General features: G+C 34.8%; 6 protein-coding genes across 13 annotated transcripts; 2 read left to right on the top strand and 4 right to left on the bottom strand.

Annotated features, from left to right (window-relative positions):
* The first annotated feature begins 6,743 nt into the window (after nucleotides 1-6,743).
* Nucleotides 6,744-11,271, top strand: LOC109006072 (tyrosine-protein phosphatase DSP1-like). Its single transcript, XM_018985238.2, has 5 exons — nucleotides 6,744-7,160; nucleotides 7,339-7,432; nucleotides 10,237-10,294; nucleotides 10,398-10,441; nucleotides 10,534-11,271. The coding sequence occupies exons 1-5, from the start codon at nucleotides 6,916-6,918 to the stop codon at nucleotides 10,717-10,719; spliced, it is 627 nt and encodes a 208-aa protein (XP_018840783.1). The 5' UTR covers nucleotides 6,744-6,915; the 3' UTR covers nucleotides 10,720-11,271.
* Nucleotides 11,272-14,146: 2,875 nt separating this feature from the next.
* Nucleotides 14,147-15,973, bottom strand: LOC109006073 (1-aminocyclopropane-1-carboxylate oxidase). The gene is made up of 4 exons (XM_018985239.2): nucleotides 15,793-15,973; nucleotides 15,457-15,683; nucleotides 14,774-15,107; nucleotides 14,147-14,638 (listed from the first exon to the last, which is right to left on the bottom strand). The coding sequence occupies exons 1-4, from the start codon at nucleotides 15,895-15,897 to the stop codon at nucleotides 14,336-14,338; spliced, it is 969 nt and encodes a 322-aa protein (XP_018840784.2). The 5' UTR covers nucleotides 15,898-15,973; the 3' UTR covers nucleotides 14,147-14,335.
* A 22,030-nt stretch (nucleotides 15,974-38,003) lies between these two features.
* LOC109006075 lies at nucleotides 38,004-39,795 on the bottom strand. 2 transcript variants are annotated; one of them, XM_018985241.2, is made up of 2 exons: nucleotides 39,140-39,795; nucleotides 38,004-38,652 (listed from the first exon to the last, which is right to left on the bottom strand). In XM_018985241.2, exons 1-2 carry the CDS (start codon nucleotides 39,341-39,343, stop codon nucleotides 38,095-38,097), a joined length of 762 nt encoding a protein of 253 aa, XP_018840786.1. In that variant the 5' UTR covers nucleotides 39,344-39,795; the 3' UTR covers nucleotides 38,004-38,094. The 2 variants fall into 2 exon arrangements, with proteins under 2 accessions (XP_018840786.1, XP_018840787.1); XM_018985242.2 differs by having other exon boundaries at nucleotides 38,004-38,649; nucleotides 39,140-39,790.
* A 418-nt stretch (nucleotides 39,796-40,213) lies between these two features.
* On the bottom strand, nucleotides 40,214-48,678 carry LOC109006074. Of its 7 annotated transcripts, XR_001998578.2 has the most exons (15): nucleotides 48,339-48,678; nucleotides 47,629-48,266; nucleotides 47,225-47,385; nucleotides 46,867-46,927; nucleotides 44,603-44,668; nucleotides 44,282-44,367; nucleotides 43,936-43,999; nucleotides 42,725-42,937; nucleotides 42,435-42,500; nucleotides 41,975-42,054; nucleotides 41,770-41,891; nucleotides 41,282-41,345; nucleotides 40,937-41,005; nucleotides 40,415-40,571; nucleotides 40,214-40,308 (listed from the first exon to the last, which is right to left on the bottom strand). XR_001998578.2 is itself a non-coding variant. In XM_018985240.2 (12 exons), exons 1-11 carry the CDS (start codon nucleotides 48,478-48,480, stop codon nucleotides 41,777-41,779), a joined length of 1,692 nt encoding a protein of 563 aa, XP_018840785.1. In that variant the 5' UTR covers nucleotides 48,481-48,678; the 3' UTR covers nucleotides 41,504-41,673; nucleotides 41,770-41,776. The 7 variants fall into 7 exon arrangements, 2 of the variants coding, with proteins under 2 accessions (XP_018840785.1, XP_035551642.1); XR_004802818.1 differs by lacking the exon at nucleotides 40,415-40,571; XR_001998575.2 differs by having other exon boundaries at nucleotides 40,214-40,571.
* Nucleotides 48,679-51,799: 3,121 nt separating this feature from the next.
* LOC109006076 (protein ARABIDILLO 1) lies at nucleotides 51,800-54,637 on the top strand. The gene is made up of 2 exons (XM_018985243.2): nucleotides 51,800-53,887; nucleotides 54,450-54,637. The coding sequence occupies exon 1, from the start codon at nucleotides 52,107-52,109 to the stop codon at nucleotides 53,850-53,852; it is 1,746 nt and encodes a 581-aa protein (XP_018840788.1). The 5' UTR covers nucleotides 51,800-52,106; the 3' UTR covers nucleotides 53,853-53,887; nucleotides 54,450-54,637.
* Nucleotides 54,638-57,500: 2,863 nt separating this feature from the next.
* LOC109006077 (clathrin coat assembly protein AP180-like) lies at nucleotides 57,501-60,086 on the bottom strand. Its single transcript, XM_018985244.2, has one exon. The coding sequence runs from the start codon at nucleotides 59,928-59,930 to the stop codon at nucleotides 57,945-57,947; it is 1,986 nt and encodes a 661-aa protein (XP_018840789.1). The 5' UTR covers nucleotides 59,931-60,086; the 3' UTR covers nucleotides 57,501-57,944.
* Nucleotides 60,087-72,089: the final 12,003 nt, after the last annotated feature.

A 72,089-nucleotide genomic window follows, 5' to 3' on the forward strand; every position in this document is an offset into this window, starting at 1 on the left:
AGCATCAAATCAACGTTCAAAAGAATCTTCATAGACATTTGAGATAACTCATTATCATAGAAATCAGCATATATAACAAGTATATGGGTTTGAGGTGAAATAATAAAATACCCCATTTGATTGATGTCGCAAATGAATTGATATTCTACTAGATATTATTTGCAGCATGATTTCTTTCTTTCTTTCTTTCTTGGGTGCTCAAAGTTGAAGTCTGAGCTTGCATGGGATTCCCATTATTCTCTCTTTTCTTTCTTAACTCATCAGATATCTTCGTTTATCTCATGCATGATTATAAATTAAAAATATTCTCATTATTCCCAGTTACTGGATGGCCACTAGCCAGTACATGATCTACTTAATTCACTACAAGAAAAATGAGCTTTTGTGACCTTTTAATTGCGACGAAAATGTTATTTGTGACCAAAACAAACTCATTTTAGCTGTAAATAGTCATTTCGTTGGAATTAAATGGCCACAAATAAGCAATTTTCTTGTAGTGATTATAAGTTAACCTCTCAAGCAATATGGTAGTAAATATCAGATGAACTGAATTAAAATTATCACCACTTCTTAATAAATCAAATCAAAATTAAAATTCATAATTAAAGAAGTAGTATTTATTGTTAAGATCATATATTAATTTATATAACTAAATTTACCAGTTTTTATTAGTTAAACTTTTGAGATAAGAGTATTATTAGAGTAAAGGTACTATTTCTGCAGTAAGACTTATAGTGAAATGAAGGGTCTGATTTTACTAAATGAAACTATATACTTTACATGACTGACTTGATATTATATTTTAAATTTATATATCACATATATAGAGAGATCAAGATCAAGGGAATGTCTAGTCAGGATTTAGGCTTGCTTTTGGTATCGCATGCAGAGTGTGTTAGCTAGCTAGGAGGGAGGGTTTCATTCACATCAGTTTATTTTGAGAGAAATTTCTTAAAAGAGTGCACAAAGATCAAAACAAACGTAGGCTTTTGGGATCACAGAATTGTGGGAGTTTGGAGATATATGGGCATTTTTGTTGGCTTATTACTTCAGCAAGCAACGTGGCTTTGTCCATCTAATTCAGCAATGAATCTCCATCAGCACTAGCTACCTTATAAACCGATTCAAACGATTTATTTCTATAAAACATTGATGTGCATTATTGAAATGGCCCCTGCAATTATATTTCACAGCTGAAGCTACTGGCAAATACCATACCAGCAACAGACATCATTTTCTTCAACAATCATAGCACCGGATGAAAGTCTGATAGTTAATTCAAATTTACTTCTAGTTGTGGGAAGAAAAGGGCACGGAAAAATAAGCATTAATTAAATTTACCAGGATCATCATCTTAATGCTAATTCCTTTTTTCATCAAATTCTCGAATCTTTAAAGCTCAACATTAATTTAGGCAAACCAAGAACCCAACAAAAATAATCAATTTACTAATACACTTTAATTGGTTCTACTAATCTAAGGAACATATATAGCTTCGGTTGTTCATAAGCTGTTAATAACTATATAAACAAATAGCCTGTTATACTTGAAGTACTTTTGGACCTTCACATAAGGTGTTGTGCCGAGGAAACATTCATGTCTATTAAAGGATATTTATATCTATTTTTTTTAAATCCAACCCCTCTTGAATCTCTAGTACCTCATTTTATAAAGAAACAGAGGCAACAAAACAATGCAACAGAATCATAGTTACACAAGTTAGAACAACCAAACCCAACAAATAAAATCAAGTTGGATATTCCCCTAACAATTAAAACCAAACCCAGTACTCTACTCAACCAAGTGATTACCCCATCCATTCCTCACGCACAGAATCATAGTTACACAGAGAGAGAGAGAGAGAGAGAGAGTACCCAAACAAGTGAACAATGCCCTAGAGGGAAAGGTTGACGGTGACCGAGATGCGGCGAGGACGAGCAGCGGACGGTCACGGGGTCACGGCTCACGGGCTCAAGGGACTTAGGGTTTCTGAGTTTGGTTTTCGCAGCGTAACGAGAGGCGAGCGAGAGAGAGAGAAGGCCCGGGGGGGGGGGGAGATGAATATAACCGGTATCAAAACGGCGTCGTTTTGATACCGATTTTTATAAATAAAAAAAAAAATCCGGGTACCGGGTTTCAAACCCGTATCCGGACCAGGTTGGTCCGGATTTTCAAACCCGGGTTTCGGCCCGAGTTTGATCCGGGCCGAAACCCAGAACCGGAACCCGGTTTTCCGGGTTCCGGACCGGGCCGGGAAAAAACCCGGCCCGGATGAACAGTCCTAGTTAGCTAGATTGGGCCAATATTGATAAGGAATATCTGAGGTCTACATACTTCGAAAATGAGGTTAAAAAAGCTAGTTGGTAAGATGAAACTTAAATTATTTCATTGATGGAGCCTGTTGCATCGTCGGATACAGCTCAGGTTTGGATGAATATTTCTTTGACTCTGCTGCAATAGGAGCAGGAGGGGTGGTTCAAGATAGGCGAGGTGTAAAATAATGTAAACTAAGAAATTTCGGGACGGTAGACATAGAGATTGATTCAAAGGGAAGGGAATGCGCCTGCGGATTGGTTAGCAAGAAGGGGTGCAAGGGGAGGTGATTTGGAAGGGTCTCAGATGGGAGAAATTCCTTCTTATTTGAGAGGTTTATTGAGGATTGATAAATGGGGTCTTCCCATGATTAAATGCCGAGGTTCAGGAATATATGGCAGAAGATAACGTTTCTGGTGGTCTGGGTTGCTTTAAAGTTTGTGTTTTCATATATATATGGGTACTAACTTTTTGTGCAGGTGCTCGATCTTTTTGCTCTCGTCGTTGGGTATGGGCTCTAGGATTATTTGGCTTTTTAGGATGGTGCATAAGATTTCTTAAAGATATGGTGATCGAAAATATTTCTGGTGGTCGGTTTTAAATTTTAATTGGGTTAAAGTTAAGTTTTATTTTTATGTGTATTAACAGTTTTTTTACAGGGCTATTTTGTTTTGATTTTTATTTGGGTATAGTTTTTGGATTAGAATCTGGTTGTTGATTGGGATTTATTAGGACTCTGAGTTTTTATATTTGGAGTCATTGAAATTAACTAAGGTTTTTCTCTACCACACGTGAAGATTATAAATAAAATTGCGGAGGAGCTCCTCATTGACGGGGGCTCTAACCCTTCTATAAACATATATATATATATATATATATATATTTATATATATAAATTAAATCCAGAGCTAGCTTTGGGCTGGAAGTTGGTTTGGTTTTACGAAAAGAATATTCCGATAGTTATCAGTTTGTCACTTTCAACAGATAAATCCCATAATAACAAAAGGTTAAACGCTTAAAAAGAAGTAAAAAACGACGCGGAGCAGTTCTGGACATAATTTTTAAATTTCTCAGAAACCGATCAAGATCATAATAATGTCAGCAATGACAAAATCAAGACCAATCTCATCTAACAAATTAATTACCGAAAGTAGGGTACTGTTAATTAATAATGTTTTAAAAAGTTGGTGGTTGTGATCAGGCAGAGTACTGCCTCAGCAGATGGCGACACCATCTATAATATTGTCGTCTCCCCCAACAATATTAACGATCAGCACACGACGACGACGACGATCGATGAGTAAACAAAAGCAGGAATATTTGCGAGAGGTAGGCGGTGAATCCCTTTGTGCGCTTTGTGGCGTGGAAATGTGCAGAAACCGACGAAGTTCATAAGAGAAGAATATAAAAAGTACGTGGCGCAGGGGCCTCGCTCCCATATTCAAATCACTACCGTCCAAAAGGACAGTAAGTACCCCTTCTCTCTCTCTCACAGTCACAGCAGCATATTCCTCCGAATGTACCCTCCCCTCCTCCTGCACTGCACCCCTTCCAAATTTACTCATTATTATAAAAATAAATAAATAAATAAAGGGGACAACTTTCTCAAAGAAACATTTTAATTTCTTTCATATATCCATGACTGGGGGGAATTATAAAGTCGTCTGCATTATCTGTCACATCTTCCCCTCCATTATTGTAGGTCTCATTTGTATTTGTAATTATTTCAATTCACTTCAATTCATCTCATCTTATTATTATAATTTTTTTAAATTTTTATATAAAATATAATAAATAATTCGAGTAATACTAGAGAGAAGCTACTATAACAGTACACACTTTACACTCACTGCATGATTACTTTTAGTTGATTGTTCTTAACATTCACTTGAAAAGATATGTGGTCTACATGATATCATATCATGTGTACAAAATAGATGTACCTAATAATAACTTCTATCTATATTTATTCTCCTTAAAATATTATTGTTTTGCTAAAACAAATTAAAGGCTGTAGCATTTGAATTTGTTAATCAGAATCCAAAAACTCAAGATTTTCTATAGTCGGCTATATTTGATTTGGTAATTCGAAAAAATCTTCTTATTAATTACTATTTATCATTTTATATTTTATATTTTATATTTTATGAAAAATATTTCTACATCTTGTAAAAAAATTTCTCACATCTTATAAAAAACAAATTATAAATTTAAAATGTATGATATAAACAGTTACTTATTTGTAAAAAAAAAAAAAAAAACTCTAAATAACCCTATATTTGTCGTTTTGCAATTGAAGCAACTTTTGTGACGGGAAAAGCACAGGAACATTCCCTTGCAAATAACTCGGACTTGGGCGAGATTACTTTGGAGACTGACGTGCCAACTACACGCTCCTCTAAAGCGATTGGATACACGCCGGTTTGGTTGAGCTTTTTTTTTTTTTTTTTCAATCTGAGCTCACTGATTCAACTAATCTAATCATCAGAAATTATGACACCATTTTTCCAATTTTCAAAGTAATCATAAAGTTTAGAGATAATTAATACCCTGAATTATGATTTTTTTATTCATTTTCTACAATAAAAGTCTACTCGTTAAGATCAATTAAAAATGAAATGTTTTGAAATGACATATGGTTAGGTCTAAATCGAGAATTTAAATTACCATAGTTCAGGTGATGATTCCATCTTTAATAATTACTAAATGAGTAAACAATGCGTCTCATCCCTCCCAATATATAAAACATAGGTTAGTGATTAACGATATTTAAGGAGTTAAGCTTTTTAAAATTAAAATTAGTAAAATCTCATTGACAATACTGATAAAAATTATAATAAATTCTTTTTAAAAAGTCTCCAATTTCAGGAGTGCAGTCTTTCCAACACATTCTTTGATCACTTCCTGCGCATCTATCTCCTTCTAATTGGAGGTGATAAAAAAAATAAGAAAAATGTTTTAATTAATTATAAAGAGATTTTATAAAAATAAATTTATAAATTAATGTGCGTTAATGTAACACGTTAGATTATAAAATTAATTTTATTATAAAATACATATAACATATATAAATTTATGAGTTTAATTTTATAAATTCTATTTATAACTCTAACATTTCTCATAAAATAATATATAATACCTTGAGCCATCGTCCTCTAATAAAATTACAAGGAGAAATGATTTGTACAAAAATCTATTTTTTTTATAAAAAACTTGTATGAAATTTTTCTTTATAAAACTTGTAAATAAAATTACTCAATTAAAAAAATAAAAAATAACACATTCTCCGAAATTTTGGGCTCATAAAAAAGAAAAAGAAAAAATAAGTAACTTTCCACGCGCGCTGCCTGCGTGACCATCTCGAATATATTTGTTCATTTATTTTCACAATTTGTATCTATATATACCTTTGTAACTTCGTTCTGTTCCACGCCGTTTTCCACTTTATTGGTCTCAAATGTTAAACAAAAAATCCCATCTTGGCTTTAGCCGATACTCCAAATCCCAAGCTCTCTTCCCTGCCGTCTCCCACTTTTCAGTCTGTCAATATTATATGGAAAATTAAATTTCTTATATAATCATATTTTAAATAAAAAATATTTTTATAAATATAATATCATTTTACAAAAATATATGCAAATTTTAATTATATATATATATATCTTCGGCTTTCGTTATGGATTAAAAAGTTTTAAACATATATTTTTTACAATTAGGAATAAGATGGGTGCATTATGTAAATTCAAAGTTATTTCATCATGGATTCCATAAAAAGATCTCATTCAATGAAAACTGTTAAACGTATTTAAAAAAAATTTAAAAAAAAATTATTTTTCTACATATCAATATGGTGAGAATTATAAAATTTAAATTTTTTTAAAAAATTAATAAAATAAATTTTATAAATAAAAATATAAATACATGTAAGACTACTAATTATTCAATGGAATCAATGTAGCTCTGTGCCTCTGTCACTTGAAGTGATCTCTCCCTAACTTCGGGCAAAGAAACATGTGATGGTTTAATGAGCATTTACTCAGTTTATGAAGATTTGTTTTTTTTCCTATATTAATAGCATTTGGGATCTCTCTCTATCATCTTTATTTGATTATTTTATTAAAAGAAAATAATAAATATATAATATTTTTCATAAAATGAGAGATATTTTTATAAAGTAATTTTTAAAAATAATATATTTTATAAAAATGTCTTCAACTTAAACTATAATCATATAAAAAATTATATTTATATCGTTACTTTATCTAATTAACTCTATTTTGCCAGGAAAAAAAAAAAGCTCTCTTTGGTTGAATCTATCTCCTAATCACTGCACATAGAGCACTCTGACTATCAACCTCTAATCTCATTTTTTTTGTTTTACCAACTGTCAAAAAAGCATAAGAAAAGAAAAAAAGAAAAAAAGAAAGAGTAGCGGAGGCCAAAGCAGCCTCGAATATCCTCCGCGATTCCAAGTTTCCAACCCGCCTTTCGCTCTCTTTCTCTCTCTCTCTGTCTCACTATAAATACAGACTCTCCATCGCTATTGCTTTTCTAGACTCCTCCTGTATATGATAACTATTTCTATATTCCATTTTCAATTCAATGAAGTTGGAAGAGCGCCCGGAGGGAGAGGAAGAGATTTGCCGGACGATCGAGGTCGTCTCCTCCCCCGCCCCCGTCGTTAATCACCTCAAGTCCGTTCCCGCCGCAGACGATGACTGCAATGGAGAGAACCCCTATATTCCCCCTCTCAACTTCTCCATGGTCGATAACGGCATTTTCCGCTCCGGCTTCCCTGACTCCGCCAACTTCTCCTTCCTCCAAACCCTAGGCCTCCGCTCCATCATGTAACAACTACTCTAGCAACCGTTCCTCTCCTCTTCTCTTTCATCTCTTTATATATATGTCTATGCACACATATTTATACGCATTTATGAACATGGATATACATATATAGACATATAAGTCTAGATATACAAATGGATTGATGGATATAGGGTTTTTCGTCTTCTGTTGTGGATTTAGATGTCTGTGTCCGGAACCATATCCGGCGGCGAACATGGAGTTTCTCAAGTCCAACGGGATCAAGCTTTTCCAATTCGGGATTGAAGGTTATAAGGTATATATGTGTGTGTGTAAATACAGCCTAATTCTCTCGTTGTTGAGTTGTTTTAAGCTAAATTACCACTGCTAGTCTATTTCGCTTCACGTAAGGATTTGAAAGAAAATGTTTCTAATTATGTATGGATAATGTTAGATTTTTTTTTCTATATCTAATGGTGGTAGTTAGTTGAATTACAATAATTCACATTGAATCGTACCTTAAGTGCTGTCTAAACTACCATTAAAGATGTTGCCTTCGTGAATTCCCACTGATGCCGATCTTCGTGATAAACCTACTAGTTAGATTATCGTGTCTCTTTAATTTGCGATTGTTACCGTTGTTATTTTTCATCGTTGTTTCATAATTATTGCTAATATTTGGTGTCTAATATGCTTTTGTATACTCCTTAATTTGATTTCGTGGATAAGGGAATTCGGAAAATATGTATCTTGAAAAACAAAATAAGTTCAAATTTGGTAGATCTTTCTAGACGGAATCCTTTGAGATTGCTGGCCTTTGTATTCACATGTATTTTCTATTTTGAATGTTATATAGTGTGCTACTATTAATGCAGTGGGACTTATGTGTGCATAATCCACATTATAGAATTACTTGCCTAGCCTTCTGGCTTTCGTATTTCCGAAGTATTCCTTGTATTCTGTTGTTAATCACCTTTTTTCATGTCTTCCAATTTGTCTTTTCTCCCTCTTATTCGATACACAAACGAGTCAGTGTCTTTCATATGTGTTGTGTTGTTTGATTTGATTTGTTAACTACAAAAATCCTAGGCTTATGCCTTCGTTGTGATGATAGGTTCACAGTATATTTACTACCTATCAATATATATATATATATATTTACTAGTAAACATTATTGTATAATTTGCATCGTATATTTTCAATGAGAAATGTTATTCGCCTCTACACCACACACCATGCACATAGTATAATTTGATTTGTAAGATTCAAATTTTAAAATTTATCTTTTAAATCAAATTATGCCAAGTGAATAGTGTGTGGTGTAGAGTCTTTAGAATAGAGTTATTCATTTTCAATGCATCACACTAAAAATTTATATAAAATATTCAGACCAGTTCGTAGACTTGCTTAAAGCTCATCTCAACAATTTCCAATTCAAGTATGTAACGAGCATGATATATGATGTTATTAAAGTGGTGAGGTGGGGGCTGTTCGTGAGTGCAAGTTTAAATCTTTCCAAATGAAAAAAAAAAAAAAAACTGTATTGACCTGAGATAAGCTTGTGTGCAGGGCAAGTGTAGGATTAGTAGAAAGCACACAATACCTTATCGAGTACTAAATCATGAAACCATGTGACCCAACCTAAGCAAGGAGCATTCCTTGTGAGTTCCTTTGCACTTACACATTGTTTCTTCACTTATCACTCGGAATGTGGTGCTTATTTTTTTATAAGATTTCATTACGTCTTTTCAATGCAGTTTTGCTTTAATCAATCTTGTATGTTCATTTGCATAACATGACACATTTGGTGATTTTTTCACTTGATGTCTTGGATCATAGACTCAGGAGTCAAAACTTTTACATTTTTCTGGTAACTTTGAATGAATGAAATCACAGTACCTATCTAGTAACTTTTACATTTTACCTTTCTCCTGTTGATTATTCACAAATAAAGACAACCTTATCTTCTTTTCTATTCTTGTAACAGTAATAATAGTTTTAGTATTGTAAAATTCTGATTTGTGCCCCTGAGATATATAATTTTATTTTAAGTTTCAATACCTTGATGGACAAAAAAATCACTTAAGGTCATCTTCAAATTTGCTCAGAGTTTTAGTATCAATTTTACGTTTCAATTGTAGCTATACCGTCCTCAAATTTGCTCAGAGTCTCATTGATTGTTTCATTGATAAGGTTTAGAGATGTATCTCGGTTTCTGGTTTTCTATTCCTCTACATTTATAATATTTTCCATTTTCTATCTCCTATGCTATTTGCTGGAATTCTTTTGTGAGTATTTCATTCATTGGCTGTGTTTGTGTACTTTTGGGTATTGATGGTACATTGATTATGCCTAGGTGTATTCTTAAAAGAAAAGAATAACCTTTGCCCTGAATCTTTTATTTTCATTATTGACATGCCTTCTAGACTTTTTTGGCTGATCTGAGTAATATGATTTCTGCTGCCACCATTGTCCATCTTCTATTTTTGATTGTGAGAGGGGATGGGAACTTACACCGGGCCATGTTTTCCATTGTATGGATGTTCTGTCAATACGTTTTCACCAGTTTTATCTCTATGTACGTGTATGGTTTCCTCTTTTGCTTTCCTAAGAAGTTGCTTTTTCTGATGGAGAGATACCGCATGGAAACAATTACCAAGGATCATACCTATAAGGATGGTTTTCATATGTAAATCTAATTGTCTGTACCTGGTTAGATAGCTTGGAGATTTGTGATAGCAACAATCACTAAGCACCATACCCGTGATATGGGAATTATAATGGTGGAGAACACACTCTTTTAGTACCAATAAGCATTTGCTGATATGATGAATGGTGATAGCTGGCGATTCTATAGCTGCGAAAATTGTGTATTAATCGATGCCAGCAAATGAAACCCTGGGAAGCTAAAAATTCCATGTTGGTTTTCAAATTGAATAACATACTTGTAGCCTGAGTTGTTAAATTCTTTGTTATTAAGAGTGATATCTTTTTTGAGCCTTGTGAGTAGAATAGTACTCTAGTTAAAACTATGAGTTGCCCCTTTTTGTGTACTGCAAGTTCTAATATTTGAAATGATATTGAATATGACAACGTTATGTGCAAATTGTATGCATCCAGGAGCCTTTTGTGAACATCCCAGAGAATACAATTCGTGAAGCACTAAAAGTTGTCCTTGGTACTGAAAGATTCATACATCTTATGGTTTTATTTCTGGTTCGATTGTGGTGTTAATTCTTTAAGTAACTGGTTATATTTACTTCTAATGTATGCAAATGCAGATATAAGGAATCACCCAGTTTTAATTCATTGTAAACGTGGGAAGGTATGTTTGTGGACGGATCTTTATTCTCTCCATACCTGATTTTATTTTTGCTAAAGTTCTAACTTGTTGATGGTTGCTCGCTTTGTTTCCAGCATCGAACTGGTTGTCTGGTGGGATGCTTGAGGAAATTGCAAAGGTGGTGCTTGACATCTGTCTTTGATGAGTACCAGAGGTTTGCAGCTGCTAAAGCTAGAGTTTCAGATCAGAGGTTTATGGAATTGTTCGACGTGTCTAGCTTGAAGCATATGCCACTGACATTTTCATGTTCGAGGAGGTAAACAACGAGTTCTATTGATTGGCTTTTCCTTTCTTTGATGGAAGAGAATCACATAGGGTCCTACTTCAGAATAAATAGGGAAAGGCGATGAGTTCCTGAAATGCATTTCAGCGGCAAAGGAATAATTCTTCTTTTTCTCTCGAGAATAAAACGAACATAAATTAGCACGTCCTGTTTAGAGTGTTGCAAACCCTCCCTGTACCCCCACCCTCTTCCTTCTGCTCTCTCTGTTCTTTCCCTGTTTTGATTTCTAGGCAGTCTGTGTTTAAAGGTTTCATAGTAGCCGTTCTTCTTCTCCACTCCAGCTGTTTGTGTCTTTGATTATAAAGAAAGGCAAGGCAGCTAGAAAGACTCTGTCTGCCTATAATTCTTGGTCGGGTAGTTAAGGTATAGATCATTAATAAATAAAACTTACTTGTAGAACTGTTATTTTGGCATCAAGCTAAATGTAGACAGCGGAGTTCTTGTCGCATCAAGCTCAAATTTACTTGTGCAGAGATGCTGAGTGTGTGAGGTTATGATTTTATGTCATGGCTAACTACGTTTATGTGGATGGTTTGCTGTAAGAATCATGTTGATGATGATGTAATACTTAGATCAAAAGAAGATCGAGCATGTCTTGAATTCATGGAAGTTTGCAGTGTTTGAACTTCGATGATCAGCTGCTTACATAAATTGAGGGTTGAGTTCAGTTATAGAAAAGTTGAAAATTAGCAGGTTTGCACTCTGTATTAACGGTACTCATGAGGAAGAAGTTGTGAAATAATCTTCAGGATGTGTTATGAAGGTTTTTTTTCTTTTTGGGCAAGTGATTGTGAATGTTGTATCTGAGTAAAGATGATCTCAAGTGATGAAGAACGGGGGCCTGCGTAATTCCAACAATCTAAAACAGAGCATATCGGAAAGGTCTTGATGCTCCTTCGGCCGAGTTGAAAGAACACCCGATAAAAGACGGGGATTTCTTTAATCCATATTTGCTGCAACAGTTGGTTCCATGCTTTCGGGCTCCAGTCTTGAAGTGATAGAGGGAGGGTAATAGATTGCTGTTCCTCAAACCCACGGCAATCCTCCAAAGTATGCCTTATTAAACATTAGCACCATCTTCTATATTATTATTATTATTATATGGGTATTATTGGAGGTTATTTGTTCAAATTAATCCTTTGGGCATGTGCGGTCTGTTATTTTAGACTGCACGATTTTTCTGTCACATTAAAATATGCGAGATGCTTATTAGGAATGTAAACCAACTCACTCAGCTCGACCAGCTGCACAAATTGAGCACCAAGCCGAGGAGATTTGGAGAGGATGCATGGTGTCGTAGGTCGGTCGTCACTGATCTCAATGATTCAGACGGCTACGAGACTCGAGAGAAGGTAGCGAGACCTCGAATAACGAGTGTGGATAAAGAGAGGGGGAGTAAAATAAAGTGATCGAAACTTAACCACCATTAAAAAATAAATTGATGGGCTTATAATTTCTTCATGACAAAATGCTGAGTTTTTAATTGCGAGATGCTTGATGTTGGGTGCGTCCCACACACCCCCTACTTCTCTGTCTTGTACCCTGAAAAAGCTTTACATGCATGCTGGGCATTATGAAAAAAGAAAAGGTGAGATCCATATTTCATAAAGTGGCATTGTACAAGATCATCCACCTCTCGAGTTTCTTGCATATCAAGCAAAGATGAAAAATACATCTTTCAAGTGTTTGATCTATTGTTTGCGGCAAGATAATGCAACTAATAAAGAAACCTTCTGATCCGCGAAAAGTGCTCCCCTCCCCTCTTTCTATATTATATAAATATATGTTTCTTTTTTCATTTAATTATCTTGCCATGTCAATCTTTTCGAGATTATTCCGTTCATGATTAAAAAGGTTTTTTTTTTAGATTATTATTAGCTGCTCCACTTACTACAAGTTGAATGCTTACGTGGATTCCAAGTTACTATGTCTTAAAAGAAACTCTGTTGTGGACAATGTCGTCATCTTGTTGGGGAATGATCCTAAAGAGAAACCCTTTCCTTGTTCTTTTCCATTATTTAGTTCCCTGTCATGGTTTTGCATTGCCATATCAAAGGAAATAATTTTTTTTTTCTTTATGTTGGAGAAAAGAGCTGAGATACTTGGTAGTGATGATCTTCATTTTCCTTTTAAAAGGCTCTTATGCTAAAGTAGTAAAGTGAAAGACAGACAATTAAATTGTACTGTCTATTTGTTTCACGGAAAGTTACCTTTTGGAAGTTTGACAACTTAAGTGTGTGTATATATATATATATATATATATATATATATAGCTCCTTCAAATGGTGACAACTTGTAGTGGTGTTGGTGATTTTTTTTGCGTAATTTTAGATCTGTTGCAGAAACTAGATCTTACCCCTACTTTAGTCAACAAGGATGAAGTGAATTTGTGTGCATTTTCCCATTATTTATTTCACTTTCCCTGGCCTTGGTTTCCCTCTGGAAACTGCACTAGCACATCAATATGGTCACCACCATGGTTTGATAATATAAATCATCTCATCTCAACATTATAATTTTTTAAAATTATTTTTATATAAAATATAATAAATAATTTAATTTTTTTAAATTTTAAATAAAAATTATATTAAAAAATTATATTATAATAATATTTTATTAATCAATTTTTAATAAAATATTTTATCTCATTTATCTTAATTGCGTAATCAAACCATACCAATTTTCGTCGTTCTGTTTTCTAGTTACAGATGTCAAGTATTTATGGGTCTTTTTTACTTTTGTAACAAGCACAAGACCTTCAATATTTGCGTCTTTTTTACTTTAGCAATGAAACAGAAGAAGACTGTACACATCAAATTACATCTCAGAGTTCAAACGCAAAACGCAAGCACAAAGAATAATATATATATATATATATATATATATATATATGATCTTTTCCTTTGGATCTTTATTACTTTTTGACTAATACTATTCATCATTTTAATTTTTATTATTTTATAATATAGTATTAAATTATTAAAAATTACTTATTATATTTTATTTATAAACATATCATCTAATACTATATTATAAAATAATAAAAAGATAATAAACAAAGAGATCGATAAATAGATTTTTCGTTACTTTTTATAGTCAAACATTGAAGACTCCTTCAAACACATGTAATTAATTCTCAGCTTGAACAACACACCAATGAACATGAGATACAAAACACCTAACACGTTAGACTTTCCTAGAAAATCTAAAACTAATATTGCTGACTGATGTTGCAGTTTTCAATTACTGTGTTACAGGAGTTAACAGATTATATATCCTTGTTATCATTTTTTAATTATGTTTCGTTATGTGATGACCTGTCACTGATCAAGAGAGAGAAACAGGAACAGATAAAAAAGAAAACATGGAACTATATAATTAATAATATATATTAACAAAAGTACTTGGTAACTTTGTGGTTATATTATTCTACAAGAAACCAATTCATATTCGCATACCCTTTAAAGTAAACCGACTTATTTTTTTAAGGAAACCATCATCGAATACAAAATAGAGATATAATTCAGACTTTTGCCGTAAACAGACAACTTATATAAGTAGTTTCTCTTATACTAAAAAAATATTGCTCTTAATTAAGCTGTTGCAATTGGACCCAACTTGACATTAGCTTCCGTGGCGGCCTTCATTGCCTCAAATCTTGGTTCCTTTGCCTGGAACTTGAGGCCTGCATACAGCTTCATGTAGTCTTCAAAAACGAATTTGGGGTAAACATTGACGTTCTTTTCCTCAGCCTGATCTTTTTCCACCATTGCTGGTACTGGATAGATAACAGCATCACTGCCAGGGTTATAGAATGAAGCTATTGACATTCTGTTGCCATTTGTTTGGGCTATCACTCTGTGCAGCACACTCTTGTACTTCCCATTGGTGATGACCTATATATATGTTTATAAAGAGTTTTAAGGTCATTATATTGTTATAGGATTGAGCCAAAGATCCCTAAAAAAGTGGGGTTTTTTTTTTTCTCTAATTATTATTATTTTTTTGTCAAAATAAATATAAAAATATACCTCGAGCTGGTCACCAATGTTGATTACGATGGAGTGGCGCATGGGGGGAACGTCGATCCACTGACCATCTTTGAGTAGCTGGAGACCGCTGACCTTATCGTCCTGGAAGAGTAGGATAATGCCACCAGCATCGGTGTGGGCACGGAGACCCTTGAAAAGTTCAGGCTTGGGGCATGGAGGGTAGTTGCTGACCTTGGTTCCAAAAGTTGGACCCTTTGATCCATAGAATGCCTTTTTCAGGTAACCTTTCTCTATTCCAAGATTCTCACATAACAGGTCTAGGAGTTCCTCTGCTAGTTTTTCCAGCTTCAGTGCAAATTCCTTCATCACCTTCCTGCATTAGTTTCCGAGATGTAAAATATTAGCAGACAGAGATAGAGAGGGAGATCAGAGAGGTTTTGGTTTAAAAAACAGAGTGTCGCTTGAACTTGGAACCAACCCAATTGAATATTATTATTCCCAGGGAAATAGTGGTTAATCATGCAGTATTATAAACCCTGGAGAACATAAAGTCTCTTTTACTTATAGTACGGGTCCATTCACACATTAAATCTCAGTAAAGAAATATATAACTACAACTAAAAGATATATATATATATGCCACCATAAAATGTACAAAAACTTATAAGTGCTGTTGTTGATGTACACGAAAGCCATCTTCTAAAAATATGTTATTTCTTTACCTGTATTCATCTTGGAGATCTGGAATCTCAGAAAGATTGGACTCGGGGAGATGGCGCAAGTGGAAGGTGCTCTCCCAATCCATGTCATTGACCTCAGCCTGAACACCCTCGAGAGCCTTGCTCGCCACCAGCTCCTTGAACCTTTGCTCCATGCACTTTTTGTAGTGCTCCTTTGTCATCCTCTCCACCGTGTCCAGAAGTTCATACGGTATCCCATGATTAAGTAACTACAATTTTCATGAAAGAAACACACAGAAAACAAAACAGTCAGACGCGTAAAAGGAAGTAAATGAGCAATCGAAGTACAAAACCAATTAGGCTCTAAGAGTTATAAACCTCAAAGAAGCCCCAGTTTTCGCATGCATCTTTAATCTTCTCCATGGTTGCTCCTCTCTCCTCGCCGTTTAGCTTCTCCATGTTGATCACCGGGAAGTTCTCCATCTCTCTCTCTCTCTCTCTCTCTCTCTCTCTTTGTCTATGTCTCTCAAGCTAGCTGTAATCGATGGTGTAGTGTGGGAGTTGGGTGGTGCGGTATTTATAGAAATCAGCGGTCGTTAGGGACAGGAACAGTAGGGCCTAGCTAGCTTGTTTGGGTCAGTGTTTTGGATGGACTTAAAAAAAAGGAATTAAAAAAATTAAGTTGAATCTAATTATAATTTAAGGTACTTATTTTAATTGTAGTAGATCCAGTTATTATATATATAAATATATATATTATATTCTTTCAATCGGAATTGTAATAGTCTGCTTTATAAGGTCGGTCCCTCTGTCATGCCCTGTATAGTCTGCAGGTTGGACCCACCTAATTAGTGGCTGCAATTTTGACCCATCACTAGCCGATTAAAGATGACTCCTCCAGCACCTTCCTTGCGCCTTCCAAGCAGCCACGCCTTATTTATTATTGGGTTTTTTAGTCACCAATCAAAAATTAGAATTTCTAGAAAAAAGATTCAAATGGATTTTTATTACATTAATAATGGGTCCCTAGTAAAATTTCCATGTTATAAAGATCCATATGGCATATGCCTTCACATATATAGTACCCTACTTTTACGCTTTGTATTTATTTCGAAAAATCAAGATGATTCATTTTATTTTAGGTTGAGTATATTGTTAGTTATCAATTGTGCATGGGTTGGGATTAGAAAGATTGGGCAGTGCGTGCTAGGTACATGAACTTTGTCCGAGAGCAATATATTTTCGTAAGAAATAATTGACAACAAATAAACAGTTTTATCGTAATAATTTTCTCCCATCCAATTTTAAAGAAAACTTTATCCCTTATATATATATATATATATATATATATTTATATCTTTGTGTTTCTTTTCACTTTTCCATTTTGATCTGTCTTAAAGTTTTAAAAACCAAATCTGTCATGCACATTTCTCTCGCAGCCTCTATTGATCACGCACATGAGGCACTTTCGGCTTTACTCCTCCCACACATTCGCTACTCATTATGTGGCACCCCAATGTGCATGATGATCAGTTGCACACTCCTCTTTTTCAAGACTAGTAGGATCTATTTTTTATGCATGTTTCTTGCCCATGGAAACTAATTTCAGATGGTGTCCTTTCATGTGCTCAAATAGTACTACAAACAACTCTCTCTTTGGATATTGTTGGAGTTTCTTCTTTTATATATGGCTCAGCTAGCTCCATCAATTTTTGGCACGATCCTAGCCTGATCATCCGGCCTAGCTGTTTGGGTAACTAAATCCCTTGATGTCATGATCATATTATCATGTCCCTAGCTACAAGCTGCATGCCCCACCTTGGTATTAGTACTTTTTAAAAAAAATAATATTTCCAATATTAACCCTAATTTTATTGACAGATAGATTGAGAAAAGATCAGTACTACTATTGGATTGAACCAATTCCTAGAAATTCTAAACTATATCCCATATATCTGAACGTCTCATAAGAGTACTTCATTTTGGTTTATTTGATCTATAGCTAGCGTTCAAACCACTCAATATGCCATGTTTCATGTTTGTGCATGCTTCTTTGAGTTTCTTTAATTCCCTTTTTTTTCTCTTCAAATTATATTATATATCCAGATTAAATATAAGATATTATATACTAATAACTTTCTATAATATATTAATGGCCATGCATATAAGAAAAAGGCTATTTTTGTTTAATTAGTTTGGACTAGAACTGATGAAGAGATTAGAAGATGATAACTTTTGTCAATGTCGTGGGGGACTGCAAAGTAACAAAGTTCATGTGAATGTCACTAGATTGTTGTCAGGAGGGGAAAATAAGATTCACAAGCTGGGAGTATTTGTTTTTTTCAATTTCTAGTTTGGTGCATGCATGGAAATTAAACGCATGCTTTGTGTACAAAATAAGTTAGAAATTAAAGGCAAAGGTCGAGTCATTCCAGCTATATATACAAGTGGTCTACTATTTCCCCCACCCTTTCCTTCTAGGACCACTTCATGTTGATCTAACCATGCAGCTTACCATATATAATTTATTATACAGACGAAACATAACCACTCAACGGCTCCTACATAAACAAAAGTCATTGTGGGGATTGCTGGGAGGAATACGACAGGCCTCTCTCTCTCTCTCGCGATGAATCCATTATTTTTATTTTTCAGTGCAGTGAAAAGTCAAGAAAAAAAGGGTTTTTAGGTGAGCAACTAAAGGATGAGGGGATAATGAATCCCCATTTATCAAATATAGAATTAGTTGCTCATGAAACGACTCGAAAGAACCACCTTTTAGTTTGCGGCTGCTGCTGATGACGATGATGATACACTTACTAGCTAGGGGCATGCATATTCTAAGTGACACTCGATCACGTACGTCGGAGATAACTTCTTTGCCATGTGCATGTCTTTCAATATTAGATCTTAGTGGGAGACAGTTTGATTCTTTTAAGAATGGGCGCCCTTTAATTAGGCTCCTCTCACATCCAGAACATTAATATTATATTCTAGCAATTTTGATATCATGGCCCATAAAGTTCATGCATATGATCTATTGGAAGTTTGAAGGCATATATATCTACATGATGATGAATATTCATGTCATGAATTCTAGCTAGCTAGTTGCTTGGTTAATATCGAATGCACTGAAAAGTTTGTGGATATTTTATGCTAATTATTACATAGATATATATATATATATATATATATATATATATATATGTATAGAGATGGAGGCCAGGTGATAAGAAGTTCTAGTCATCTCCAATGCGTTCTATAATTACCACATTCCATGCGCATGGGATCGTACATATATCATGAGAGTCCCCGTCCCCATGCACGCGTGCGCGCATTCATGTTAAAGCTAGGCGAACATGCATAATGCAAGGATACCATGCATGCATGCATGCATGAACAAGTGGTTTGAGTGCATGTCGTGTTCACTCGATCTTCTAAAACCAACCATCCACATTCCGCATGGGTTGAGAATATAAAAATGACAATGAAACGTACGTACATCATGATATATGCTTATACATGCTTGCAACCATATTTTATTTTCATGAGATTTATATAGATCGAATTTGTCCATAATGAGTACCATCATGACTATAAATTATGACCTTATCATCATAAGAAACATTCAAACCCTAATCATGTCTCGTGGAATTTATATTTAATATGTTTTCATGATCTGGGTTTGATTACATCGATCGATCCACCTACGATATTTATTTATCACTTGCAGTACTTCATGCACGTACGGTACGGCCTAGCTGTAAATATATATATATACATATTTGTGGTTTTTTTCTCAATTCAGTTTTTACTTTTTACTGATCTATAATATTATGAGTAATGCTATTCATCATCTTAACTTCTATCATTCTTCCATTATTTCATAATGTGTTATTAGATGATTATAAATTATTTATTATATTTCACTTATAAATCTATATATCATCTAATGCCATATAATGGGATGATAAAAGGATGATGTAAGTTATGATGATAAATAGATTTTTATAATATTATATGCAAGTTAGTCTCATTAATTTGTGTTTTATTTTTTATTTTTAAACTTGCCGAACATATCATGCATCCGCACGTACGTGTAAAACGGTCGAGTTGATCTTTCTAGCTATATATATTTCCTTGAATAGCTAGTCATGATATACATGAATTGATATTATTCGAATTTCGATCTGTGCATTCGTCACCAAATTGAGATGATGATGAGCTAGCTAATTGCCAAAACCGTCATAATTCGGCGCGTTCAGATTTCTTATTTAGATGAGCTAATTTTTCCATACATTTGACCATTATATTGAATCAAAGTACGTACTCTATCGGTCACATGGTGAAATATTACTCATGAATTATATATATATATATATATATATATATATAAATATATATATTTTTTGATTCATCCGTAGATGTCGGTACGATATAATTTAGGCATGTATATATATATATATATATTATATATATAGATGGAGACAAAGCTGGTGCAATATTTAGGAAGGCTCTGACCGACGTCCGTCCGTCGTGCATGATTATCAGCCTAGGTATATATTATGATATGCATATATATATATATATATTTATATATATATAGCTTTAATTTACGTACCATGGCGGCTCCTTAAATCACCTTTTAAATTATGGCCTTATTTGTTTTTAAAAAATATCTCAATTCATCTCATTTCATCTAATCATTACAATTTTTTTAATTTTTAATATAAAATAAAATAAATAATTCAATTTTTTTAAATTTTAAAATAAAAATAATATTAAAAAATATATTTTAATAATATTTTATTCAACTTTTTAATTTTAATCTCATTTCATTTCATTTCATCTCTAAATTACAAAACGAGCCGAGACAACTAATTGCAAAGATATGAAAACATTAATGCATGCATGTCCCCTTCAATATTGATATTTATATATACATATAGATATTTTTGTTTCTCTCTCATCTCTCTCTTCACAAAGAAATGGTTACAATTCGTTTGACAAGACCCACGCACTGCATCAAAATAAAAGAAGAAATGATCATCTGTGGGTGTCGTGCCTGCCTCGAAACTTCGTCTACGTGTCAAATACTCTCGAATGTCTACTATTCATCGTCAATTTGTTTGGCTACCTTATTTTCATACCAAGCAAATAGTAGTTAAAACTTCCACCGCAAGAAATGTGGATTTTTTGGACGAAATGTTTTTATATATTCAAAATATTGAGATTTCGTCTTGATAGTAAAGTCTCGTTTGGTTATGCAATTTATATGAAATCAGATGAAATATTTTGTTAAAAATTAAATAAAATATTATTATAAAGTCTTACTAGATACAAGTAATTTTACGCACCAAATTGCGTATCAATACTGACATAATTTTTTTATTAAAAAAAATTTTGAGAGAAGAAGAAGGTTATTTGTCTCACAAAAATCATTTCCGTCTTTAATTTGTGTCATTTCATTAAACAGACGCCTTACATGTCAGTATTGGTGCGCAGTTTGGTGCGTGAACTCACTTGCAAGAAAACTTTTTTATTATGATAATATAATTTTTTAATATAATCTTTGTTTTAGAATTTAAAAAAGTTGAATTATTTATTATATTTTGTGTAAAAGTTTAAAAAAGTCGTAATGATTATATGAAATGAGATGAAATGAGATAGTTTAATTTTATGTAACCAAACCTATCTTGAGAAGTATTTGATTAGTAAAGAAGAGTCACAATCTCCTCCCTCTGCGACTTGCCCTACCTTAAGAGAGGTTGAGAGAGCCCCTAGCCTCCACCCCTTTTAGAGTGCGTGTGTGGTCCTATTACAAATTGAAACGAACAATATTCATGCATGCTTGTATTTTTTATCTTTAACAAATATATATTTTTTAAAATCTTAAAAGAGTTCCATTTTGATTATCTTTCAGCCTACCTACGGTCCTCATGTTGTAGAGTTTTATTATTTCTTGAGAAATTTTACGCTTTTACACGTCGGATGCATGTGGCTTGACAAATGATACATATATATATATATATATATATATATATATTTAAGTTTCCGATACTGGCCTATTGTTTTATATATATATATATATATACTAGCGGTGACTAACGTGCAAAGCACGTTTGCCATGTCCGCTTAATTGAGAAAATAAATAAATAATAATTTTTAATATTAAAATAATTTAATATATATGAATAAAATTATTATTTATTTATATTCATCATTTATTATGGAATTTAGATTATATTCAGTAATTTATTAAATTATATTCATCATCTATTAAAAATATTCAGTAAAACTTTATCATTTATTTAATGATGAAAAAATAATATTTTATAAATTAAAATTAATTTTAAGTGTATGATATAATATTATTCTCTTAAAAATATTCAGTAAAATTTTATCTTTTACTTAATGATGAAAAATTAATATTTTATAAATTAAAGTTAATTTTAAGTGTATGGTAAAATATTTATATTTTAGTTATTTGTTTTATGTTAGTTTAAATCAATATTTAAACTTCTATCGTTAGATTAAATCTGAAGAATAAAGATGAATGGTTGTAATTTAAAACCTAAAAACTAACATTTTCCCCACGCACGTTTGTCTAATTTCTTAAAAATATTTAATAAAATTTTATTATTTTTTTAATTTATTTCAATATTTTTAATTAAATTAATATTTATGTATATTTTAATCAGTATTTTAATTTTTTATTGTTAAATCATTTTGAAGATCCCAAAATGAAAGAAGTGAATAAATTCCTATAATGATGAAAAATTAATATTTTATAAATTAAAGTTAATTTTAAGTGTATGGTAAAATATTTATATTTTAGTTATTTGTTTTATGTTAGTTTAAATCAATATTTAAACTTCTATCGTTAGATTAAATCTGAAGAATAAAGATGAAGGGTTGTAATTTAAAACCTAAAAACTAACATTTTCCCGTGCACGTTTGTCTAATTTAATTAATTAAGAATATTATCATATTTAAATTATGTTAAAATTTTAATTATTTACATAATTTTAATGTCTTAAAAATATTTAGTAAAATTTTATTATTGTTTACATTTTATTATTTAGTAAATTAGTTTAAATTAATGTTTAAATTTCTATTGTTAGATCAAATCTAAAAATTTAAAATGTAGAATTGAAATTAATTTCTTAAAAATATTTAATAAAATTTTATTATTTATTTAATTTATTTCAATATTTTTAATTAAATTAATATTTATGTATATTTTAATCAGTATTTTAATTTTTTATTGTTAAATCATTTTGAAGATCCCAAAATGAAAGAAGTGAATAAATTCCTATATATTTTCTTTTCTCCCACACTTTTCCCTCCCCTCTCTCTCTCCTCCCTCGGCTCACGCGTACGCGGTACGCTGCCTCTCCTCCCAGCCGAATCTTCGTCTGCCCAGCCCGACGCCGCCGTGCGTCGGTGAGCCTCACCGCCTCTTCCACCGGCACCACCTCACTCCGGCGAGTCTTCCCACACCGGTCTCCCTCTCTCACGCTCTCTCTTCCTCTCTCTCGGCTGTGCACAGCGCGAATGGGTTTGATACTGCTGCACCGCCGTACGCCATCCTCCGGCGCCACCACCTCCATGGTAGTCTCGTCTCCCACCGGCCATCCCCCTCCAGCGAGCTCGGCCTCCATCTCCGTGCCGTTTGCTCCCACGAACGCCCATATCCTCCGGCCTCACGGACGCCCATATCTCCTTGTGGTATTTTTGTTTTGTCTCTGTGGTTTTCGTTCGAGGATGCAGAGAGGGACGAGATTTGCGGTTTTGTGATTTTGCTTTGTGGTGATTTTGTTAATTTGTGGTATTTTTGTGAAGATTTTACGATGATTTTATGATTTTACCGTGTATTTTTGTGATGATTTTACGGAGGATTTGCTGTGGTTTTGCTTCGGTTTGTGATTTGTGATTTGTGATGTGACGAGATTTGTGATTTTCCCGTGTGATTTTGCGATTTTCCCGTGTGATTTTGCGATTTTGCCGTGTGAGAGAGGACGCGGTCTTGCGATTTTGCCGTGTGAGAGAGGACGCGGTTTTGCGGTTTTGGACGGCACTATTCACTCCTGTTCATCTTTATACACGCTTTTAAGATAAAGGAGATATATATATATATATATATATATATATATATATATTTAAGTTTCCGATACTGGCCTATTGTTTTATTTTCCTTTTCCACGCGGGTTATAATTATTCATGACGAACGTCTTGCTTTGAGTCATGCTTGCATGTTTATAATTTGCGTTTAATTATATAATTGGATTTGGTCCATGTTTTTTGCATTTTTTTTTAACGAATACAAGCAATTTGATCGGTTTCAGGACTCATTTACGTACTTGATTTTCTTTTTTTAATTTTGATTTTTATCATCATTCCGTCCATTTGCCTCGTATAACCTAGTTAATTAGTGGCACATGATCACATTAGTACTACCAACAGAATCTTGGCACGTCCTCAACCATGACAACTCAACTTCGTGTATAAATTATTGCTACTTCAACTAAGAATTAAAAAAAAAAAGAAAAAAAAATATAAAAATAAACTTTTATTAAAAATAATGTGGAGTCCGCCTATTTGGGAACTGTGAACCTCCACCCATGTGATCAACAATGGCGCCTCTATAACCTGATCTCATGGGATGGCCACACCAACATGATAGGACAACCATTGTGCTCCACATTTCAATGGAATCCATGCACGCACCTTTGCCCTTATTGTTAAGGAAATCCATTCGAATAGGGATGCAAGGTGGGTGGCCACCCAATAATTGGGTGATTGTATTAGCAGGTAGGCTTGTTGCCCACCCTTAGCAGGCAAGCAGTTGGCAGCCACCCTAGCCCCCGCACCCACATGGGTAAGGGGCCTACATATGGACCTTGGCATTTGGTTTCATCCCGTGTGGGCAGGTGACCATGCCCAACTGTTGGGCAGACAAATGGTCTTGAGAATCGTCCGAAATCTGCCAAACAATCCAAACTCCAAAAACTCGTTCGCCAAATCAACAGACCTATCCATCAAATCAACAAATCAAACCTCAAATACACAGATCCAGCAACAAAAATAATCTTTAAAAAAAAATAAAGTATCGCAATGACACAGACCATAGAGTAGATGCGGGTCTAATTAAGCAAAGAACCACAGCCACGACTAGCCGTGGGTTTGAGTAGAGATCTACAGCCATGACTGGATGTGGGTCTACACAGAGAACCACGACCACGAATGGCAGTGAGTCTCTTCGCCAACCAACAACTATTCGTGGCCTCAAACCCACAGCCACGATGTGGCTCGTGGGTATCTCAACACATTGAAGAAGAAGAAGAAGAGAAGGAGAAAACATGTTGCATTGTTGTGGGGTTGGGGCCAACAACAAAGGAAGAGATGAAGAAGAGAGAAGAGATTGAGAATTGGGGGGTGGGTAGATGGGGCGAGAGATTAAGAGAAAAGAGAGAATGGGCGAATGATTAAACTAGGGTTTTTTTTTGTTTTATAGTCTGAGCCCTATGCATGGAGAGCGGGTGAAATCCGGGCAAGTGGGTAGGCCCACCCTCTCCTTTCTTTTCTTAAAAAGCTCGCCCTCCCATTCGCTTGGGTCAGGTGGATTGCCTACCCAAGCCCATGTGAGGCCCGCCCAACAACCCAAGTGGAAGGAAGGAAAGGCAAGGAGTGGCATTTTATCCTTTTTAGGTAAATCCATCTAGAAAGATAAATAAGGGCAAAAATTAAATGTGTAAGAGGAGATTGAGAGGATCTATCTTCTGCATGTTGATATGTGTTGTTGTATGAAGGGGAGGAGGCTCCCTAGCTATTGGTGTGGCCTAAGGCAAGGGTAGGGGTGGCACCTCGTATTCAAGGATTGTGTTCATGCTGTGTCAAGTTATAAATATTTGACTACATCGATTAAACCCTAAACCGTAACACAACCCATATAAATAACAAGTAATATGATACGACCCGTTTTGACATTTTTCAACTTGTTTCATGCAAACGGGTTTGATTACCTCATTTGACCTGATTAACATGATTTTATAAGAAAATTAGTATAACATACCAACAAAAAAGTCAATATTTTTTAGATATTGACCTATCATAATACTAATATCACAATCACAACAATAATAAATATTAGCATATTGTAATTGTAATCTTAAAAAAGATTTTAAACGTTATACCGATTGATTGCAAATGAAGTAGGTTGATTTGTTATTGATCCGTTTATTAATCGTGTCATATCGGATCGATCTGTTTTGATCTAAATACATTCAAATCAAACTTAAATCTATTTATTTTGTATCATGTTTATGTTCAACTCACGAGTCGTCACATATTATATTTGAAGGTGCGCAAAAGCGACCTCCCTCTCCTTTCTCAATGTTTCACTTTTTATTTTTTGGTTTAAAATTCTCTATTACATGGCATTGATATAGTACACGAGAAGCTAAATTGGCATAGTTTAAGACACGTGTTACAATCCCATTAATAAGATGTTGGAAATATTTTCAAAATAATTAATTATACATTATATTTATTAATAATATTTTTGGGTTGATTTTGGAAGTTGTGAATTATTTTGGAAAGAGAGAAGTTATGTAAAGTTTATGAGAGTTATACTATTTTGTGTTTGTTTGCATGCCATAAGACTTTTAACTGGTTTAATGGTATTGAGGCTTCCTATTTAACTCATGGGATTGGGTTCGATCCATATAGTTGAACCCGTGTGCATACTGTTATTGGTGGGAGCGAATATTGTCTTAAGGAAAGCGATATTGTAATGCGCTTTGAAGCAAACTTTTCACTTACTATTTTTTTTTCTTTTTGCAATCCCCTTATACCAACAATCTTAAGACAATATTAGATTACTAATGGCACATAGTTTAAGAGAGTTTGTTGCGGATTTTATCAAACTCGAACGTTTTGATGGAGCCAATTTTCGGCGCTGGCAAAAGAAGATGCATTTTCTCCTGACTAGTCTTAAAGTGGTGCATGTTCTAACCACTCCTAGATCGTCTGCAAATGAGGATGATACAATTGCACAAAGTCGGGAAAGATTCAAATGGGAACAAGACGACTACATTTGTAATAGTCACATATGCAATGCAATGTCTGACACATTATTCGACGCATACCAGAATAAAGCAACCACCAAGGATCTGTGGGACGCACTTGAGGTTAAGTATCTTTTAGAAGATGCTACAAGTAAGAAATTTTTTGCTACCAATTTTTTCAGTTATAAAATGGTAGACTCAAGGCCTATTGTTGAACAATTCAATGAAATTATGCATATTCTTGATCAATTCACTCAACACAATATGAAGATGGATGATTCTATATCTGTTTCATCCATTATCGATAAACTTCATTCATCATGGAAAGACTACAAAAGAAGTCTGAAGCATAGAAAAGAGGAAATGTCGCTGGAAGATCTAAGTCAACATCTTCGTATAGAAGAGGAAATAAGGCTTAGAGATGGTAAGGAATAGCATGATTCTTTGACCTCCAATATGCATATGATAGAGGAAAGGAAGACCAACAAAACTGGACAACCCAATCAATCCGGATATGAAAACCGGAAGAGAAAGAATAACTTTGGAAGAAAACAAAGTCACTTCTAAGGCAATAATTAGAAGAAACTGAGTGTAAATTACTTCAATTGTGGAAAGCTGGGCCATTACAAAAGAGATTGTCGTTTTCTTAAAAAAAACAACAAAACTCTGACTCCAAAGAGAATTTTGTTGCCATGATTTCTGAGGTCAGTATTCTCGAAGGAGACAACTCTTGGTGGATTGACTTAGAAGCAACAAGACATGTTTGCAAAGATAAGAGTTTGTTTAAAAAGTATGAGTCGGAAGAAGACAAATGTGTTATCTACATGAGAAATTCATCTACTGCTACAGTTAAAGGCAAAGGTATAATAGATTTGGAGTTCACCTCTAGAAAAGTGCTTACTCTTAGGAATGTATATCATGTACAAGAAGTTAGGAAAAATATTGTATCTGGTAGTCTTCTGAATAAATATGGGTTTAAATTAGTCTTTGAGCCAGATATATTTGTTTTGATCAAATGAAGTAATTTTGTAGAGAATGGATATCTAAGTGAAGGCATGTTCAAATTCAATATTAATAATAAAGTGAATGTTTCTGCTTATATGATTGATTCATATTATTTATGGCATTGTCGTTTAGTACATATTCATACTAGAAAGCTTGATGACATGGTTAAATTAAGTTTAATTCTTAAATATGCCAAATATATGATAGATAAATGTAGAATATGCATGCAAACAAAAATTACAAGAAAACTTTTTTCTTAAGTAGAAAGAACTTCATCTTTATTGCCATTAATACACAGTGATGTATGTGACATGCATAGCACGCCTACTAGAGGAGGTAAAAAATATTTTGTGACTTTTATAGACGATTTTTCTAGATATTGCTATGTTTATTTGATGCATTCGAAAGACCAAGTTTTGGATAATTTTAGGCATATAAGAATGAAGTAGAAAATCAATGTGACGTCAAAATAAAATGTCTTAGATCTGATAAAGGAGGTGAATATCATTTTCCTGCTTATTGTGAATCTGTTGGCATTATTCATGAAACTATTATAGCTTACACTCCACAACAAAATGGAGTGGCAGAAAGGAAAAACAGAATTTTAGTAGAGATGGTCAATGTCATGCTTACTAATTCTGGTTGAAATAATAGTTTTTGGGGAGAAGCTATACTTACAACATGCTATATTTTGAATAGAATACCCCACAAGAAAACTAAAATTTCTCCATATGAACTATGAAAGAAATAAAAACTAAACTTAAATCATTTTAAAGTTTGGGGTTGTCGAGCCATAATTAGATTACCTAAACCTAAAATAAAGAAGTTAGGACAAAAAGCCATTGAGTGCATTTTCTTAGGTTATGCACATCATAGTGTTGGCTATAGATTCCTAGTTGTGGAACCAAACGGTTCTGTTGACGTCAATACAGTGATTGAATCCAGGGATGCTGAATTTTTTAAAAATAGATTCAGTGGAATTCCACTTTATAATGATAAAATAGTGGAATTAGACAGATCACTTGAAAATAATGATCAATTTGGTGAATCATTTGAACCAAGAAGAAGTAAACGAATCACAACTGAAAAGTCATTTGGACCAGATTTTGTTGTGTACTTGGTAGAGGGTACAAGAGATTCATCTTGTAACCAAATCATGATTACACACAATGTTGAGAATGATCCTCTGACGTATGAAGAGGCTATGAAGTGTTAGGATGTAGCTTTTTTGAAAGAAGCTATTAATGATGAAATGAATTCAATCATGGGTAACAATACTTGGAAATTAGTAGATTTACCCCCCACTTCAACACCTATTGGTTGCAAATGGATTTTTAAAAGGAAATTGAAAGTAGATGGAACAATTGAAAAGTTTAAGGCAAGACTAGTAGCAAAGGGTTTTATCCATAAGGTAGAGTTAGATTATTTTAATACCTATGCACCAGTTGCCAGGATTGCTACTATCATAACTTTAATTATCCTAGCAGTCATCTACAAGTTTAAAATCCATCAAATGAATATTAAGATAGCCTTCTTGAATGATGAGTTAGAAGAAGATATTTACATGGAACAACCCAAGGGGTTTGTCATGCTTGGCCAAGAACATAAAGTTTGTGAATTGATTAAGTCACTTTATAGACTTAAACAAGTACCAAAACAATGGCACAAAAAGTTTGATAAAGCCGTAATGAACAAGGGTTTTAGGATACATGAATCTGATAAATGTGTCTACAACAAATTCAATGGAAATAAAGGTGTTATAATATGCTTATATGTAGATGACATGTAGATTTTCGACACTGATAATATGAGCATTGAAAGTACTAAGAAATTTTTGTCATCTAATTTCGATATGAAGGATTTAGGTATTGCAAACGTGATTTTGGGTATTAGAATTATAAGAAATAATAATAGTATAATTCTAACTCAATCACATTATATTGAGAAAATATTAAAAAAGTTTAATCAGTTTGATTGCAAACCCATAGATACACCTTTTGATTCGAATTTAAAATTGTATCCTAATACTGGAAGAGCAGTGGATCAACTTGAATATGCTAGAGTTATTGGTAGTCTAATATATGCTATGACATGTACTAGACCTGATATTGCATTTGCAATGGGCAAACTTAGTAGGTACACTAGTAACCCTAGTCATATTCATTGGATAGCTATACAAAGAATTTTAAAATATTTACGAAATACCATAAATTATAGTATTGTGTACATCAGGTTTCTTTCGATTGTAGAAGGATACACAGATGCCAGTTGGGTAACTGAACATGATGATCATAAGTCAATCAGTGGGTGAATATTCATCCTTGGTGGAGGAGCAATCTCCTAAGAATCAAAGAAGCAGACATGCATAACTGACTCTATACGGCAACAGAGTTTATAGCATTGGCTTCTTGTAGCAAAGAGGCAAAGTGATTGAGAAATTTATTGATAGAGATTTCGATTTGGCCAAAACCAATGCCAACAATATCTTTGCATTGTGACTGTCAGACTACATTGTCGCGGGCCTATAACTATATATATAATGGCAAATCTAAGCATATTGGATTAAGACATAGCTATGTGAGGCAATTACTCACAGATGAAGTAATTACAATTGATTTTGTGAGATCTTGTCAAAATTTGGCAGATCCATTAACTAAAGGACTTGCAAGGGATTTGATATGGAAGACATCAAAGGGGATGAGTTTAAAGCCTATACAATAAAATCACCAATAATAGAAACTCGACTCAACTCTTGAACATATCAAGACTTGAGTTTAATGAGTAAAGTACGTTATATGTTAGTGATTTGCAAGCACTATGATATTAAAATTAGTTTTCAAACTTATTTAATCGTCCCAAAGTTTGAAGTGCTTGGTACTGTAATAAAAATAAGAGACTAAACAATAAGCTTTTAATAGACTTATAACAGAGTTATGTTAAAATGTTTAGTTACAGGACATTTTCGATAAGTCTACCTATATGAGTGTCGGGGGTGGTGCCGCCTCTTATGCGAATTAGGCTTTGTCTCTAGAGCGCTCATGAAACCAGGATATAGACACAAGGCCAATCCACATGTTGGTTTTTATGAACTACTCAAAGAGAAAGAAAATTTATATGTGAGATATATCCGCTAATCGTATAGAATCCCTAGTTCAAAATATGTCTACTATGTTATTTTGGTTAGCTTTGATGTATTTTTAATATGAAGGTTCAAGTCCAAAAGACATCTTCATTTATATATAAGTTTTCTTATTTTAACCAGGATGTATTTTGAAAATGGTGGGGGATTGTTAGAAATATTTTCAAAATAATTAATTGTATATTATATTTATTAATAATATTCTTGGGTTGATTTTAGAAGTTGTGAATTATTCGTGTGTGCATAACGTAGTTTGAGAAATAGATTTATTCTGGGCTTTATAGTATCTTGGAGGCAAATTCGTTTGTAACCCGTGTGCATACCATTATTGGTGGAGACGAATATTGTCTTAAGGAAAACGACATTGTAACACGCTTTGAAGTAAACTTTTCTCTTACTATTATTATTATTATTATTTTTTTTTTTTTGCAGCCCCTTTATACTAACATAAGACACAAAAGGGTTGTTTTGAGTCAAAATGATCAATAACACGGCAATATAAATAAGTGCTTGGTCTTCATGATCAGCCGAGTGATTTTTTTTTTCTTAATTGCAAAATATTTTCATCACGAAATACGGATTTGAAATATTCAGATATTAAGATATTGGCATTAGTCAAGAGGTCAGATTAAAGTAGTTGAGTCCTAGTGGTACTACTTCTTCTAATGATTATTTTTTGAAATTTGATGTGCAATATTTTGACTCGGGGCCTGTACGTACCAAGTTCTTATATATATATATATATATATATATATATATATATATATATATATATATATTTAATGGTTTAAAAGTTGGAGACAAATTAGAATTCAAAATAGGGGAGCAAATGATCAATGTGGAGATGAGGATTTTAAATGAATTAAGTAATTAATTAGTTTGAAAAATATTATTGTTTTTAATGTTTTTGACTTTCGACTCTGCATGCATTTCTTTCTAGGAAGGAATGTGCATGGAAGCTGCATGCTACTTGGGGGTAGCTTTCCTTTCATTGTCATATTTGCTATACCAACTTGTCGATCTCACGAGTATGTGGCTCTTATCTGCCTAATCTTCTTGTAGATCACTACCTCTTCTCTTTGGTCCTGCACGCTCATAAAGCCTAACAACTTTATATATACTTTCGTATGAACAAAATCAAAATAAGAAAAAAAACAAGCTAACCTATTTTGACTTAATTACTTCCTATATGAAGAGTGATTTATTTTGTATGAAGAGTAGAATTTCTCTTATTTTTTCGCGTATCCGATTGAACCTATAGTCAAGGTTCAAACTTCGGGATTAATTTTTGTTTTTCATGAATCATATATATATATATATATATATATGTATGTGTGTGTGATCTATTATATGCTCAATGGAATTGGAATTCCAAATAGCATTAGCAACTAATAATATTTACATTTAAGGTGCATGGATTGAGGATACACGCACATAGGGGTGATTAACGGTCCGGTCGGACCGAACGGACCGACCGGACCGACCGTTTCGGTCCGGACCGAGACTTAGACCGGTCCGGTCCGGTCCATATTTTAGAGGACCGAAATCATTCGGTCCGGTCCACGGTCCACAGTTTTTTCGGACCGGACCGGACCGGACCGAATGAAAAATTAAAAAAAAAAATATTTTTTATATATATTTTATATATAATAATTGTACAATTAACAATATAAATTTTTAAATATATTATTAATACTTGTTAATATTCTATAAATTAACAATATTTTATATATATCTTCATTTAATCTATCACTATTAACAATATAAAATTTTAAATATACTATTAACACTTGTTAATATTCTATGAATTAATAAATATATAATATCAATTAGTTAATTATATAGTAATTATATAAATTAATAATATAATTTTCATCTAATTTATTATCATTGACCATATAAAATATTTTTTTATTGAGTTTGTTACATAATCCACATTAATAAGTCACTTAGTTTAATTTAGTATTTTAAATAAATTTTTTTATTAATTATTTAAAAAAAAAAAAAAAGAGGGCGGACCGACTGGACCGGACCGGACCGGACCGGACCGATAGCTATCGGTCCGGTCCGGTCCCTTTGGGTGTTCGGTCCGGTCCGGTCCGGAAAAATAATAGACCGAAAATTTTCGGTCCATCGCCGGACCGGACCGGACCGGCCCGTTTGCAGCCCTACACGCACACTTGGTACGTGGAGGATAAGGTTGAGATCGTAGCTCACATGAACGCGTACGAGCATTATTAATTTGCCACATGGTGGTCACAAATGGAGACTTGCAAGTCAAAGTCTTCGCTTGAAGATTCTTATTCAAATTAAAGACATATATATAAGGCGAAAAAAAAAAAAACCGAAAGTTTTTCCGGAGAAAGAAAAAATGGTGTTTGCTTTGCATAAAAGCAATTCACGTACCAAAGAAAAAAAGAACAAATTAAATATTGATAAATGACCAAACCAGACCTAATTTAATGTTCCACATGGTTTTATTTTTAAAGTGTTTTGAAAGAATAAACATTCAACGTTAATAGTCATGTCATTATGCTGAAATTCTTAATAATTTACGTACGACTTACAGCTTCTTTTCCTAAAAACAATATGCAATTTATAGAGACAATTCTATTTCTGGGCTTCAAAACTTTTTAGGTCGACGTACGTACGTACAATTATATTGACATGGATCATTCGATATTGGATGTTCCATAAATCGAGTTACGCACTTATACGTACAGCTTGTATTAATTAATGCATGTATAGTACCACCATAAATTAATTTTCTAATATATATATATATATATATATATCCTTAATTTCTCTCAAAAGAAATTATCGAGATGAATGATTGATCATGATCTTCTTCCAATATAGCGTACATTAATTAGGGACCATCTTCAAAGAAATGTCAGCCACAGTACGTAGTACTGTTAATTAAGGATTTTGGATTTCTAGATTTTATTAATTTCCTCCACCAAAATGGGTTTCTCAATTATAAAATTTATGAGGAATTGTGACATCCATGCTGATCATGCATGTGGGTTGCTTTGTTTGTTTATATATATATATATATATATATATATATATATATATTTGATTAATAGATATAATTAAAACACTTGGGCTGCTAATTAAATCCCAATAAGTCTTAACCCCTCGCCTACCAAAATGACCTTAACCTAGAAAAGTTGGTTCGGTTTGTCTCTTTAAGAAGATCAGGAATACCTAAAAAAAGAAAAAAATGAAATAATATTTTGGCGTATCATGAAGAACAGAAAAAAGCTTATTCTCTCTCCAAAGGAATATATATATATATATATATATATGTGTGTGTATATATATAACATGTGGTCTAGTCATCAGTCGAATTAGACCGTCAACCACGTACGCCGGCATAAGTAACGCTTTCTTGCAATTTGTTTGACCTTATTTCAATACAACAAAATTTATTTTTCCGCGATTTTTTCATTTTGTACCGGACATGATAAGACTTCCGGAGGCTTTTTTTTTTTTTTTTTTTTTTTCAAGAAATGACATGGGTGTGTATATATATATATATATTGAGGTAAAAATATCCAACACGTAAAAAGAAAATGAAGGATATATACATATATAATCTTTTTTCAAAGAAGAAGATGGTATTTGTGAGTGGGTAAAATATATAGGATCCAAGATCAAGTCCAGCCGACTAGGCTACTATTAAGAGACAAAATAGGAGAGAGGAGATAAGAAGGGACAATGAGTGAGGGTGTCAAGAGGTAAAAGGTAGGAGGGTGTCAGATGAAAGTGAAAAAGAGAGAGAGGTCATACACTCAAAATAAAGCATGCCTCATCACTATAGTGGGCACGCAAAAAGAGATATCAAATAAAGGGAGACGACCAGACAACTGGCTAGGGGCTTCTTCTTTGACTTCTTCTTCAATCTTTGGAGGGAGAGTTCCAAAGAGAATATCTTTTTCAGCAAGTAGATTTACAGTTCTCATTGTACAGTAAAAAACGAGAGGCTATGAGAGATTGTAAACAAATATATTATAGTGAATTTTTTCACTCCAAACGCCTATGGATGTAGGCGACATGCCGAATCACGTAAATTTTTTGTCACTTTCTTTTTATTTTTCTCTACATTTGTTTTCCATTCACCGCTATGGATGTACGCACTTACACCGTACAACCGCATCGCACCACTGTCGAGGGCTCCAAACAACACTGATCGAGGCTTGAATTTCCATAGCAGGCTGGGAATGACTATTTCTCCCCTTCCAACCTGTTGAAAGATTTTTCATTCATCAACAGTACCCAATTTTATTGATAAATCTTTACTGTGACGGAGAAATATTTTATACAAAGAGACCAAGATGATTAGAATAGAGATACTAAAACCAACTGTTCATGCGTAAAATTGTACAACATGTCAGAAGGAAGGAAATAATTATCTACAGTCGACGATGTTAATTCAGGCGTCGATATAATACTCTTCACGTTCAACCATAAAATAATAATAAATAACCAAGTAAAAATAAATAAAGAGAGACATATAGATTTACATGGTTAGATATAGAAGCCTACGTCTACGGGTTGTTTGGAAGCAAAATTTACTATAATTGGTGATTTTACAATTTCTTATGGCCTCACATATCGATCAATACAATGGAGAAATTTGGAGTTTCGGAGATTGAAGACGATGCCTCCCTTGAGAGAGATCTGATGGAGTCGCTATGTGGGAGTGGAGTTTGTATGTAGAGAGCTTGTGGAGAGTCCCCTCCTTATATAGAGGTCTACTACTTCCTTAGAATAATTGAGTCTAATTTATCTTGTGAACCCTTTTTCTTTTAGGAGTTTGAATCTTTTTCTTTTTAAAAGTTTGAATCTATTTCTTTTTAAGAGTCTAAAGTTAACTTCTTTTAACTTATCCCTTCCTAGCCATATCTATTTCCTACCTTATCTCTTGGTTTGATCTCTTCCTTTATTATTAGCTATAAGTTTTCAAATGGCTGAACATAGTTAATTTAGTCCCTAACAACAACCCCTTCAGAAAAATATTTGTACATAACCTATCTATTTGATACTCTATAAGTTCGGTGTAGAAAAGGAAGCTCCAATTAATCAAATGCATGCTATGGATATTTTTAAGGTACTGGAAATATATACAGACGTTACATACGTACATCTTTTTGGCGTGATGATATTGTACGTAAGTAGTTACGTATATTAATATTAAAGGATCGTTTGTTTTCGTAGATGAGATGATATGCATTAAGATTAATATCATTTTTGTTTTAAAATTTAAAAAAAGTTAAATTGTTTATTTTAATTTGTCTGAGAATTTAAAAATGTTGTAATGATTAGATAAAATGATACGAGATGAGTTGAGAATAATTTTAATTTTCTATTTATTAGTTATCATTCATTACGACTCATATATTGGAGGAGTCGTGATGAAAAAAATCTAAAAATCCAAACAAATGATGCCAATAGAATTTGGTTAAATCACATGTGATATATAAATACATTTAACCCTTAAAGTAAACTAAGAATAATTAGTCAAAAATATAGAAATTGATATTATGTGATCATGAGTCATAATTCGATCAAGAGGTTTGATTTTAGATATATCCCAGATCGAGAAGATGGCTCCCCACCCTATAAATATATATATATATATAAATATTTATAAACTGATCAACTGACGTTCATGATAGAAAATTATGCCGACAAATTAGGATTCCACGCAGGGGACCAGTCTGAAATGCTTTCGGAGGAGAACTTTGAAGTTTGAAAGTGAAAGCTTACAGAAGACGATAGCAAGAATTAATTACAGAAGACGATATTTTGGGTGATCTTTATAAAGATCACAATGTGAATCATGTTATGGCGACTAATTGTAATATTGCGGTTCAAAAAAACAAAAAAAAAAGAGTTGAATGAATATGTGGTTGTTAATATCGTACGTGCGTTGTTATTGTCGTTTTTATTAAAAATAAGAGATGGAGGCTAGCTAGCCCATCACGTACGGCTTGAAGGGTCAGCACTCGTGCCTGCAATTTCTAAAGTTGGATTAATATTTGATTTGTTTGAAAGGAAGCTGCTGGGACCATTTGACTATTTCTACTCAACCAACGGTTTCAAAGATTGCGAGGTTGTCCATGTTATGTTAGAAGACAAGGAAGTGATACAGCTAGCGTATGTGTTACTCTTAGAGGCATGCATGCATGGATGGTGTAAGACACGGTGCGCGCAGTGGTGTCATCAAATTCCAAGAGTTATATTTTGTAGAGTGAGGCTTGATTCTGCTATGTAATTTCAGAACTTTATAATTATTATTAGTGAATTTCTTGTTGTGTAGATGTCGTATTTGTCTATTATTTTTTTAAGGAAATGCATGAAGCCTAACTAAGACTATACAAATTATGTCCCTTGTTATTACTATGCAAATCCGAGAATGAAGGTTTCGTTGTTGCTACCAGAAACTGAGCCCATTTCTGAAGCAGACTAGGGCATTATTGCATGGCTGTTTTGAGATTGTATAGGATTTATGGATGAAGCCCAAGTGCTGGCCATTTTCGGGCAGTAATAAGCCATGCCCAAGTTGATACGGATCCCAAAGTACGGTTCTTTTTCTCCTATTACTTTAATATCTACTAAAAGTCACTCTTTGTCAACCCCAAACCAAACCCATCTAACATTTATCATTTGAATCAAGACCAACCCAGATCCCTTGAGTTCAGTTCCTCACAGTAGGACTGTTCATCCGTCCGGATTTTTTTCCGACCAGGTCCAGAATTAGAAAAACTGGATTTCGATTCCGACTCATATCAGTTCCAGGCCAGAATCCGGTTTGTCAAAACCCGAATCCATCCGGTCTGGATAGGGATTTGAAACCCAAGTACCGGATTTAAGAACGATAACCCAAGAGTCTTAAATTCCAAGAAGCTCTGAAAGACTGAAACAAGCCTCACAGTTCACATCCTCTATTTTGACCTTAAATGGGCTGAATACCTTGGGAAAGCTTTACCATGGGCAGAGAAAGAAAGTATTTTGGAATTACCTAAATCTTTTGTAGCGAAACTCAAATATTAGTATGACCTTGAATTACCAAAGCAGTGTTGGATACTCAACAGGTCTTTGGAGTAAATTTTTTCAGCCCAGGTTGCCAAGGAGTAGGAGCTCCTTTAACATAAGTCCAAATTTACTGGGATATCAAGATATGTAATGCCTTTAACTTGTATTTATGGAAAAAAGAAAACCCATTTTTTTTCCGTTTAGCCTGCATGCATTTAAAATGGAATTTTTTCCACTTTCCCAGTGAAAATATAGAGTAGAAGTTTATGTCTGTAAAACTGACATGACCATATGGGACCAATGTTCCCAAGCAAACCACAAACAATGAGTGGTTACCTCTCTCCACAAAATGAAACCATTTGATTGAATGTTGCCAAAAATACTAGATGAGGGAAATGTTTGTGTTATTACATAGGATCGATCTCAAAAGATGTCAAGAATCTCCAGGATCGAACGGTTGCAAAGAGGACAAGTCCCACGATTCACCCACATCTCCCTGGAGCAAACCCTACAAAAGGTGTGACCACAGGGTATAAAAGCCGCGCCTTTACTCCTCTCCATGCACACGCAGCACACCCAATCAGTATCCGCTCCCTTGTTGTCCCTTCTCCTTTTCTTCCTCCAATCAACACCGTCCGTTTCCTCGATCAATCTCATCAGGGTCTTGACTTCGGTGGCGGGACCCTCATCCTTCTCTTCCCGCGAATTGCGCTCGGCCGCTAATGCCATCGCCAGGTTCATGCCCGACGAGAGTGGCGGAGCCGTGTGTGGGTTTTCTTGGAGGGTTTCCAAGGTGCTGAAACTTGAAGAAGTGGGCCTCCGCCTGGACCCACAGCAACCCATCCCTTTGAATCCTAGCCTTTCTTTCAGACTTGTCCATCTTCTTCCCGGATCTCCACTATCCATTGATACTCGATCTTCCTCTACTTGTGTTGTTTCTTCTATTGAGTTATTTTGCTCCCTAGTAGCTGCTGCACACTGCTGCAACATGTTTAGTGTTTGTTGATCTTCGCATTGATTTTACTGATTCTTATAAAAGAAGGTGAAAAACCCAGCACAACAGAACCCATAAAAATATGAACTTGCGGAAAAGGAAAGGGTTATTTGAAAGACCCGGGGTATGGCATGGCAGATCAGAGAGGAAGGATGCATGCATGTAGATAAGATTGAAGCATTCAAGCGACTGTGTGCGAGTGATTATTTAATAACATTTTCCGATAATGATCTTCGATCCAAATTCACCAGACCTTTGAAAAAACTAAGAGGAAAAATCTGGGTGGGTTCAACCAATCTCTTAATCATACTTATCGGTCAACTTTTTGGTTGGTGATCAAGGTAGTATCTTCTAAAACAAGTCGCAAAATGTAACAATCAAAGAAAACCAAACACGAAATGCAATTGCCTGGTGAAAGAAGAGATTTTGACAAAGGAAATAGTGAAGTGAAGTGTGTAAGATTATAGAACTTACTTGAACTTGGGGGACATGAGCTGTTATAACATTCTTAATTCCAGGCTTGGCAGCTCTGATGTTGGAGAAGTGTGCGGCCAGCCGAACGAATTTAAGAATAAAGAAAGATGGGATTGCTATTGGCGAGATTGCTCCATAGTCTAGTGAAATGAAACGGAGACAAGAGGACGCTGTTTTGATGGAACAACAACAAAGCAGTGGCATTACCAAAATCCAAGAAAAGGGTCCCGCCAGGATTATGGGTCTCGCTGACAGAAAGACAGACAATTTGTTTGACCTAAAATCCCAGTGTACAGTGTCTGAAAAGACAGAGAGAACTTGTGTATAGACGGATCCGGATCAGGATCTCTCCATCCGGAGGAAACCCGACTGTCCAACAATGTCTTGTACTGAAATGCTGATCAATCATCAAATATGTTATAACTCGAGAATGAACACGTTTTTCTTGGTATACGATATTCAGTCTCTTGGCCAATATCCAATTGATGGTAATCGAGGAAGGTCACAAATTTTATCATCTTATACAACGTGGAGACATGATAATTGGCAGTTTTTGTCTAGAAAATGCTGAGAAAGTGAGTAATTGCTCCCGATATCATGAAGCTACTCCTATTTGGATTTGTAACAAAGCCAATTAGCCTTTGATTGTTAAATAGCATTAGCATTATTGGGTGGCTGAAAAGGTGGGGGAGAGATGAGAGGAAAATGGAATTGCGCCAGAAAATTGTCAAAAGAGAAAATTGTGGCGACTTTCAGAAGCCAAAAAGGTAGGCTACTACCTAAAGTTGTAAGGTTAAATTTCTAATCAACACAATAATGCTCTCTTGCTGTAATCAACCATAAAGGCAAAAGCCAAAAATCCCGGCTTCATGGCCCAGTTTTAGAAAATTACCAATACAATGGTAATCACTGTCGAATAAGAGATACAAGCAATACATCGTATAAAACCTTAACATTTCCTTTAAATACATCGGATTCTAGAGATGTGAAACAGACAATTGGGAGGCAAAGGAAAAAAAAAAAAAAAAAACATATTTTAATACCACAGTAGAACACACCAAAAGAGCAGGTCCATGAGCATGATCCCCTTGGAGGTCCCTTTCAAATTATAAAATTATGGCATCCAAATCAAAGAGACATTACAATCGACAAATGGTAGCGACAACATGCTGCAATGATAAGGAGACATTACAATTGGCACTTCAAAAAAACATATCAAACTGGTGTTTTAAAACATAATCTGTTGTTGAGGATATGCATACAAGTCAAACCTACATGAGCTGTTGCTTTTAGGCCCTGATCAATTCACAGGAACAATGCCGACTACACTCAGCCTTATTATACATCGGAGTCATGTCAAAATGCAAAATTCTATTTGTTGAAGGGATTCTTTAAGTCTTCAATCTTATTGTAAAGGATTTTCCAGAGCAACCTACATTGGAGAAACTGATGTCAAAGATAAACTTGGTGCCACTGTTGCAACGTATTGAACATTACTTTTTTTTTTTTGAACGAATTACAAGTATGCGTAAGGTAGAAAACTAGTTTCTATAAGTGGAAAACTAGTTTCTATAATTGGACATCAAAGCCAGCAGACATTTATCACAACACAAACTATACAATTCTTTTCTCTAAATTCTGGTTACAGAAACTTCAACATTATAGTTTTAAAAAGTACGAGAGATAGGTTGTTAACTAGGAATTATTGTAGATGTATATCTGTGAATCGGCACTAATAATCAAATGCAGCACTTAAAAATAAAATCTATGCAGGAGAACAAGGAGGAAAAACCTTACAACAGCAAAATTTCTAGAAATCAGCCATGGCAGATTTTGCAAATCTCCCAGTTCCTGCAGCTGTAAAAACTGACAAAAAGAAGTGTTAGTACTTATTAATCCAATATACCAGGCAAAACATGCTGTTACAAGATATTTGAGGCTTTCATTGTTAGTAATCCGAGTAGTACATTAAAATCCCACTTCCACACCAAAAAGTGGCAAAAAATTAAGCATACAACATAACAGGAGCTAAGATGAAGATCTTCAAGGCTTCATGAGCAGATTGCCTTCTGGAAAAATAGAAAATGCACGGACCATATGAATACTTGAAACATTAAACAGCTATAACCAGAGATTACTTACATAGTTTATAGGAACCTGAAAATTACTGGCCTCAGTAAGTGAATGTATCTTAGCCAACAGAAGCCTGACAAGTGACAGAACTGTTAACCACACTGAAATGAAAGAGGACTAATTGCTGGTCAAGGAATCAATCAAAATATTATTTTTATATTTTTAGAAACAATTCAAGGGTCCATACCCCACCCGACCCTAACCCCCTACCCCAAAAAAAAAGGAAAAAAAAAAGGTGGTAGACAACTTCTTTTGTCTACCAGTACAACAAAAATAAAACTGAAGTATCAATTGCCTCCAATGCCACTAACAAGCTCCACATGCACCAAATCAGTACTTTTAACGTGGAGTGTGAAACCGAGTCACCGACCCATTCTATTCTATGCACTCATGTACTGTAGCTGTAAACAATCTCCTTGCATGGCAAGGTAGAAAATCAAAATGCATCGTGGCAAAAATTTCGAATTAAAACCATACAGATATAGAACAACACATACCAGTTCACTATTTATAGCCTACTTCTAGCATCAAATGACGATAGCTACGTCCACGTATTATTCGTTGCCACAGATACTGGAGCAAGTTCTGGAAACTCATTTGCATCTGCTGCTGGACAAGCCTGCAACAGAATATCAGCTCAAGTGAACATAATACAATGCCATGATCATTTAAATCTTTCAATATGATAAAAAAATCTCTTACCATCTCACAAGACACCTCTGAATCCCTCTAGATATGGGCCGAATGAAGGATGGGTCTCGTTGAGCATAGAGCAAACCAACCTATCAAAAACAAGAGGAAGAAGGGGGAAAATAGAAATCAATAGGCACCGACCGAATTGGAAAAGGCTCAAACACAGCAGTGTTACATTAACCAGAAGATGTATTACTACAGAGTGAAATCCAGCCTCTTGAATTTGGAAAAGAAAAAAAAAATGAGAACTTCATCTATTCTAATATAATGGGTTTTGCATATATCAAATAAATTTTGAAAAAGTGTTTGGGAAAAATAAAAAACTCATACAAAATTAAGTATAAATCAGAACACAAAAATTGAATAAAGGAAAAATAAGGAAAAAAACTGCACTTCAACTGAACATTTATTATCACGGAATCACACAAGAAACAGGAAAGAAGAAACAAATAAACAAAGAGGCAACTACCTCTACTAATGCAACAGCAGAAGGGTCATCAAATATCTCAAGACTACAATCTGCTAGATAATTAATCTGCATCAAAACCATTAAAAGAGAATGAAAGATTACAAACTGAACAACAGAAAAAATGGGAGGGTTATTAATCTGCATCAAAAGAATTAAAAGATAAAAAAAACCGGTAACAAATTTAACAAGTGATAAAGAAGTAGAAACTTAATGTATAAGGAAAATAAAATAATCAGATTGAACACATAACTAGTAAAAAGCCAACAGATCATACATAAACAAAAATTTACCCCAAACTCTGTATTGATGAAAGATTGAACAAAATCTATCAGTTGAAGCTTTGCCCACTCGATGCATAGGGTGGGGTCATCTGTCTTTGGAGGATGCCTCCAAGGTGCCCCAAACCGTAATTTATCTTTTGAAATCTTTCCACTCTGTGCATCAACAGCAAATTTTTGCAGGAGTCCCAATGCTCTATCCATAGCAGGATTCACCACGGTAATCTTAAATGAAGTAACAAGAACCACCAAATTAGGCACCTCTTAGTACACATACCGCAAAAAGTCCAGAAAATAATTATCATTAACAGGGAGATGAATGCACAACTATGTCGCAAGTCGTGAATTTCATACAATAACAGCTCATTAACACAAATCCAGAGCACTCCACTTAATAAAGGACATGAAATCATGCTGAGAGACAACACCAAGTCAGAGAGATTGAGTTTTGGACCTGAAAGTCTAAGCAAGCTTGTTTTTCCTTATTATGTTCAGCATAGTAAGCTTTAATCATTCCCTCATTACACTATAAGCCTACTCTATGTAGGGGTGGGCGGTGGGACTGGGCCTGGGTGCCTGGGTTTTCGCCCGGCCCAATATACATATACATACATATATATATATATATGTATATATTAAAAAATAATTTATTTTAATAAAACAATGTCGTTTTGCTCTAATGTTTTGTTTTAAAATACCCCCCCTCTCTCCTCTTCCCTTCTATTTTAAAGCCCCGTCCGGTTGTCGTCACCCCCAACCCCATCGGCCCCAACCCCGTCCAATCACTATCGCCCCCAGCCCCGTCGGCCTCACTCTCCCTCTCATCGTCGCCCCCAGCCCCGTCAGCCCCCACTCTCCCTCATGGCCTAGCCATGGGCAAACGGCCTTGGGGGAACCCCCCATCCCAAAGAACGGGGGGGCTCCCCCCCCGGAGGTGCGGGTAGCACCCCTAACTCTATGTCCAGATATGAAGCTAAGATGATAGGGAAGATACCAACAACTTCATTTAAGAAAGAAAGTCCTGTGAAAAACAAACCAGTGAAACTTATTACTTCAGTAAATAACCTTTATTTATATAAGGAGCCTAAAATGTTAATGGGTTACATAACTAGTCTAGATGTACTAACTTGAAGATTCATCAAAGCTTCCAAAACTTAGAAAAAGAGAATATCAGGGTTCAAAAGGAAACAAGAAGCAAATTGATGTTCATTTGCAAAACTTACTTGTAAATATGCTAAGTATGCATCCACGATGTCTTCGAAAGTGCTACTCTCATCGCCCATCATCCTATAGTTCAATATAATTGGGATTATTTACAAATAGAACGTATATAAGCTGGAAATGACGTGCTTACTAATGCAAGGCACAAATATGGTAACTTTTCCATGTATTTCCCTCTCTACCATGATGTTGCATTGGCCAATTTCAACTATGATCAATGATTCTCTCTATGTTTTTATAGGCTAACCACTGCATATATCTGGACTCAGAATGTGAACATGGCTATTGAAGAAAGATATAAATTTACTAGATGATACCACGGCAAACTAAGGATGAAATCATTCTTACTTCTGATAATGGTTACTTTGTTTAAGAGCATAAAGCTCAAATAGATGTCGAGGGGTTGGCCCAAGCACCTCAGCAACCACAGCCCACTGCAATTACAGTAAAAATAGAAACATAAACAATGAAAAAAATAATAATTCAGCAAGCCTGCCAGCAACTAACCAAATAAGGCAAAGACAGCTAAGGGGAAAAAATAAGATTCAATTCGGTCATGAAGTCTGATCAAGTTTAGGTCCTTTTTTTTATTTTCCTGTTTTTCTTCGAGGATGATCATTCCATGTTTCTTTTTCTAAAGAATTTAGACAGGTACTAAAATTTGCTTGCCTCTGAATGACTGAAATAATCAGGAACCATATGCATTTTAGCTTGCTGGGGAGTCCATCCGAATGCCTGCAGATCAAACAAAATTGAAATGAGTGACATAAAGAATGATCAGCAGTGCACATATATTTCATCAAAGGAGAAAAGCCCATTGACACAGACACATGCAGATTGATTATCAATACCCAAAATTAAGCAAACACAAACAAAGACATCATTAGATGACGTACACATTATCAAGTGTTATGCACATCGGTGTGGGTTGCAGTTGAGGAGTCCCAATTCTAATTACACCTCAAAACCATAATATAGAATACAACCATAATATATTGGGTTGGGTGTGGGGTGGGAAATAATAAGTATAATTTCATTAGCTAAAGCTTGCACCAGACTTAGGGTGTAAACAAATTGAGTTCGAGCTAGAAGTGGCTGGCCAAGCCTTATTCATTTAATTTTTATAAAAATATGAGTTGAGCACGAGTGTATCACCGAGTTACATTTTATGATCATGAAAAGTTAATATATTATTCAAGAGGGCTCAAGCTTGTTCACGAGCTATTTAATTTTGACAAAATGGATTCTTTATAGTATATATTAACTTTATCTACAAATTTTAATAATAAATGCTGAGATTTTGTTAATACTTTATATAATTTATGTATACATATTTCAATGACTACTCATAACCTAAATAATTTTCGAAGCAGCAGCTTTATTCCTGTTGGGCTATGTCATCTCTTTTTATGTTAAATGCTTGTAAATTTAATAATTTAAGTTTAAATAATCTGTAAAGAAATATTAGTAAATTTATGCAATTTTAAAGATTTGAGACACTTCAACTTCTTTTGTATATATCTTTTTGTCTTCCTTCCTCTATATTTAATCTATTAGACTATTACAACTAGTAATAGCAACTAGATTGTGTTCAGATTACTCCGCAATCAGTCATGCATTGCACAGGTGCATGACTAGTATTCACAAAAATTCAAGCAACATCATATTACTAGAAACATGATTTCCTTTTATATTTAAAATACTTATATACTCTCATTATAAAGTAAAGGGTGCGGCTACTCTGCCGCCCCATCTTGACCGCTGGGCTTACCGCCCAGCGTAAAGTAATTTTTTTTTTTTTTTTTCCACATTTTTTTAATATATTTAAATACATTTAAAAAATAAAAAAAAATACATCAATATATTTAAAATCACTTCCTTAATCATTAAGTAAAAAAAAATAATAATAAAAAAATAAAAAAAGACAAGTGGTCAAATAAAGGTGTCAAATAAAGTGGGCATAATAGTGTTTTCCTAAAGTAAAAGATAATACTGTAGAAAATAATAAATATGAAATTATTCGAGTTTGTACGAACTTGTACAACTCAAGTCAAGTTTTATACGAATTGTATCATTTCATAATTGATCATATGTTGTGTTCACGAACGGCTAATTTAATAAGAGTCTCGAGTTTGATAAAGCCGATCTCGAGCTGCTTGCTTTTCAAGTAGCCTTGTTCATTTAGAGCCTTACACCAAACCACTCATTTTCATTGCGGAAGTTTCTATGTATAAAAGTAGGAGATAAAGTTAAGAAACACTGAATAAGTGCACATCTAAAGAGTAGAACGATGAAGAGTTTTGAAGCAATCCCTCTTCCATACACACTTCAAACAAGATAATCACACACACACACACACACAGACTAGAGAAAGATATACGGTGTGTGTAACGACCCAAGGCAAGCGCTAACCGCATCTGTGCTATAACCCCAAAATAGACTAGTCAATTTGAAGCTTCCCTAAAATCATTTCAAAGCTCAATTTCACTTAGTAAGTAATCAATGTGGATGTGCCACCCATGACTACCTTTATAATCATCATTGAGTTATTCATTTTTCCAATGTGGGACTAGGGCATTACAAACACCCCTCTTAAATTCCCAACGCCCTCATAGGGACCATGTCATATGGTGCATTAATGTCACATGGCAGGCCTTACCAGGGTGACTCTGATACCAATATATAACGACCCAAGGAAAACACTAATCATATCTTCCCTATAACCCCAAAAGACTAGTCAATTAAAAGCTTTCTAAAATTACTTATAAAACTAAGTTTTACCTAGTAAGTAGCTAATGTGGGACTTAGCACCCATAACTACATGGTCCTGTGAATTATGTGCCTTACCCACTCTGTGAATTATTCTTTCTCCTAATGTGAGACTGGGGTGTTACACACACGCGCGCGCGCGCGCAGAGAGAGAGAGAGAGTACCTCGCGTGAGATGAATATGTCTGGAAATCCAAAATCCATGTAGGCTTGGTATGAATAGTAGCTGAGGGATATCGGAAAGGATCAGAATTAAAAAATGCATATAAGAAATATCAAAAGTAATTAATTATAAAAAAAATATATCAAAAGTAATAATAGTACGTAAGCCAGACTTCAGGGGATGTTAAAATACATGGAAATAAGCAAGAATGAATGCAGAGATGAATTATTTATTTCTTAAATCATTCTTAAGGCGCACAAGCAGTTATACATAGATAGAATGCTTCTCCTATTTCATGAAGCAAAGAAAATCGAAGAGCAAAGTAAAAGTATAATATAGATGTACAGAAATGGACCTAACCTATCCGACGTAACTAGTATGACAGGCAGGCACCGCTCATTTGCGCCCAAAGCAATTATTCTCCATATGAAACTGTCATGATACAATGATGCACAGACTGATGAATCATCATCTAGGGTAGCATTGCGTAGAACATCGATGTTGTTAATGACCAGCTTTGGCTGCCCAATACGACACATAAACATCAGTCAACTACAGCCTCACAATAGCAACACCCAGTAGTAAAAACCACATAATGTACGGTCATAGACTCCTTTCACTTCAAATATACATGAGAAGCATGAATAAATAAAAGAATACATAACGCATTCTTGCGGTTTTACTTATATGATGGTAACAAAATTTTGAGAAAAACAGTTTTGATAAATTATTTGGCTGCATGTCATAAAATCTTAATCAGCTACCTGAAAATGATCAATTTCAGCGGCTTGAGACAACAACTCCAGTAACAAACATGGCCAATCAGTACATGAATTCGCTAACGACCTCGAAAACCCGCCTGTCCGATTCAAATGAGCGATAGCGTTAGCCCTCCACCCTTGTTGAGCCTTAATCACCTCCTTCGCCAATCTCAAGGCCACAATCGCCTCCCTAAAATACAAAGCCTCTTCCATTGGCAAGCCCTTCCGTTTCTCACTTAAACCCAACACCCCATCGATCTCTTTGGCATTACATCGAGCAGCGAGTACGAAGACCGCCCGATCCCACAACACCGAACCCGAGACCTTATCTAAGACTGCATTTTTTACACCACTGTTGTCCTGAATCACGCGGCGAAGCGCCGTGCTGAGGCCGTGCCATTTATTGAGGGAGGTGAATATCTGGTGAGAGCTAATGCTGCCAAGCTTGACACCCTTTTCGACCATTGATTCAAGGGTGTGTTCGAGCAGAGTTCGGCAGTTGGACAAAGTGGGTGGTGGGCAATTGGACCAAGAAGCCCACGGAAACGACTGGTTAAATTGTGGATGGTGATCCTTGATGGATTGGGCAAAGTCTACATAGCCGGTGAGGTGGGGGCCTTTGTTCCACTCGCCGAGTAGACCTGGAAAAGAGAGCAAGAAACATTGAACGAAATTGAACAAAAATTACAAAGAATGCGTAGAGGAGTTTTTACGTTCAAGTACGAGGGTGGTCTTGCCGACGCCGCGAGGGCCGTGGAGGATCAGTGGTTGAGGGACGCGGTGGTGCTGGGCATGGTTGTTCAGCACGGTTTCTAGGAGTGGTCTTGGGATAATTCTCCATGATTTATTCACCATTTTTTCTAGGCTAGCGGATTCGAAATGCTATGCTCTTCTTTTTCGTCCAAGTACTCTCAGGGCATAGTGTGCGTCGGAGGTATAAGGAGGGTTTTAGCGGAGCGAACCAACGGTGCTTTTTGGTCTGAAGATGAACCTGACAGGGCTCGTTTTGTGAATGTGGGCTACCCTCAAGCCTTGGGTCTTTTGCTTTCGTCTGTTGGGACTTTGGGACATTGAGCTGAGTATGTACCATGTGCCACTCGAAATAGTTAAAACCCAATCTTTTATGGTCGAAATTGAGATTTTGACCATTATTCTTTGGAGAAAGTCAATGTGTTTCCATTTGTTTCAATAAAAATAAATAAATTGTTGGGTTACTTGCAAAATCAATTCTTAGAGTTTGTCTCGTTTGTTTTGTTAAAACTTTTTAATTCATCTCATTTCATTTTATCTAATTATCATAATTTTTTTAAATTTTCATATAAAATAAAATAAATAATTTAATTTTTTTAAATCTCAAAATAAAAATAACATTAAAAAATATATTCTAACAATATTTTATTCAATTTTTAACTTTTATCTCATCTGTAAAAACAAACAAAGCAAAGAGTTTGGTAAGAAAAATATCTTCATCGAGCTAGGACCATGGGAGACAATCTCCCTGTAAAAAGAGAAGTGATATTTAAAGTCATGGAGTGCGCAAACGTCACGCAATCATTTTAAAAAAGTGAATAAATACAGGGTCTAATTGAAAAAAATATTAATTTTTTAATAATAAACCTCATTTTTTTTCAAAATGATTACGTGATATTTACGCACTCCATAACTATATGTAGTATTATTCTTCTCGTTTTATTTGTCACAAGCCACATGGTCCATGTGCTTCTCAATCAAAAATTAATAGTGACATTTTATTTACTAATCAATCAAAAATCATCTTGTAATCCCATCAAGATGTGAATTATCACCTTACTTAATTAATGTTGTATGTCTTCTCCCATCATATTGTCATTTTTTTTTTTTTTCTCAGCAACCATCATATTGTCATTTATAACTATTAGTTTATAATTCATTCTAAATCAAATAATATAATTAATGTTGTCGATTATGTAAATGTTTTATCTAATTTATTTTTCCCATTTCTCCACCATTCATTAGTATGCATTTTTTTTTTTGGGGGTTCCTCCGTCGTCACCAAGCCACTACTAGCTCATTGTTACTTGTCATCCTCAACAATTAATTGATCTCTAAAAAATAACAAGTCTATGTTTGAAGATACGATCCAATTCTTATGTTTCAAAGGAGCACGGCAATAAATTGATAATAGGTTCAAAGGTGGACCAGTCTATCCGACAGCTACGTTTATGACCTTTTCAGGATTAGACTTCCCCAAGACCCAACCAACAGACTTGATAATTTATAATTCTGGCCCAGCACATCTACCTTTATGATTAGACCCACACTGCCAAGGCCTGACCCAAAAATTTTTAAAAAAAAAAAAAAAGAAATAAAAAAAAGAAAAAGAAAATGTAATTGTTCTGGCTGTCAATTGGAATGATTGGGGATCATTTACTTTTTTGTAGAATAATTTTAGAATCCTATACTTTTATTATTATTTATTCTTATATCTTATATTTATAATTATTTTATAGAGATTGAGGATATTTTTTATAAGATGTGAGGTGATGAATAGTAATTAATAAGAAGATTTTTTTTAATTTTATTAGAAAAATAATATTTACAATCGTAAAGTGCGTAAGTGCAACGTAATTTTTTTGAAATATATAATTCACATGAAAAAAAATTAATTTTTTAATAATAAATTATATTATTTTTCAGAAAGACTGTATAGAACTTGCACATGCATGATTGTATTTAGCATTACTCATATTATTATAAAAGCTTGAAAATATTAATGACTTTTTAGCTAAATAGTTTGGATTACTATTTATCCTCAATATAAATTTAAGTGAAATTATAATTTTGAGAATCCGAAAAATATCTATCTAGAGGATCAGCACTTACTTTATCCAAAAAACTATTGCTACCATCCCATACCATAAACTAAAGAAATCTAATCATATTGTAATATCCATATAAGGTCCCATGCTTTGACTTGCTTTCCAATTTACAAAGAGTTCGATAGTCCATATACCAATTGAACTTTTCTCTAATTTTTTAATCGAATTAAATGGTTCAATAATGATTGAGATAGATATAAAATTGAGATTCCGATTAGATACAAAATAATCTCAATACATCTCATTTCATCATTATAAAATTTTCAAATTATAGTATAAAAACTAATAAACAATTCAATTTTTTTAAATTTTAAAATAATAATAATATTATAAAATAATATTCTATTAAACTTATATAAAATTAACTTATCTCATCTTATCTCACTGTCTAAATGAATCCTTAAGAATGATGCTTTCCTAAAATTAAACTTTATCTTAGAATTAAATAATTTGATGATGCTTTTTTCAAGTACCTATACGAATTATCCAAATATATTTTTATGAAGTGCAGAAGGATGCTTTCCTAATTAAATTTTTGCAAATTTCAATGTTCGATGTAAATCTACCCAAGGCCCTAACTAATGCTTTTTTACTTATTTTATTATTATTTAAAAAAATAGAATTCACTTTGAATAAGTAATACATTTTAAGTTTATATTTCATTTAAATGGTTAACTTAAGAAATCATTAAAAAAAATATGAATGGGACTTGAGAATATAATTTTTTTAAAAGATATTTATAAAAGAAAAATTTGTTGGAAGATATTTTAATAAATAATTAGAATATATAAAAAATAGAAAAAAACCCGGGAAAGAGGGAAAGTGAACCCTGCTCCTCCCATTTTTGGCCACCTCCATAGTGGCTTGGATGGAGCTCGAAAGGTAGCCAATCCTCGACTCTTTAGTTAACCGGCTCGATCGTCTTTCTTTGATGCTCCATTCGAGCCACAATGAAAGCGGCTCGTGGTGGCGTGCCAATCCCCAGCGTTGAACCCGGGAGGGGTTTTTTTTGTGGTGGTTTTTCATTATTTTAATGTTTTGTATCTCTCTTTTTTACTCTTTTTTTTTTTTTTTTTTAGGCGTGTTTTTGAAATTGTGAAGAGCTTTTAATTTTTTTTGGTCAAGTGCGTGAAAACAGGGGATGAAAGAACTGTCAACTGAGTGGAGTTGGGGGATAATTAATAATACAGAAATTTTATTTGCAAGCGGGATTCGTTAATGAGTGAGGATAAAAGTAAAAAAATATAATTTTAAAAAAATATTATTATAATTTTAATTAATAATCCCTCTAAAGAAATTTATATCCGTACAATCTTAATTCTCTCATCGGAAAGGAAATGAAAATCTCTCTCTCTCTCTCTCTCTCGTCTCAAATACTCAACCCCACAGGCAACACGGTATAGTGCCAACCGTCGCTGCTTTTCTCCATATTCCCACTGTGAAAGCTGCAGCCCCCTTCCATTTTCCCCCTTCTTCTCCTTCCTCTCCTCTCCTTTCCCACCAAGCAAACCCCCCACCAACTTTCCTTCCCGAATCCCCATCCGTCGCATGTATTCACCACCCCGACTACTTCACCTCCAACCATACACATCTTCCACTTCCTAACCCATCCCTTACCCCCAAATGAATCCCCCCACCACCTCTCTGCCATCGCCACCCTCCTCCTCTTCTTCTTCTTCCCCACAAACCCTCCTCGCCCTCATCAACAACATCCTCTCCATCCTCCTCCTCTCCTCCCTTACCATCAAATCCTTCACCGGTCGCTGGCAGGTTATCCACTCCAAGCTCACCTCCCTCCGTTCCTCTCTCTCCTCCCTCTCCTCCTCCCCTCACTGGTCAGAAAACCCTCTTCTCCAGTCTCTCCTCCCCTCCCTTCTCTCTACTCTTCAGCGCCTCAGCTCCCTCTCCGACTGTTGCTCCCTCTCCTCCTTCTCCGGCGGCAAGCTCCTCATGCAGAGTGACATCGACATGGCCTCCGCTTCTCTCGCCCACTCCCTTCACGACCTCGACTTGCTACTCAGATCCGGTGTCCTCCACCAATCCAACGCCATCGTTCTCTCTCACCCGGGCCCCTGCTCTTCCAAAGATGAATTGTCCTTCTTTATCAGAGATCTTTTTACCAGGTTACAAATCGGAGGAATCGAGTGTAAGACGAAGGCTTTGGAATCCTTGCTTCAACTTCTCTCCGACGATGAGAAATCCGCCAGTTTGGTTGCCAAAGAGGGAAACGTCGGGTATCTGATTCACCTGCTGGACTTCAACAACTATGGCCAGAACTCGATCCGAGAACATGCTACGGCGGCCATATCGGTGCTCGCCTCTGCAAACGACGAGTCAAGGAAGTGCGTGTTCGAAGAAGGTGGTCTGGGGCCTTTGTTGAGGATTCTGGAGACTGGGTCAATGGTCCTTAAAGAGAGAGCTTCGGCTGCGGTAGAGGCCATCACCGCAGATCCCGAGAATGCGTGGGCCGTATCGGCTTACGGTGGCGTTGCGGTCCTCATCGAAGCCTGTCGATCTGGGTCTCTAGTGACTCAGACGCACGCTGTGGGTGCGATTAGAAACGTGGCTAATGTGGAAGACATCAAGAACTCTCTAGCAGAGGAAGGAGCGGTACCGGTACTAATTCAAGTATTAGGCTCGGGCGCCACAAGCTCCGCGCAAGAAAAGGCTGCGACTTGCCTAGCCATATTGGCCTCTTCCGGCGAATATTTTCGCGCATTGATAGTACAACAACGCGGATTGCAGAGATTAATGCATTTGATGCAAGAGGTCTCAAACTCGGACACACTGGAACCCGTTCTGCGGGCTATAAGCTCTCTTTCCGGATTAGATCCCTCGGCTCGGCTTCTGTCTTCATCGACCACATTCATTATACAGTTAGGCGAATTTGTCAAGCACGGTAACGTTGTCCTGCAGCAAATCTCGGCGTCTTTGCTGGCCAGTTTATCAATCAGCGACGGTAACAAGCGAGCCATTGGTGGTTGCATGGGTTCCTTGGTGAAGCTAATGGAGTCGCCTAAGCCGGTGGGGTTACAAGAGTCTGCGGCGGAGGCGCTGGTGTCCCTGTTGACAGTGCGATCGAACAGGAAAGAGTTGGTGAGGGACGAGAAGAGCGTGATGAGGCTGGTGCAGATGCTGGACCCGAAGAACGAGGCGGTGTATAGCAAGAAGTTTCCGGTGATGGTGGTGGCGGCGACGGTGGGAGGAGGAAGCAGCCACGGGTGTAGAAAGAGGCTGGTGGCAGCTGGTGCTCACCACCACTTGCAGAGGCTGGCGGAGATGAAGGTTGCTGGTGCCCACAAGGCCTTGCAGAGACTTTCCGGCAATAGGATCATCAACACCATCCTCGGAAGGACTTGGAGGGAATAAGCAACAAAGTAACTAACCCCACCCGCCAAAAAAAGGTAAAAGGTTCGGAGCAGAGTGCTTTAACATACAATTTTTGCTAAATATTATTTTATTTTTAGATTAAGGCACATTCTAGTCCTTGAAAAGACAATGCTGCCCATATGTTATGGATAGTGGGGGGTCTGGTACCCTGCTTTTGTGCCTAGGGCCTAAAATGGCAGCTTCTATTCCATCATCGTCAAGCCTTAGATTCTATTCACTTCTAGTACGCACGATCGATCAGTTTGGTAGGACCCAGTGCTTCGCTTACTCATTTATCGCTGACGTGGCAAGTCTTAGGAATCATGGCCATTTGGTCAGGAACCGTGACAGTTTGGATCCCATGCAGTGAGCAATAAAGGTTCAACTGTCTGACTCGGTTACAGTCTAGATAAAAATTACTAGAATGCCATCCATCTGCACTGTCCGTTTTGTCTAAACTGTTGATCCGTGAGCCGGTTGAATGTTGGACCATTGACTTAATTACACGTCACACGTGTCACATTCAAACTTAAATCTTTATTTTATCTGGTATTTATTTTTCCTTGCATTTTTCTTTTGTATTGATTTTTATTACAGGAGGACTACATTTGGATTTTCTAACTGTCGAAGACTTGGGAGCACTTTCTTGGATAAGCAGCAAACAAAACACACACTTCGTATACTCCAAACTTCTTTTTTACCTTGACATCATTAATTAATTTTATATGTTAAAATTGAGAAAAAATTACTTATTTTAATATTATGTAACAAAAAAAAAAAAAAAAGCATGGATGCGGTTTTTTGGGAGTATCCTCGTTTGCTTTTTCCTTTCTTTCAATCTTATCTATTGATTCACCCATGAAGCTGTAAGACAGGCTGTGATGATTGTCATGTTTTTTTTGTTTCTCTTTTTTGCATTTTTTTGGTTTGATAATGTATATTCAAGAGTCCTTTTTTCTATTGTAATGGACATTGGGTTTAGTTAGAAAGAGTGCAATTTTTTGGCGTGCTTTTTGACTAGCATAAGTATTGCAATGTGATGGTGGTGGTGGTGGTGGTGTAATCTGATTCCCATCCTATTATTCATTTGTCTGGTTTGCTTGGCTTTTGCAGGAGAACTTGAGGGTAGCATCATCATGATGCATATTGATTGACATGGTTGTGGTTTTTTTTTATTTATTTAGGGAAGAATCGAGCATCATTTGCAACCTATAGTACCTAACCCCAAAGCCCAAAGCTTTAGGAGCTCCAGATCTCACTTTTTTTCCCTCTGTTTTTTGAGTATGGCGTCCCTACCATTGCAATGGGTAATGGGAAGCAATGGCAATGATGGAAGTCTTTTGTTTTTGTGATTCTGAGTTGGCCCTTTCATCAGATTTGGTGATGGTGATCAGATCCCTAGCTCTTCGAATGCTTTTTTTCTTTTCTTGTATAATGCAATTGGGTCCCTTTTTTTTTTTTGTTATGCTTGTTGAGTCTGCATGATGATCAAAGAAGCTCATGCCCACCAAAGGCCTGAACTTTACTTTTACACCAATCCAATCCAGTCTGCAATTATACCTGCTGGAACTTCATGCCTTCACCATCAATGACATACCATAAGATTTTTGGGAGTAGAATGTTGACTGTAGAAGCTTCATTCTTTACCAGAGGCATTTGGGATTAAATAAGTAAAATATATGTTGTTGGGCAGAGTGTGTCCCTTTAATTTTTGAGAATCTGGAAAAGGACAGGAGAGAAGAATTGGGAAGTAGGGAGGAAGCCTCGGCGCAGATGGAGGGAAGGAAAGGACGCTAAAAAAAAAAAAAAAAAAAAAAAAACGAGGAGGTGGGGGGCAAGGAGTGCGGGTCCCAAGTAGAAGTTCACAGGGACAACAGTCACATGGGAAAGATACGCTGAGTCTCAGGAATAATATTTTACACAAAACTGAAAACAAAATGGAGTGTGTGGTCCATCCATTCCTTTCTCCCAACTTCACATGATATGTTTGCCAGTTGCTTGCTTGCTAGCTTGCCTCCCCCACTACTCCTAGTTTTTTGTTCGGCACCCTTCCACGATGCAGCATCTGATCCCACCAAAGAAAAGCATTTTACTTTTCAGGCTCGTATTTCCCGTTATACCCCTCCCTCCAAAGCAACATATGCATAGACTATAGCTGTAAAGCTTCACGCCTCTCTCTCAGACTCAGACAGATACATCATGAAGGTGTTGTTCTCCTTTTGTCATTCCTCATCCTTTCCCGCCAAAATGAAAAAGGTTACAAGGGCATGTCACTGCGCCTTGTCTCTCCCAAACGCTGCAACTTCCCATGTTATTTTTTCCATCCTAATTGATTACTGGAGAAAAATGGGCCAATTTATGCATGTGTCAAACCCAACATTAATTGGGAGATGGATGATACATCAGCCATTGGTATGAACTATGACCCCAATGTGGTCCTTTTATTGTATGCATCACAGGGTCAGTGACTCAGTATCAAATAGCAATGTTCATGAAAACGTAAAGCGCAGCAATAGCAAAAGACAAGCCTACGTGGTTCAACAGAGAGGAAAATCCCCCAAACCAATTTTGAAAAATATAGCTATAAGGATGGATTTAAGCAGGACTGCCAAGTTACCCTCTAAAATCCAACTTCCCGCGGGGCTAATTGGTGGCCTCTTTTCCCATTATCATCCTAACTGATAGAGCCATTTTTAAAAATAATAATTCTTCTCGTCAATCATTATTCATTATTCAACACTCTATAACTTATAAAAAAAAGATTATCAGGTGTGGAGATGAATAGTGATTGATGTATAGCAAAATCGTTCTAAAAATATACCTATGGGAGGGTGAGTAGATGATGCAAGGGTTAACAAAAAACAAACACACACCTCTCTTGCACAAAAAGATGGGGTTTCAAAATTCTCGATGTTCATTCTTCTTATACTGTGTTGTTGTCCTAGTCCACCTTGTCGCCCTCTTCCCACCCATTCGGCTCTCTCTCTCTCTCTCTATATATATATATATATAAAACGTTCGCCCACTGTCCAATGACACTGTCTCCAATATATTCGATGTTTAGATAATGAAATAAGATTATAATTTTATAAATAGTAGTAAAATGGTCTGTAAATAATAGTGAAATAATTTGAATTAAAATATTTTATTGAAGGAAAGAGAAAAAATTAAATTAAAATATTATAAAATTAAAATATGATTAGAATATAATTTTTTTTGTTTGAAAGTTTGGAAAATATATAATAATTAGAAGAAAAAGTTAAATATTTGAAATTAAAAAGTTTTTATATTTGTATACTAAAGAAATTATAAAAAATCTTAAGATGATATAAGATGGTTGTGTTCCCAAACAAACCTTAAAAGTAGTGGCATTAGATGAAGCAGGCTCTGAAATTGCTCCCCGGTGGGAGGAGGATGGATTGCCCGGATGATTTTGCCTTACTTGCGCCATAGCATTACCTACCTCATGGACAAAGAATTATGCTACACAAAAACTCCACTCTGTACACCATTTTAAAACAAGTAATTTTATCATTTTACCCTCTTATTTCATCTTTAGAATTTCCATAGACAAATCTCTATTGTTCATTCGAGAATAACTTGTTTTGACCCATTAATCACCCACAGTGGAAAAAACATATATTAGGACAAATTAGACAATTTGATGTAGTTAATTCGATTGTTTGTACATGAGATTCAATTTGATGTATTTTCGATTGTCTGTACATGGGGTTCGCTCTCACTTTTTGTAACTCATTTTTGTATTAATATCCTCGGCCGAAGTCCATATTACAACTTGGGACAACTGGGTATGAGCTCAAGAACCCAGAGAATGTACAATTTGATCAAGACCATTGGCAATGCTCATGAGCGATACAATTTGAAGATCATCGTTCTGTCAGCGAAGTTTTACTCCAATATGAATCAGCATCCGAGGTCGAATATCATAAAGAGGGTAATATGTTTTGAGTTCTCACGTACGTTGCATTAAACACAAATGCAAAGAAGACAGCGGTACTAATTAAAGAAGGTTGATAACTACACCTGTACAATCAAAGACAAATTCACATTCTGCAATTTTTATTTCACAAATCAAGTCATCAGCTTTGCAATGATCTTGTTCTGGTTCTCCAACCATAGCTGTTGCTGATCATGCAGCAGACTTTGTTGATTCATTGACCCATTAGATACATGTGTATAGGCCATAGCAGCTGTGCACGTCTCAAAAGGGTCCTTTTCATTTGGGATTACTGCTGTCGTCTCGTTTGGATTCTTCGTATAAAACGTCGGTGCTTCCTCTGTCTCATTAGAGTTTTGTACCCGAAATGTTGGCGCCACGGTCGTCGTATTGTCAAAATTCTGTGCACTGAATGTTGGCGCTGCCAGTGTCTGATCAATTTGCATGCTAAAAGTTGGCCACGCTGCATACAACGAATCGTTCGCTGCAAAAAATGCTGGTTCATCGGAAGTAGGTGCAGCGGAAATTGTAATTGCCGCAGCTTCTTCTAGAAATGGATTATATTGGTGCTGAGGAAGTGAAGCTAGAAACAACGAGTCCTCCTTCACAACCAAGGGTTCAAATTCGTTGGCCAGGTTTTTAAAAGGTTGCATCTCATGTTGGGTTTGATCTGACTCGAACAAAACGAACTCCCAATTACCATTTATCGGGCAAGCTAATTCTAAACCGGATGTCTCTGAAGTTTCATGTCCTAATTGTTCTTCTTCTTCTTCTTTTTTCTCTTCATGTTTTGGCCAGTCATCGTCCAGACACATGGACTCAAAACATGAATTTGTTCCTTGTTTAAGGGGCAACGAAAAGTTGGAGCCGGAAACGTCAGAACCAATTAAATCCTCTAGGAGAGTAGGCTGTTTCTCGGATTGCTCCTCCGAGTAACACTCTTGCTCAATCAACTCGGTGATCTGCGGGTTTGTCCCAGCGGGTTCTGCAACACCCATAAGATCCTCCAATGTTGTGCAACTCCAACTGCGTTCCGAACGACCTGTCCGTGAAACCCTCTGACCTGATGTTTTTGATTGATCGCATGACAAGCTCTCAGCATTCGAAGTAGGATCATTGAGAGGTGGCCCGGGAAGAAGCAATGGCGTTCGATCATTATGTTTAGGGAAAGATGCTTGATCTTTCAAGAAATCGTGTAATGTCACTACAAGCTCGTCGGATATCTTTTTCACACTAGGATACTCGGAGGTTCTCCCTACCCCAATGTTCTTGCACACATCATAGAAACTAGAAAGTTCTTCGAATTGTTTCGTGGCTTTAACACAAGTTTGAAAGGCATTGACACTAGATTGATATTGCAAACGAAAGAAGCTGTCTAAAAGGAGCGAAAGCCCATCAGAAATATCACGGTAGAGATCAAAACTCTCCTGGACAATTGCGTAAAGCGCAATCAGGACCAACCGGCTGCTCCTGGCTGCACCAGTAGGTCTGGTGCCTATAGCTCTATCAAGCAGACGCTGCCAGCATGAGATTCTATCGAGCAGTATGGCCGGTTTCATGTCATGCATGGATGAGGAAATGAGCCGTCTTCTATGGGGGATGCTATCTCTCTGCCTATTATACGTAAAACGACGTTGAAGCTTCCCGGTGAGAAAGCAATCTAAGCGCTCGTCAAGGTAGAGAGCAAAGGTTCTAACAAAGGCAGTGTAATCCCATGGGCTAGAATTAGAGTCGTCCCGGAAGCTGGAAAGGTTAAAAATCTTTGCACCGCGTCTCATTGCCCGGAGAACTTCCCCTGGGAAATGTGGATCGCCGTCTTGGAAAGTCCGAAGGACGAGTATGAGGGACTTGAGCGCGACGATCCAATTGCGAGTCCTGCCAATGCGTTTCGAAATGGCTTGGGCACAAGCTGATGCGTAGAATTTGTTGGAGGCGATGAGTTCGAGGATGTCAATCACGTAGCGCTCGTCGATGGGGATTTCAACGTGGGTGGTGGCCTTGAGGATCAAGACCTCGAGGTCGACCGCGTTGGTGTTGGAAACCTTGGCAAGGCTAATGCTGGTTTGGTCTTTCACTGCTCCAAGGGCCTTCCTTATCTTCCTCGGCATAGTTGAGGCCATGACTTTTGCAGTACTGCTCCGGTCCACCCCCAAGGGCTATCTGATCAGGAAAGTACGTCAGTACTGATGGCTTGGAATTGTGCAATTGGCTAGTACGAGAGAGACGTACGTGCTTGGATCGAGGGAAAATAAGAGCCTGGGTTGTCTCCCGGGGAAGTTTCTAACAGATTTTTGGCTAGGATTGGATGACGTTTTCTGTTACTTTGGGTGGAGGAGAGTGATTGAAGGCCTTAAAAATCTGGCTTCGTTGTGAACAGGTCAACAACTCTGGCACCTACATCTTGATATCTGGAAAAAGTTGTTAAAAGTAATTAATAAATTAACCAGGTTATGGTGCGTGCATGGAAATCAATTAATGCATGCAGAATTAACGAACCTCTTCTTCCAGGTGATGAGATACAAACTAATAACAATAATAATAATCTAGAAGCTACCACGGTTATTATATATTGTTATATGGTATGTGAAAATATAACCTGGCTAGGTAGAAAAATAAATAAATAAATAAATTTAACCGCTTAATCAGATTCTACAGTGTATATATAGAAAAATAAATAAATAAGTTTGATTAGCTGGACTTCAACTGCTAGTCAAATGCAAAACAATTAAGAAGAAGTACGTTGTATTTTGTTGGGATCCGGGTCCCATGATTTGAGAAAGAAAAATTCTATACACTACACTGTACTATTATCTTATTTTTATCTCATTAAGTATGATGTGATACATTTATTATCATTAAATAATTATTTATTACATACTTCTTTATCATCTAATAATAATTAATGTATTACATATTATTTAATATGATCAAAATAGAATGAACATGTGATATATAGCATTACTCTATTAAATATTTAAAAAACAAAATTTGGCTACAGCCCATGCCCATCTTCCAAAAGCCTTCTTCAAAATCTCAGATCCTACGGCCCTTACTATCATCTACATCTTAGAAAATTAATCTAGATCCTTCTTCAAAGAACAATGATACACAACATCTTAACCTCCACACATCACATAAAATTAAATTATTTATTTATTTATTTATTTTTAATTTTTTTTGAGTTTATTTTTTTAAATTAATTCGATTCTTGTATTCATTATTCATATATTAAATATTTGATAAAAGAAAAAAATAATAAAAATTAAAAAAAGTGTGGTGTGTGAAGGTTTGTGAATAGTAGGAGGTTGTATAGATTTTTTCTTATTCAAAATCTTGGCTAGAGGCCTTCTTCCAGCTTTCTTCCATATCTTTCAAAAGGCACTTCCATCCTAGTTCCTTCTTCAAAATCGTCTGATCTCCACCACATCGTCTCCTCCACCTTAGCGGGAACATCGTCTTTCCTCCACATATTTTTGGGGTTTTCATTTCTGAATGTAATTCTATTGGATTTATTTTTTTGAGTTATTATTATTCAGAAACTGGGTCTTGAGCTCATATGCCCTCTCTGGTATGTGTTTCTTTATTTCTTTTCTATTGCTTTTTGTGTGTTTGGTTTTTGGATGAAAGAAATGACTTTTGATCTGTTTTTTTTTTTTTTCACAAATTGGACTTACAAATCTAAGTCCAACAAAAAAACCTAAGCTATTTTGCTATTTTAGACTTTTAGCTCGTCATAATTCTAATGGTTGTGCATTTGATCCTTCCAAAGAGCTGCATTGTTCGTCCTATTTCACAATCCATACCCCTTTTAGATAAAGATTCAGGAAGATCATTTGGCAACAAACGTGTTCACTTTATGTTTGTTTCAGTTAAATAATCCCCCCTAATGTAAGAGGAAATGATGAAATGTTAATGAAAATACCCACATAAATAATAACCGGGGAACCTCGAACTCGTAGTAGTTGTGGATGCCGGAAATGGAGCTGCAGATTACAGCGGCATGCCAGAAGACCACTGTGCTTGGAGGTTGATGTCGGACTAGAAAACTCACATGAAGACCGTTGCTTTTGGAGGCCAATGTTGCTGGAGAACTCACATGAAAATAAGAAAAAAAATAATAAAAAGTCTCAAAGGCAATGAAAAGTCCCGATGTTGAGGCCGATATCGCTAGAACTCACAGAAAAGAAAAATGCAATGAAAACTGAAAAAGTTACGTTTTGTTCCTCTCCTTTTTTTTTTTTAATTACACGTGGCATGACACATGGCATGCCATGTTGAGCAGGATGGGCGAGCGGGGACTGTAGAAGTACTCTCAAGATTTTCATCTACAAGTTAAGGATTCTCCCAAGGGTAGTGATAGGGTTACTACCCATCTACTATCCAAACATATTTCAAGTTTTTTATTTTTATATCAATTTTTTAAAATATTTTTTTAACATCCTTAATTACTAAGAAAAAATTAAATATATATATAACTTTATTAATACTCACTTCCTTAATCATTAAGTAAAATTAAAAATTAAAAAAAAATCAAATACAAAAAGAGTAGTAAATGGGTAGTAGTAGGATAATAACTCTATCATTATTCTTGTCCCAGGGTATGGTGTCCCCTATCCGTATCTCCTTGACCACTCCATCGCTTGCCACTTTACTTTCTTCTTGCATGCATGCGTTTTTTTACTGTTAGCCCTATTTGGAGAGTGAGTTGACTTGAGATAATTTGTAAATTTAATAATAAGATATTTGAGTTTAGATTAAATGATTTACAAATAATTTGAATAAAATATTTTATGAGATTTAGGAAAATAATTAATTCGTTTGTTTTCACAACTTCTTTCAACTTATCTCATCTAATCATTATAATTTTTTTAAATTCTCACACAAAATAAAATAAACAATTCAATTTTTTCAAATCCTAAAACAAAAATAATATTAAAAAAATATATTCTAACAATATTTTATTCAACATTTAACTTTAATCTCAACTCATTTCATCTATGAAAATATACGAGACTTAAGAGAAAAAGTTGAATAAAAATATTATAAAATTAAAATATTGTTATAATATAATTTTTGTTTTGTGATTTGAAAATGTTGAATTATTTTTTGTGTTTTATTTGGACGTTTGAAAAATTTATAATAATTAGATAATAATTAGATGAAAAAGTTAAAAATTGAAATTAAAAAGTATTTATCTTTGTGATATTTAGATACTAAGATGAGATAAGATAGAAGCATCTTTCTATCCAACCCAAGCCTATATTGACGTGGTGGGTGTGTCAGTCTATCTCACTACATGTGTTCCATTCATGGATTATCTCACCCAACCAACCGAGCTGAATCGTATTATGTAGTCACTTTAGTTTAATTATATAATATCACTGCGTACAATCCATTTAGCAGACCAAGTTGTGCACTCCAGTGACGTGACATTTTTAGGGGTGTAATCGGTCCGGTTCAGTTCGTGGTTACTGATCGAAAATTTTGATCCGTCCTTATTTTGGATCTGACAGAATCGACTACCCCTAAGGACCGGACAGGACCATTTTAGCTATCGGTCCAATCGGTTCAATTCGGTCTATATGAGTTAGGAAATTTTTTTCTTCTTTTCTTTTTTGGTAGATAAAGTAATACATAAATTAATTAAATTACTAAAATCCAAATTAAGTGAGCTCTTTAATGTGAATTATGTAATTAACTCATTAAAAAAATTCATTTTAATTATATTTATGATGTTTATAGTTCCTAACATAGTACTTTAGTAGAGTATGTATCTACATATAATAACATATATTATCATATGAGTTATCTTATAATATATTAGTTAATTGATAACATATATTTTTTTACATTTTATATGATCAATGGTGATAAATTAGAGAAAATTACATAATTAACTTATACAACTACTATATAAATAATATATTATATATTTATATGTAAGTGATTTGGTTTGGTCTGGTCCAAAAAAACCACACCCGGGACCGGACTGAAAAATTGAATTTTGGAGACACCATGGACCAAGACCGAGTAGGGGTGAATTTGATCTAATTCGTCCCAAACCAAAACACTCGGTCTAGTCAGTTTTTTCAGTCTGGATCGAAAAATAAAGAAGAAAACAAAGAAGAAGAAGATGACGGACTAGTTCTGTTTCCCCCAGATCCATTTTTTTCTCGTTCATCTCCCTATTTTCGCACTCCCCATTGTCACCGTTTGTGAGTGGGTCTCTCTCACTCTCGTTCCTCCACCTGTAGTTCGGCTACTCTCCTCCGCCACCCATGTTACGATCTCACATCGACTAAGTATAAGATTGATTGATGGTTTATAAGCTCCTAGGCATCATTTCCTTGTAAGTTAGTTTTTAAGAGTGAGTTCTATCTAATGAGTACATAACAACCCACGTGAACTTCGTCGTCAAATCGACCGGAATTAAGCTCCCCACTCCTCGGCGTCATCTCTAGTTGGTAAGCACATTTCCCCACTAAAATTTTTGGTTGGTCAGAAATTTTTGGTATTCTTGGTTTATTTCTTGAGATTGTTTCATATACGTAGATATATCACTAATTGCATGCTATCTTTGTAATATCTTGGTTTTCTGGATTTTGTAGCTTGAATTTGGTTCTGATTGGCTGCAACGGTATCTATATATGGTAGTTTGATACGGTGATTCTTTTGGTTGCTAAGGAAATATATTTGACCAAGTTAGATTCTACATTTAACGTTAAAAAATGTTTGCATAACGTTGGATTTTTTAGTCATAAAATATCTAATGCTTTTTATCCAACTGGATATTGGGTTAAGTTCCTTTCTAGTTAGTCCAGAAGAAAGGGAAAGTTAATTTTCTTAAGAAAAATCGTGTAGGAAAAGAAGGCAAACTAAGACCAATCCACAGATGGAGACCAATCCACAGATGGAGTTTTGATAGAGCTTGAGCATGGGGATGCACTAGATCAGGTGATGGCTACTCATATTTTCCAGGCCTTCAATTCTATTTATATATGATTTAAAGCCTTTTCTTCACAAGAAAGTTATTGTGTTTTGGCAAATGTAGGCATAGAATGTTGGATTTTTCTGAGTATTGTCACTGTTAGATGGGAAATTTGCAATGGCTTCTGATAATTAATGTAGCATTGATTGAGAAGTATTCTAAATTTTTTAGATCCTTCTGTTTTGACACAGGCAAAACCTGATGCAGGGAAGCTGGTTGTTGCCACCATTGCTCGCACTATTGTTGGCATCCACATCAAATTTCTTCTTGTATGTTGATTTATCCATGGGTGGCCATGCTAGCTCTCTCTTATTTTTATGTTATTGACTGATCAATTAGAATCTTACACTAATATAGTGACTTGGAAGACCAAATCCTCAGCAGCTCATCTTCAATTACCAAGTGGGAGCCCAACTTCTGGTGCAGTTGTGCAAACATCGAGTACCAGTACTGTAAGGGTAATGCCAAAATTGAAAAGAACACAAATATGCTCAATATACTTCCAACTGCATGCCTGATAATAGAAAATGCGAATGGTTGGAAATGGTTGGAATTTTTCTATTGGCAATATTATTTGCTCAAATTGGTATAAAATGTGTTGATATTTTAAATTAAAGCACCTTGGATGGTATGACAACAACAGCTTCTAAAAAAAACATAACTATACCAATTTATGGTTAAATTGCTTGAACTACTACAACATAAGATGATTTTTGTTGTTCTAAAATATTGATGAATATTCTCTAGATGAGGAAAGGGAAAGAGCACGCATCTCCTATAACAACTCCTACCACAAATCCATCAACCCAGATATTTGGAATATTATTTGGAATTTAGTTTCACTGTTTCATTTAATGTCAATATTTATTACTTAAGTTTTGGTTTATTATCATGGTTGGTTTATATCTTAGGTGATACCAAGATCATTTTATCCACATTTCTCAATACTTCCTACTACAAATCCATCAACCAATCCAACAACCTAGGTATTCAGAATATTAATTCAAGTTCAATTAGGTCTCGTTTGGTTACACAATTCAGATGAGATAAGATATTTTAAATAATATTGAGATTTTTGAGTTAAAATAAGATGAGATAGTTTGTAAAAAAATATGTTTAGATAATGAAATGAGATGAGATATTTTCACTTTTTGAAATTTGATAGAAGGGTGGGTCCCTCCAATGATTGAGAATCATTTCATAATTATTGGGTAATAATTATGAATATATTAATAAAAATTAATATTTTTGATTAATTAAAAAATATATCATAAATAAATTTATATCCCAAAATAGCCTATTTTAATGTTGGCCAAAATTACTCTATATTCCCACAAAAAATTAAAATTTCTTTGTTAAAAGATATTATTCTAATTATGATCTATTTATTTTTCTATATATAGGAAATTCGAAATTTTAATTACTAATTATAAATTAGAATAATTTTGATTATTATAATAGATAATTATATGTATTAAAAGTGTGGTAGATATTTTTTTCCATTTTATTAGTTTTGAGTTTCCATATAAAATCCCAAAATGAAGAACTATTCAATACTCCCAAAAATATCAATTTCATTGTGAAAATATATGATTCTAATTATGACTTATTGATTATTCTATCTGTTAGAAAAATTGAAATATTTGTGCCGTAATTATGTATTCCAATAAAATTGAATATTGTACTATAAAATTCTATTTATTGAAAAACTTGAATGTCTTTTTTTCCTCTAATTTTTTCACTGATATTACTACACATCTATGTCATTAATAAATACATTGAAAGCACAAGGATTTTTTTATTGCGGTGGGGGATGCATTGGCTTCACCCGTTACTTGTGAAATGGTGGGTTTACGCATAGGGGAAAAGGCGTGAACATGGAGGAAAAATGGTCTCAAAATGGGATTTAAAAAATAAAAGAAAAGAGGATTGCCGGAATCCAAGAAGAAAATAGTGCTTTTGCACTGTTCACTTAACTTTTTACCATTTATGTTAGTCATTAATTTCAAAACGCAAATGGAGGTTGAAAATGCAGAGATGAAATAAAATCAACTCACTTGGCATATGAATAGGTAGTTGAGACTTGTCGTACAACCCAGATGAGATGTATCTCATCTAGGCATCCAAACCGGGCCCTAATTGTTCTATTAATGTCTATATTTAGTTTTGGTCTTTGGCTTATTATCTTTATTGGGCTATATGTTAGGTGATATCAAGACCATTTTATCTAGATTTCTCAAACTATATACATGGCTGCCATGCACAAATGCCACATGCGTGGTTACCACCCTTTGTTCCTTGTCATGATGCCAACCTATCTCCATGGACTAGTTTGGTGATGAGTTCGTTCTTTAAATAATGTGGTTATTTTTCACCATTCTTATATTGATTTTGTTGCACTTATATCCTTCTGTTCTGATGCTAGAACATAATTATTTTACTAAGACTTGCCAAGAAACTCACAAATGAAACACAAGTAGATAAAGAAAGTCATAAAGAATACAAGATCATTACGTGGTTCGAACCTATTGATCTACATCCACGGCAGTAACAACTAGAAGCCTTATGTGTTTGTTGATGAAGTTTAACAATACAGTTTGTTTCAAGCATATACAACTCTCACATATCACTTCCTCTCTTGATGAGAAAATGTCTCATTCTCTCGAGTTTTTTTCTCTTGCTCTCCTGTATTTTTCTTTCCTTACATAAATTGTATTGCATTACATAATGACTCACAGAGAATTGCTTCTATAGAGTATACAAGCATAATAGAAAACTGCAACCCTCCACCTCAGCACTTGAGTCTTTGGCTGCTTCCTTTTTCTCCACTTGACGTGTGTAGAGTTCTAACTGGTTGTCACTATTTATAATAGATTTAAACATGGATTTTTATTGTTGTAAACTGCAAGGAAATCTTGTATCCCTATTTCACTATTTAATTAGCCCTCTTATGGGTTTAAATTCTGCAAACTTAAGCCATGTGGAAGAAATTCAGGAGACCACAATTGACTCTAGGGAGGCCGAAACTTCATCTATGCCCTCTATGCGTAATAATGTTGAATCCAAAGATGACGATGAGTTCAAGACACAAAATACAGTGCACACTGATGGAGGTGATAGCATTGAGGAGTCCAAGTTGGGGATGGTGTTTAAATCCAAAGAAGAATTAGTTTCTTATCATAAGAAATATAGGAAACAATTCAGTTTCGGGGCAAGTAATCCTCCCTCGCCTTGGGAAGGCATTAGAGGTGAAAGAAAAAAAATCAGTAAACTAGTTTGGTCCAAGATTGGTTCTATTTTTTTCAAAACCGGTCGAAATCGGTCCGAACGGGACCGGATCGGTTTATATATATATATATTAATTTTTTATATTACATAAAATATTTTTATATGATAAAAATATGCTAATTTTTATATATATAATAATAATCTAATAGCATAAAATTAATATAACATTTGATATAACATTATCATTAAAAATTTTAATTTTATAAAATAAAATAAATATAACATAAAATTTTAATCTTCAACATGAACATTTGATCATATGTTATTAATATAAACTATATATATATATATATTAAAAATAAATGTGACATAATAAATTATAATATATATACTTTTTGTTAAATACGTTTCTATACATTTGATTATATATACTCATATAAAAAGTGTACGGAACCATCTTATTATTACTAACATATATGTAACCAAGCATATTATCACTAACATATATAATCAAATATATAAATAAGCTAGACACTAACATATTATCATTAGCATATTATCACTAACATACATAATCAAATATTATATCACTATATGATACTATTATATAGATACACACGCTAATAAAACCGGAAAAATGGACCGAAATTGAGAATTGGTAAAACAAGAAGTATCGATTTAGGGATGTAACCGGTACGGTATCGGTTCTTCAAATCTCAAAACCGGTGTATACTTGTTCGGTTCTAAAATAAATCTAAAACGAAACTGAATCAGACCCGTTACACCTCTAGCAGGCATCTCTTGTCTCATCCAAGTTCACCAGCCTCTTCAATTCCTCGTTCTCGCCTTCACAATAGGCGATTTTTCTAACTTGCCTACCATGGTCAAGAAAGTCATCTTCACCTCGCTCTGGGACATGTAAATCGGGTCTCATACAAGGTGTTTGCTCGCCTAGGTGTTAAACTAATTGAACTCTGCATCTACCGATGCTGCTTTTCTTAGACTATTGGAGTATTTCTCATCTTTTTCCTTCCACTCAACTCTAAGAAGGGTCCATCTCTTTTTGCGGCAGACGGTTCCTCACATCCTCCCCAACTTATAAGGAATTCTCTCTCTCTCTCTCTCTCTCTCTCTCTCTCTCTATGCTTATGCACTAAATCGCACCCAGCCGCCCCGTGTCATTCACGAAGCCACACTATCACCATAATACTCTCCCCAACACTCTCAGTAGCCTCTATACATGCCTTTGATTTTCTTTCATTTTTCTTCTATCTCGCATGTCCTCTCAAATCTATCAATTTTCCTTACGCATACGATTTCTCGCTAGGATTTAGGTCATGATCGACAAAAGCCTCCAAAGTCAGCGTGCGCCTCTCTTTGCCAAGGTATATCTCAATCTATGTCTATTCCTTCATTTGATTTTAGTACTTTCCGCGGTGTATTACTCCATCATTCATACTCGGGTCTAATGTCATTTCTATGGAGATCGAGCAAAAATCAACTCGTGAGTTAACTCGATAGGCACTCGACACACCACTCAAGCGAATCACAAACCCTAGTGTTCACTCGAGCCCTGCTCGATATACCGCTTGAGCCAAGAAGAAGAGAAAATGAGGGAGAAAGGGAGAAAAATAGAATTGAAGGTCCTTATGGGACTCTTCATAAGTATGAGTGTGTACTCCGCGAAGAAAATAAAAATTAGTAGTAAATAATTAAAATTTAGGAAAAATATTATATGTGACTAATATTTCTTCATTACTATTGTCTATTTACATATAATGACATAAATCATCACATGATTTATGATATATTATTAATTGATAGTATATGTTATTAAATATTTTATATAGTCAATGATAATAAATTACATGAAAATTATATCATTAACTTATATAATTACTATATAAAAATAATATATTAAGTTATTAGAAATGTTTTAAATATATATAGTTCGGACTGGTCTGGTCTGGTCCAAAATTTATATACCCTAGGACCAGACCGAACTTCATCGGTCTACTATTTTTGGGATCGAGATTGGCCCCTCCAGTATTCGGTCTGGTCCTATCGGTTTTTCCGGTCTGGACCGAATTTTTTACACCCCTATGTTGGTGTTTGGAGGTCCTCCTAACTTTAATGTTGTAAACTAAGGATGGAGTGGACTTGAAAATGTGGTTGTTTGCTTGAAATATAAAGAGTAAGCATGGACTGTTTGTTTGTTTGACATGTTGGGAGTAAGTATTTTCGACTTGAAAGTATTGGTTGTTTGTCTAACGTGTGTGTGGTGAATGGTTAAGCAAATTTGAGGAGTTTGGGCTAAACTATTGGTATTGTGAATTTTGGAGGTCATTCCTCTGCCGTTATAGAAATCAAGGCACTATGATGGGTTATTTTAATTATGTATTGTTTATGGGCTCGTACTAATCTATAGTTTGGAATCATGGGAATCTGTTAGATAGATTGGTTTTGTGCTTGTGTTGGTTATTAACATCTTAGTGAATAAGTTTTTCGTTTAGGTTGTGATATTGCTAGAGTTCATGTGCAATGCTTAAATAGTACACTTCAAAACCCTCTAGCATGACATTTTATCTCCGCTTCCGTCCCAACCCTACCACGGGTGAAAAACTGTGGCCTCTATTATTATCTTAGTAATAATACATCTATTTCTGGTGCTCCCATTTTATAAACAAAATGGTTTTATGCGTATACACTAGCGCACCGAGTTTAAAAGGGGGAGATTTCAAATTCTGTTTCTGTTCGTTGGTTGTTGGAGTTTACACAACCACACCATGGAGGTTAAACATGAAATATGTTTTGTTAGGATAATGTTCAGTTATGCTTATGTCAAATGACTTCTATATATATATGGTACTATTGTAAATAAATGTTTTCTGAACTATTGCTTTGTTATTTTGGTATTCTGTAACTAGTTCATGTTTATATCTTCATTGCTTATTGAGTTGTTGATATTCATCTACTTATCTTCAATATTTTTTAGATATATTTTATGGTTTAGCTGTGGATCAAGAATACAAAGCGTAAGCGATATTAGTTGAGCGTACTGGAATAAGTTCTAAATGGTACCAGAGATTACTGAAGATTTTTATTCAATAAATTACTTGTCATTTTTTATTGGTATTTTGGAATATTGAAGACTTTATTAAGACTTTGTGGAGTTCTTTATTATCTATGTTGGAGGAGTTCTTGAATGTCTTTGTGGAGAAACGCATATTTTGATTAAAAGAGAATTAAATGTTATAAAGTTGTTTCTTGTATTATTTGTAGTTATATCTATATTATTGAGATGTAACGAGTTATTTGATTTACCGAACAAATTTAAAATCTTATTATCACGTAGAGCAAATTCTATTAGGTAAAGAGGATGGAGAGTAAAAATATTATCTCTCAATTTTTTCTAATATAACTGGTGAAAAATAAACTCGTAGACAACAGTGAGAAACACAATAATACTATAACATGTGATTCTGCAGCAGAGCGGCCAAAGGAAGGGGAGGCAAGAAGAATCTCTGCTCTGCAGCTGAGTCATGAGCTGAGAGTTCTGGACAGAGATGAGGTGGTGCACCATCTATCTATATATCATTGTACATATATATCTCTCATGTCATGTCTAACTTCGGCTGGTTTCGTTTCGTCTCTTTGCTCTATCCTACTATATATTCATATTTTTGCTAAAAATAATTTAGAAATGTTCTGGGTTTGGGACTTTAGACAAGGGTTTGGGAATTTTTTGGCGATGGATTTTCTGTGCACCCATGATCCTTTTCCCTATAACTCAACTCCTCTCCTCCTTTGTTGAATGGCATGTGTTAACAATTTTCTAGTGAACAGTCAATCTGTGAGTGCAGAAGAGGTACATAACATTGGGACTTTAAGAAAAAATTTATTTATTATCTATTTTCTCATCATCTCGTAATGTGATATTAGATGATAAGTTTTAAAATAAAATATAATAAATAATTTTCAATTATTTAATATCACATCATAGGATGAGGATGAGAATTATAATGATAAGTAAATTGATACTCGGAATTTAATTGTTCACTTT

The sequence above is a fragment of the Juglans regia genome, chromosome 1, assembly GCF_001411555.2.
Source record: "Juglans regia cultivar Chandler chromosome 1, Walnut 2.0, whole genome shotgun sequence".
Lineage (NCBI taxonomy): Eukaryota > Viridiplantae > Streptophyta > Magnoliopsida > Fagales > Juglandaceae > Juglans > Juglans regia.

Bases quoted from the DNA above. Each gene is read 5' to 3' on its own strand.
- LOC109006072 (XM_018985238.2), top strand. From the start codon at position 6,916: ATGAAGTTGGAAGAGCGCCCGGAGGGAGAGGAAGAGATTTGCCGGACG. The intron at 7,433-10,236 runs GTATATATGTGT...GTATGCATCCAG, and splicing joins TCGGGATTGAAGGTTATAAG to GAGCCTTTTGTGAACATCCC. The intron at 10,295-10,397 runs GTACTGAAAGAT...ATGCAAATGCAG, and splicing joins AGCACTAAAAGTTGTCCTTG to ATATAAGGAATCACCCAGTT.
- LOC109006073 (XM_018985239.2), bottom strand. From the start codon at position 15,897: ATGGAGAACTTCCCGGTGATCAACATGGAGAAGCTAAACGGCGAGGAG. The intron at 15,108-15,456 runs GTAAAGAAATAA...AAACTAATGCAG, and splicing joins GATCTCCAAGATGAATACAG to GAAGGTGATGAAGGAATTTG. The intron at 14,639-14,773 runs GTATATTTTTAT...ACATATATATAG, and splicing joins ACATTGGTGACCAGCTCGAG to GTCATCACCAATGGGAAGTA.
- LOC109006075 (XM_018985241.2), bottom strand. From the start codon at position 39,343: ATGCCACTGCTTTGTTGTTGTTCCATCAAAACAGCGTCCTCTTGTCTC. The intron at 38,653-39,139 runs GTAAGTTCTATA...AACATGTTGCAG, and splicing joins CTCATGTCCCCCAAGTTCAA to CAGTGTGCAGCAGCTACTAG.
- LOC109006074 (XM_018985240.2), bottom strand. From the start codon at position 48,480: ATGGTGAATAAATCATGGAGAATTATCCCAAGACCACTCCTAGAAACC. The intron at 47,386-47,628 runs GTAGCTGATTAA...CGTATTGGGCAG, and splicing joins CTGAAATTGATCATTTTCAG to CCAAAGCTGGTCATTAACAA. The intron at 41,892-41,974 runs GTAAGAGATTTT...ATTCTGTTGCAG, and splicing joins CAGAGGTGTCTTGTGAGATG to GCTTGTCCAGCAGCAGATGC.
- LOC109006076 (XM_018985243.2), top strand. From the start codon at position 52,107: ATGAATCCCCCCACCACCTCTCTGCCATCGCCACCCTCCTCCTCTTCT.
- LOC109006077 (XM_018985244.2), bottom strand. From the start codon at position 59,930: ATGGCCTCAACTATGCCGAGGAAGATAAGGAAGGCCCTTGGAGCAGTG.